Source organism: Indicator indicator, chromosome 24, assembly GCF_027791375.1.
Source record: "Indicator indicator isolate 239-I01 chromosome 24, UM_Iind_1.1, whole genome shotgun sequence".
Classification (NCBI taxonomy): domain Eukaryota; kingdom Metazoa; phylum Chordata; class Aves; order Piciformes; family Indicatoridae; genus Indicator; species Indicator indicator.
The window spans coordinates 833,644-903,798 of NC_072033.1; the positions used below are offsets into that span (position 1 = coordinate 833,644).

Below are 70,155 nucleotides of genomic sequence, written 5' to 3' on the forward strand. Positions count from 1 at the left end.
CAGAGGTCCCTTCCAACCCTCCCATTGTGTGGCTCTGTATAATTGATATTTCATCAGTCTGCTGCCAGACCCTAACCTATGCTTTACATGCTGTAAGGCAACAGCAAAGGTCAAAGTGTCCTCTTGTGCAGCAGGCAGAGGCCATCTGCACAGCCTGGCTTCTGCTCCTCACCGTGGAGCTGCCTGGCACCGAGCTGCTGACCTACTTTGGGCTGCCCTCGGTACAAAGCAGCCACCCCCCGGCGGCAGCAGCTCCCCAGACAATCACCCTCGGGCTGCCTGCTGCCTTTCACCGACTCCAACCCATCTCACAGGGCCTTCTCCTGGCCACCTCCCTGCCTGGCAGCCTTGTGTGTGGGGAGCACTGTCCCCCGGGTGTCCTCACACTGCCTACTCACCGCAGGCACCCCGGGGGCAGGGGGTGGCCTTTGGGGTTTGTTGCTTTGCAAGAGCAGCTGCATCGGTTGTGGTTCAACAAATTCCCTTCTAAAGCTCCATATAAGGAGCTTGCAGGACTGGGGCTCTAAATAATCCTTTCAGTCTTCCTGTCTGGAATGCTGCTAACAAGAATCAGCCCAAATTCTAGGACAATAACATTTATTCAGAGCAGGAGGGGATTGATTCCACATTGTACAAACCTTTAGATTTATTATTATTTTGTCTGTTTGTTTTCACTGGTCCATTTCTACAACAAATACATCATCAGCCTACTATATAATAAAATTATTTACATTTCCCAACAGGATAAGGGGGGGGGGGGGGAGGGGGGGCGGTTGGTTAGAAAACCCTCTGAGACTGCTATTCACATACAGTACTTAAACAGCACAATACATTAGTTTGCAATACCTAAAAACGACAACCCTGCAGTTTCTAATTTCTTCAGGGAGGAAAAAAAAAACAGAAGGAAAGTAGAAACAAAAGAAATTTACAAATTGGCTTCCCCTCCCCTGCCACTTCATACAAAGATATTAACCCCACAGGCTTCCCTCTGGAAATCCAGGAGGGTTTGAGAAGAACCTGGGGTGGTTTGTTTGGGTTTTTTTCTTAGCTGTTTATCTGGTTTTTTAGGAAAAAAACCCAACCCAAACCAAAACAACCCCAAAATCCTTTCCTGGGAACAGTACAATATTAAAATGACACTGTACAGAATTATTTAAAAAAAAAAAAACCAACAACAAAATAAAACCCAAAAAATAAATCACAGCTCAAAATTGCTAGTGGGCAATTCACACTCATTTACAAAGGTTCATGTTTCCATGCAGTAATTTACTTGGATTTTCTTCTTTTTGACTGCATTGCACTGGCACTCGTCTCTGAAATCAAGAGAAGAAAACAAGCGTGGATACGAGGGTCCCAGAGGTGCCACTGCCCTGCCCTGCCACTGCCAGCCTCACATCACAGCCCGGGGGGGCCTCTGCAGACCACAGCTCACACAGCTGGCCCCTACCCACGGAGGGCAGTGCCCCAGAGCTCCCCCAGCACCTCACCGGGAGCCTCACTGCTGCCGAGTGCTGAGCGCAGCTCCAGTCCTAAGGTCGCTGCCTCAGAAAGAAGTGGGGAACCTCCAGCTGTGCCTCAGTCTTAGCTCCCCACACCCCACAGCTTGCTCAGAGTGCCACAGGCAGGGGTCTCTGAAGCAGCAGTGCACCAGGCACACCCAAGTGTCATGGGGAAAAACCTCGGGAGGGTGTTTGGGAACCTCCACGAAAGGGAGGCCCTTAGGAAAGGAGGAGTCACCTCCGTGCAGGTGACAGACAAGCAGTTTACACAGATACCAAACATCCCCCAGCACTGCAGCAGAGCAACCAGAAGCACCTGCAGAACCTACCAGGAGAGCAGATGACAGTTCCAGTGCACTTACCAAGGCACTTAGCTTCCCTTCCCAACCAAAAGAAGCAAGGAATAAGGACTGAGGGTGTCTGCACCTTTAGAGTGTTTAAGATGTGAGCTGAAATGGTACCAGGGAGCTTTGGCTCCTCACAGTCTTTCCCAAGAGCTGACAGAGCTGGCTGGGTTTTAAGAGTCAAAAAGAGAAAAAAAAAACCAAACCCAAACAATTTCCAAGCCATTAAAAACCAGAAAAGCAGGAGGGGACAACTCTGCCAGCTGGCTGCCAGCTGCTGGGTTACAAAAACATCAGCCTTCCAAAGTGCAGCAAACTGGAAGCTCCAGGAAATGCTGAAAGAGCCCTTGGGGAGGTTCTCCAGAGTGTGAGCAGCCCAGCACAGAAGCAGCTTTCAGAGGGGGTTTCACACTTCAACAGGCACCACCTCCACTCACCAGAGCACCCTCCAAGCAGTGATGCTCCCTGGAAGCAGCTGGGCAGGCAGCAGCATCAGCTGTGCCCACCCCTGTGGCTGCTGATGTCCCAGTGTCAGGGACAATGAATGGGGCAGCAGGCAGCACCTGGCCCAGACCCCAGCCCCTTATGAGCATCACCTGCATCATCCTGGGAGCATCACCTGCCCCTTGTGAGCATCACCTGCTCCTTGTGAGCATCACCTGCATCATCCTGGGAGCACCACCAGCCCCTTGGGAGCATCACCTGCATCATCCTGGGAGCATCACCTGCCCCTTGTGAGCATCACCTGCTCCTTGTGAGCATCATCTGCTCCTTGTGAGCATCACCTGCATCATCCTGGGAGCACCACCAGCCCCTTGGGAGCATCACCTGCATCATCCTGGGAGCATCACCTGCCCCTTGTGAGCATCACCTGCATCATCCTGGGAGCATCACCTGCATCATCCTGGGAACACCACCAGCCCCTTGGGAGCATCACCTGCATCATCCTGGGAGCACCACCAGCCCCTTGGGAGCATCACCTGCTCCTCCCTGGCCTGTCTCTCCCCAAAGCACACCATGCAGGTATGGCTGAGGGCTGCCTTTTGCTGTGCTCTCTTATGGTTCTGTTGCCTCCTTCCTGATGCTCACCAAGGGAAGTCCCACACCAGCTGCTCAAAGTCTGCTTCTCTCTCCCTGCTCTAAGTTTTTCCTAACTGCCATTTTTGTAACAACCATCAGCAGCCCCTGTCTCTGAAGGTACCCTCCCCCAGCCCCTCCCTCTCTCTTGCAGGGTGGGGTGAGCTCCTCAGGACACAGCTCACACAGCTGTGGGTGTGCAGGAGGAGGCCAGGAGATACCAAACTTGCTTTTTTGAGCTCTGTTTCACTACCAGAAACACAGAACAGAGTAGGCACAAGCGGCAAACCTTGTTACACTTCTTCACCTACCTCACTAACCCTCCAGCCCCTCCTCTTCCACAGAAAGTCTTGGTTTGCTCCTTGCCTCTACACCTTGGAAGCAGGCAGCTGCAGGTGTGGAGACAGAAGGCCAGGGCACTGCCTGATGAGGTGGCCCTACATGTGCACCCCAACCCCTAGGAGCAGTTCTAAAAGCAGAGGTTTTACTTACAGAGGCCAAGGGCTACCAGAGTCAGTACAAGAGCCCTGCAGCAGCTTTGCAATGGTGCCAGGTTGCTGTACTTTCATGTTCCCACACCTTCAGAATTGAGGTGCCACTGGTTGTCATCTTTAGGTTTATTCCTTAGAACAGGTGGGGCAGGGCATAGGGTTCAGATCCCCCCCCAACTCAGGAAGGTATCACCAAATCCACTTTACACTGGCTTCACACTGGTCAAACTTCTCTTCACAACCATGACAGATAATTTATTGTGACAGTAACAGACTGAGGTCCTTCTGCACAACCCTGCCACGAGAAGTCAATTTAAGTCAATTCAGCAGCCACAGAAGTGCAGGACAGAGAGGTCTCTTGGTGCAATCTTTTGAGTCACTGCACAATTACCTTTAGCTAGAAGTCTTCTCTGAACCTCTTGAAGTGCAAATATTCTTACCAGCAAACTTTAGCATCTTCAGTATGGGAGCTGGTTGCGAATTCAGCTTCACCTCCTCTTACAATAATTTTAACTTAAAGCCTCTTTGTTCTGTATGTTTAACATATTGGTTGGATGTTGCCTCATGAAGGTCTCCTCTACCCTCTCACACCTTTTGTCCATCAGAACTTTTCTGACCCTTAGCCCAAAGGAGCTGGCAGTGAGTTTCAGAGCTCAGAGGGCAGGGAGGGATGTGCACTGCAGTGGTGAGCAGGTGGCACAGTGCTGCTCAGAGATTGTCACCTGGCTGGACATAAGGCACAGCAGCAGCTGCCACGCCCCAGGCAGTCTCTGTCACTTTAGGCTTTCCCACGCTCTGGCAAGGAGCAGCTGAGGCCCTGTGCTAGCACAGAGCACTCCACCACGCTGCAGGCTGCCATCCAGGCAGTGTTCTGAGCGTGGCTGAAGCACAGCATTTGGCTTGACAAGAGCTGCCTGTGCCCTTGGGAAGACTCAAGCATTGGTCTGGTGTCTTTCAAGCTTCAGGGAAAGGAACAAAAAAAAACCCCAAACCCAAAGTCACTTTTTAACTTGAGTACAGTCCTCATAATGGCCACACATTTCTGCCTTCAGCTAGGCCAGCTGGCTGCACACTGTGTTGGAGAGCACTGCAGGAAGCTTCCACATCTGAACAGTGGCAAATCCACCCGAGCTGGGCTGCCGGCACGGCGCTGGGCACCACTGGGCACCGCGGCACCACCGACCCGCGGCTATGGCGCCGGCACTAGGGTTAAGAGCACAGGAGCCTGACAAGCTGCAAAGCACAGCTGGGAGGCAGCTACTGAAAGGGTTACAGTGGGCAGGGCGTCAGTCCCTGCCCTCTCCAGGGAATGGCTGCTGTGCATTTTACCTTTTGCAGTGCTGGATGCAGACGCTGGCCTGGAGGACCTCTTGCGCTGTCCATTCTCTACAGTTTCCTGTGAAGTGGCAGAATCCTCTGTTCTTGAATTTCTTCTATTTGGAGTTTTAGACTTTTCACAACTCTCTTTTGTCTCATTACTAATAAAGTGGGACAAAACATTTCTGATGAAGTGTTAAGAAGAGTTATGGTTTTTCTATGCAACTCAGACAAGCTGGAGGAGGAGGAGGAGGAGGAGGAGGAGGAGGATGGACCAACACAGGTACCAGTTCCGGACTATTAGCACTGAAGACATGAAATGCTAGAGACACCAGAAGCTTTATCAGATGAAGAATGACCTGAGTAAGCCAGAGGAAAAGTCCATTTCTATCAAAAATGATCAGAGGATACAGAATTGAGAAGTCCTCAGAAAAAACAAAAGAGTATTTTCAACATTAGAAGCCCAAGAGATCAGATGCATGACAAAGTGTCTGCTCTGCTTTCCACAGGTGCCACCATTACTGAGCTCTAGGAAAAGCAAACAAGGGTCACATTAGAGGCTGCTACCAGGTGGGGAAGCACAGAGGTGAAGCTGCAGGAGGGAAGGAGGAGCTTTGCACTCAGCATGCCAGCTTCTGCTAAAAACACTCCAAGCAAGTTCTTCACACAGGAAAAAGCTGAAAGGTTTATGGAGAATTCCCTTCGAGCTTCAAGTTAAAAGATTAGTTTTTGTTTACTCTAATAGAAACCTTTTCTGCTCTTCAAAAAATCACTCATTTGAGGTAGGGTGCAAATCCCTGCTCCTTGTCACTGGGGCAGGAAGTGGAGTGCTCCTCTTTGGAATTCTAAAGGAGATTTTGGGATTATTTGTTAACTCCAAAATAATTTGGTAACTTCTCTTTGGTTTTCTCACTCCTCACCCTGTAAACTCATCCTGAGGCCTTGGGCATTTTCTCCTTACTGCCAGGCACCTTCTGAGCCCTAAGGAGTTTCTGGAGACTGGGCTAAACTCAGCCCCTGTGAATTCAAACCAAAGGGATTCAACAAATCACTCTGCAGATAATGGAAAAGGAAAAAAGAAATTCCTGCCCTTTGGGTAATAGCTGCAGGATTTTAGGGAAGGCTGCCTAAAAACAGACAGCACAGAGCTGTGTGTTCAGAGCTGTACCACAGGGGGAAACCCTGCTCTGAGGGCAAACAAATCCCTGCGGCTGAGATCTGAATCAAACCAGTTTGGACATGGAAGGAGAGAGAAATGTTCTCCAGCAAGGAAATACACAGCAGAAGCCAGGAGCAGGTGGATTGTCCCAGATACAAAAGAAATGCTGACAGCTGTTCGCCCTGAGGACAGTATCAGGGACAATCTATGAACTGAATCCCCTGAACAGGTCCCAGACTGGACTGCTGCTGAGTAGCTGGGGGAAAGAACAGCCTCCTGCTGCAGAGCACACCTGGAGGGAAGCAAGCAGGCACCACCAGCTGAACCCTGACAGACTCCAGTGACATTCCACAGCTTGGGCTGTCTCACAGCAGCATCACCTTTCTCAATGGGAATCAAGCTGGCCCATGAACAGCTCTTTGCAGTGCTCCTCTGAGGTCTGTCCTTGCTGCCATGTAACTGCAGGAGTCAAAGCTGCCTGCTCCCAGTATTGGCCACTGCCTGAGGACTTCCCTGCCCTTCTGGCCTTGCTCAGAAAGGCCTCAGTCCAGAAAAGGCCAAACAGAAATGCACTTGGGATGGTCTGAGGTGCTGACTGAGGCTGGAGAACAGCTGTGCAAGGCCACTTCATCTGGAGAATCCCCCCAGCTGCCCAGTGTGGCACCTTCAGCTTTATACAACAGTTTATACAACACTGCCCTGCAGTGACCTCACTGTGACACTGCAGTGTGCCACAGCCAGAGAGATCCCAATCCAAGGGAAGGAAGGGGACCATGGTTCAACATTCGGTTCCTGCTCTGAGGGACTGTGCTGCCTCACCTCCTCCCAGCAGAAGACACTGCCTCAGTGCCTGCTGAGCCACCAGGAGAGACCTGCACCTCTTGCCCTGGCTTAGGGCATCACTCCACTGACGAGGGCAGCATCAAAAACTTGCCAGCTGTGCCAGCAGCTAACCAAAAAAGCTTCTGAAGGTCTCTCACTAGGGCCACCTGGACTGAGTTTAAGAGTCTGGAGCATTCAGAGCCTCACAGAAACAGATTGTGGAGACCATATTGTAGTCTTATGAGAGAAGAGAGCCATTTGTAATTAATGACTGGGGCAAGATGAGGTTTCTACCTGGCTCTCCTGCTGCCTTTCAGCAAGCAAAGAGAAGGAATCTAGAGAAACAGTCAGGGAAGGCAGAACAACTTTGGAAAGACTTTCAGAAAACAAACAATTCCTGAGCTGCAGGGTTTGGGGAAGTAGCTTTGATTTGTTTTCAGGAAGGCTGGGGAGGGACTGTTCAGAAGGGGCTGTGGGGAGAGGACAAGGGGCAATGGTTTGAAACTGGAGCAGGGCAGGGTTAGGTTGGACATCAGGAGGAAGTTCTGCACAGTGAGGCTGGGGAGACACTGGGACAGGCTGCCCAGGGAGGTGGCAGAGGCTCCATCCCTGGAGACATTCAGGATCAGACTTGAGAGGCCCTGTGCAGCCTGCTCTAGCTGGAGGTGTCCCTGCTGCCTGCAGGGGGGTTGGACAAGATGCCCTTGGAGGGTCCCTTCCAACCCTATGCCATCTGTGACTGTGAATATCAAGGAGTTGGAACCATCAAGAGCCTTCCAGAATACGAAGGGACGAGAGCAAACACTGCCCAAAGCAGAGAGGCAGCCCTGGGGGGAAGTCACCTTCCACTCTGCATTCCAGCAAGGTTTGGAAGCACTCAGCCCAATTTCTTAGCAGGACAGGAAAGGTATGGACAAGAAAATGGAAAGGAGTAGAAGTTGTACAATTGAAGCAAAGAGAAAGGGACTTCCTCCCACAAAAGCTACATCTACTCTGAATCTACACAAACTATCTCCTTACCTTTGACCAGCAACTACTGGAGCATTTGTTTCAAGTTCTACAAGAGAAAAAGATAATTTTAAATCTGCTGTAGAGGTTCCCATCTGCTGACAAGGCACTGCCATCTCACATTGCTCTCATCATCAGGGGATCAGGGCTGAAGAAGAAACTTCTCTCAAAGCACAGCAAGCTACCACATCAAACCTGCAGAAGAAAACTGGAGAGAAACTTCCTGCCAAGGCCTCCAGTCCTCTGCCTCTTTTTTATTTCCATTTTAGTCAGGTGGATCACTTCTAGAACCTCCAGGTTGTATTGGTTTGAAACCTTAAAAACACCAATCTGGAGCTGTGATGCCTGTTGAGTTCTGCCTTAACCCAACCACCTCTCCCTGCAGTATTTTCTCCTGCAAAGGAAGACAATTTCCTGAAGCCCAATTACACTTCTACATCTCTTGGGAGATGGGGTGAAGGGAAGCCTGCCCTGCCTCCTTCCTCAGTCATTTTAGACACCCAGATCTGATTTGCTCCTGAGTCTTCCTCCACAACAAACAGCTCTGCTTCCACCATGGAGGATTTTTAATCTTTTTGCTGTCCATCTTTTAATTCTCCCCATATCCAGCAGGGATTTTCTAGAACTATCTGTTTAGTTATCCCCTCTTGTGAGAGCTGCTGGTTTAGGGCTCACCCCTCAAATGCACTGCTGGGTGTCACACTGCCTGTAGGTACTCACCCTGGAGCACCCTGGGGACAGTGGGGCACAAACTGGGCCTCTGCCCTGGAAGGCAATGCAGTACCCCAGGAGTACCCCAGGTTTGATGGAGTGTGCACAAGGAACAAAGGGGTGAAAAAAGAAAACAGCTGGAGGTAAACACCCCTCAGAGTGGCACTGCTGGAGCAATCTGACTCTGCTGGGGGAGTCTATACAAATGGCTTGGGAACAAAAGAGAAATGAGACTAAGCAACAGCAGGTAAGAGTCCCTTCTCTTCCTGCCCAAAATGGAGCAGGGATAGAATCCAACAGCAAAAATCAGTGATATCAGAGCTTCCCCCAGCAGGAACTGCCCAGTACAGCCACACTATGCAGCACTGGGGCAGGCAGGGGGAATCCACATCCCTAAGTGAAGATCAAGCAAAGCAGTTTCTGGCATTTTTTACTTTCTGAAAGCTCCAGGAGGAATCACATCAGAGATGGCAAAGTGATCGAGAGTGGCACTTGCCATGCAGAAGTCCATGTCTATCCCTTTTCCCTACTCACCTTGGAAATGAGTTTTTTAAAGCCCCATTGATGGTGCAACACCATTCTAACAGATGGCAACAACAAAAAGTCAGCTGCCAGGGCTCCATCCTTGAAACACTGCCAAGGGTGCATTAAAAGCTGAACAGAAAAAGAAGGATTTCAACTCTAAAATGCAGGTTCCCAGCATGGCTGTTGAAAATCTTTTTCAGAAGTATCCCAGGCAGGGGTCAAACTCCTGCTTGCTCTTAAGAGAGCTTCCCAACTGCACCACAGAACAGGACAGATCTAGTCCCCTCCAGCTTCTGCCTCAACATCTCAAAAGGGACTTGGTGATTTCTGCATCTTTTCCTTGATCCCATCCTGAACCTCCACAGCAAGGCCTTGGCCTCTCCTGCAGCACCGTGGCTCTAACAAAGCAAAGCGACCCCCAGAGCACAAATAAGGCTGAAAACCACCCCCAGCCCCCAAACCATTCCATGTGCATTCAAACAAACACATTTGCAGTGACAAACAAAGAGTTTAGTTTACCTATCTTCTGCTTTTCCAAAGTAAGATTTACCTGTTCTTTGAACAGTACTTTCTGATGGTGCAACTGAACTTTTTTTCTGTGTTAAATGTTGAGAGGATGCTGGAATAGAAGTGGAGGGGAGGGGAAAACAAGTATTATTTTCCAAGAGAGTCACAACAAATGTCTGTGTGCTGTGGGGCTGCTTTTACACCCTGCTGGACCTGCCAGCTTACTGCAGCTCTGCATTTGCAGATGCCATGGTTTTAGCACAGCCTCCACCTCCCCACCTCTAAAAACAAACAAACCAACAAAAAAGCTTTGGCAAATCTACCCCCCAGGCAAGCTCCCTCCAACGAGAGCAAGTGAGGGAATTCAGTCTCCTAAACCACCTTTGCAAAGCCAATAGTTCTTCACCAGGCTGAGAAAGCAGCCCTAGAAACTCCAGTGCTGTCTCTCTCCTTGCAACAGCTTGTGGGGAAGGCCAGCAGCTGTGTCCTGCTCTCTCTGGGGCAGAACCACAGAACCCATTTTCTCTGGGGGAAAGCTGCATTTCCCTGCAGCCTGCAGCAGGCTGTTTGGTGGGAACCCAGTTGATAAGACTCTATGTTTTCCTTCGTGGCCAGCCATGGAATGTGTGTCTCCATAGAGATCAAGGTCTGCAGCAGCTGCAGATAGCCAGGTGCTGAAGCAAGGAGGAGCAAAAGCCAGGGCAGCTGACCCAGAGTGGCCAACCAAAGGATTCCAAACATGCTCCATACAAATTGGGAAGTTTGCTGGGGACAGCCTCTTCTCCTCAATGGCTGCCATCCCTGAAGGGGCTCAGCCCTCATCCTGCTCCTGAGGCTGCCTCTGCTGTGTGCTGTGACCCTTCTGCTAGAGCTGTGGTGCTCACAGTGCTTGACATCCAGCACTCACTGCCACCAGCAGCAAGTGAGTACAGCTTTGGGTACTTTGCTAGTAGAGGGGGGTTGGTATTTTATTAAATCAGTTTGCAATCCCATTTTCTCCTCTGCTTTTCCCAATTCCCCTTCTAGGAGGTCAGGGGAGGGGAGCAGTTCTCATCCAAGTGAAGGTTAAGACGTGTGTGTGTGGATGTTGATGAGAAGCAATGGAAAGAGGATTTGGCCCCAGCACAAGAAGGACCTGGAACTGCTGGAGAGGACCCAGAGGAGGCCACAGAGATGATCAGAGGGCTGCAGAACCTCCCCGGTGGGGACAGACTGGGAGAGTTGGGGCTGTTCAGCCTGGAGAAGAGAAGGGTCCAGGGAGACCTCAGAGCAGCCTTCCAGGACCTGAAGGACTCCAGGAGAGCTGGGGAGGGACTTTGGACAAGGACTGGGAGTGCAAGGACGAGGGACAATGGCTTTGAGCTGGGAGAGGGGAGATTGAGAGTGGAGAGGAGGAAGAAATTGTTGAGAGTGAAGGTGGGGAGAGACTGGCACGGGTTGCCCAGGGAGGCTGTGGCTGTGCCCTCCCTGGAGGTGTTCAAGACCAGGCTGGATGAGGCCTTGAGCAAGCTGTGCTGGTGGGAGGTGAACCTGCCCATGGCAGGGGGTTGGAATTGGATGGCCTTGATGGTCCCTTCCAACCCAACCCTTTCTAGGATGCTATGCTATGACTCTGTCACAGGCACCTGCAGTATCCCTGCTGTGCTTACTGACACATCCACTGTTCCTCCCCACCTCTAACAGGTCCATGCAGTCACTGCTCTGTTACTTGCACCCACGGCCAATACTGCACACAAGCAGCAAATGCAGCTGCAATCAACCCCTGGAACATGACCCTGGGTGCAGTACAAGCCTGGGTGTCCCTCAGGTGCTACAGCCCAAAGGCAGCTGTCAGCCTTGGCTTCAGTGTCTACACTCCGGGGGTGCCCAGAGCCCCTAGGAAGCCGCCAAGAGCAGTGTGCTGTGTCCCCGCAGCAGAGCAGCTCCAGCCTTACCTGTGCTCTGGGGTGGCTCCTGCTGAGCTCCTGCTCGCTCCTCGGAAGCCATGGCCTGCTCGGCCAGGGCGCTGCCATGGCTGCTGCTGTTGGGGGCCGCGGGCTCGGGGGGCAGCGCGCAGGGCGCAGGGCTGCTGCCGGCTGCTGTGCCCGGGGACGCCACAGCAGGGGCAGCCGAGCTGCCAGGCCCAGAAGTGCTCTGTTTGGTCAGGCTGGGTGCCGGGGGGGGCACAGGTTTGCTATCGAGTTCTGCTGGCGCCTGCTCTGCTCCCAAGGGATTTGGGAGCGACGCCTCTGCCCCCAGCCCTTCCGCGTCTCCCTCGGCCGTGCTCTGCTCTTCCCCCTTCTCCAGGGAGCCTGTGACCTTCTTGCAGGCTTTGGTCAGCAGCAGCTGCCCGATCTTGTCTACTTTGCCCTTGCCTTTGCTGGAGGACACAGGGCTGCGCCTGTTGCCGGGGCCTGGGCTGCTGGTGAGGAGAGGAGAAACCACAGGTCCGGCCTGCACGGAGCACTGGTCACCGGAGCCACCCCCCGGAGGGGAAGGCTCCTCCAGGCTGAAGTCTTTGCCTTGCTGAGCAGGGAGTTGTGAAGGAAGGGTGGAAGGAGTCGCAGCAGCGGAAGGCATCTGAACGGCAGGTGCCAGGGGATTCAGAACCAGCGGCCTGCTGGTGGGGATGCTGGAAACTGGGCTGGGGGATGATGTGCTGGGAGGAGGGGGACCCGAGGAGAACTTTATGTTCTGTGGTAGGTGCAAAGGGCCAACGACGGCGACCGACTGAGGCATCAGGCTGGAGTTAGAGGTCATTGGGGCTGCCGGAATAGTACTTGACTGAGAGCCCTTCATCACCTGGATTATTGAGGAGGAGTTGATGAAGACAGGGGTGATGAACTGGGGCCGGGCACTGGCCTGGCCTGCTGCTGACTGTCCCTCGGACACCATCACTTTGCTCCCCACATTGGGCATCGTCACCACAGTGGACACCAGCGCAGGCTGCAAGTGAGATGCCAGCGGTGCTGACGTGTTAGCAGCAGACGTAATAGGGTTTGACGTGACAAAAACTGTGATCTGGTTGGGGGGTAAAGGCCCTGAAATAGAAGAAGAGCTGACAGGCCTCTGCATGACTGGAGGAGCACTCTGTGCCACGCTGGAGTTCGCTTCCCCCAGCTCCTGCTGCCCTGGGTTTGAACAGGGCTCACTGCTCTGAGGCAAGCTAAGTGCATTCGATGGCTCTTTGCTGGAAGAGGACTCTTGCAGTGGGGGAATGACAGCTACCTTCTTCAGCTCCTCACTTGTGGTGACTATCGGGGCCATTTCCAGACCAGCCAGCCCAGCTGGCTTTATGGTTACGTTAGGAGCTCCAGAATTATCCAGAAGCTGGCTTAGAGAAGTTGGTGCCTCCCTCATAGCTGGAGACACCATGGGTTTACTTTCCTCCAAGACAGGAAGCTTACTGCTGTCCAAGGCTTGCCCATCTTTCTTTGCCTGTTCTTCTGAAGCCAACATTTTCACCTCAGGAGCAGGGATACCTTTCAGTTCAACACTGGGCTGGTCCTTGGTGCCTGGGACACCTGGTGTGCTCTGGCTCTCCGTATCCTGGGGCACACTGAGGCTCTCTTTACTGTCCTCAGGAATGCCACTCACAGCAGGCACAGGAACTGCAGGGCTCTGATTACTCAGCACACTGTTGTTCTGGAAGCTGGTAGTTAGGGGTGTTGGCAGAGAGGGCCCAGCCATCATATTCCTCTGCAATTCTATGTTCTGCAAGAGGGAGGGATTCTGCTGAGGCGGCAAGGACAGCTTAGCTGCTTTGGAATTCTGTCTGCCAGGGCTTGGTGTAGTTTTCCTGCTGGATCCAGGACTAGACCTTCGACTGTTGCTTGGGCTTGCTCTCTTGGTTCCTCCAGCACTGGGCTGTTTCCCTGCACTCATGGCCATGCCTTCTGCCTTGTGTGACTGTGGGGCAGCAAAGCTGGACTGGCTGTTCATGGTCAGATTGGATGGGGCTTGGCCAATGGCCTTCAGAGTGGTGGGGTTGAGACCCTGCTGGTCAAAGCCTCTGTTGAGGTTAGGCCTGGGAGGTAAAGGGATATTGATCTGGGGAGGGAAGAGCCCAGCTATGGAAGCATTCAGTCTCTCTGGGGACAAGCTAATCTCTGATGGTTCGGTGCTAGGGGGACGGTTGTTAGGAGTCTGAGGGTAGTATGGCCTTGGGCTTGCTCTGTTTGGGGTTTTGGGCCTTGAAGTCTGTGATGGGGTGGCAACATTGGGGAAATGGTGTGTGAGAGCACTGGGCAGGGAGTTAGACTGCTGCTGGGGACTGGCACTTGGGGCAGCTGAAAGCGGGGATGGTCCAGGTTTGGGTCCCGTCATCATTAACTGGTTCTGTGAGACTACTAAATGAGATGGCAGAGTACCCTGAGCTCCTGAGGCTGGGGGGCCTTCAGCCCCACCTCCTTCTGGGAGGGAGGGTATTGAGGAGACCTCTCCGTGGGGTGAGCTGGAAGGGTTCTGAACGCTATCTGGATAAACCATTTTTCTTGCACTGTTTCCCAGAGGAGGGTTGCCTGGCAAGGAAAGCCTCTGCTTGTCAGGAGATGGAGGCACCGGCCCAGGGCCCTGGAGGTTAACCATCACGGTGCCGCCCTGCTGCATTGGCATTCGCTGAGTGTCTGGAGCCAGAGGCACTCTGGGTGGGTGAACTCCTGGTGGTACAGGAAGTCTGACTGACTTGGGGTCCTGCTGCATCATCAGCATCATCATCATCTGCTGCTGCTGCTGCGGTGTTTGCGGTGCCTGGGGTTGCTGTGGCGCTGGCTGTGGCTGCTGCTGCGGCTGTGCCTGCTGCGCGTGTGGCAGGAGTTGAGGTGGCATCTGCTGAAGTGGTCTCTGCTCCACCGGCTGAGATGGGTAACCTAAGAGGACAAGATGATGCATTCACCAACACCAGACAAAGGGCAGAGACAGCAGCACTTCTGTCACCAGCAGGAGCAGGCAGAAGGTCCAGCCAGAAGCCACAGCCCCATGAACACCGCTGGCTGTACAAAGGAGGACAAAGATTTTACCTCCTCATGACAAATCCTTTTGCTTTGCTCTCTGAACGACTGGCATAGCACTGAGCTGGGGCCCTCACTGGATCCTGCCAGTGCCTATTACTCCAGATTGATGCCACCTGAGAAGCCTCTGCAGCTGCACTGAGCTGGGGCCCTCAGTGGATGCTACCACTCCCTATTACTCCAGATTGGTGCCACCTGAGAAGGCTCTGCAGCTGCCTAGGGGTTTGCAGATGCAGAGTTGGATTTTTGCTAATTAAAACTCCTCAAAATAAACTTCAGGGTTTGCCAGGCCCTGTGGGACACCGGTTGGTGCCCCTGGCACAGGTCTGACGTTGCCTAGTGCACAAAGCAGAATCTGCCATGTACTGCCTGACCAGAAGCAGTGCCAAGAGCCACTCATGTAGCTTATGATGCAAATCCTCCCTATGTGCTAAGGAAAATTCCAGCTGCAAGCTTTGTTTCTTAATTTTGACCAGTCAGGGAGTGGTTAATGCTCAGTCAGTGAAGCATCAGTCTGTGCTACCACCAGAAGTACTGAACTTTGGATCAGCTGTGGTATTGCTGAAGAACTCTGCAGAATGGCACAGTGGCCACCTCTTCACTTTGAGTCACTTCAAGAAACACTTAAACAATGGTAGCAGTTAGCTGCTAGGAGGTAAGAAGGTTTAGACTTTCCTGTGTGGCAGCACAACTGAAATGGAACTGTCACAATCATCAGCTAAAAGCTCTCCTGGAGTGATAACATTCAGATAAATCCACAGAAAAAAATCTTACTACCTGGTGGCCTGCTGGCAAAATCTGGCAGCTTGGGGCCTCCATTATCCAAGTTCATGCCTTGCTCTCCAGACATGGATGACTGATCACTCTCCTCCAGGCCAGCAGGATGTGCTTCTGCAGAACTGAAAGAGAACCACAGAGTTAAGCCCCAGCCCTCACAGCAGTGTTTGACTGCTCCTCCAGAACTAAGCCCTCAAGTGGTGAAGTCCCAGCCCTTGTCACAGCCCTGCCAGAACTCACCACGGGCTCTGCCCTAACAGAACAACCCAGCAGAGCCCAGAGCTGACACAGGGTGCCTTCAACACCACCCAAAAGGAAGTAAGTGACATGGTGTTCTGCTGAGCTTCCACACTTCTCCCCTTTCTTTCCAACTTCAGCCTGAGTTTTACAACTGTGAGAATGCCAATGGCTAGTCCACAGGATGGAGATGTCTTTAACTGAGCAGGCTTTCCTCTCACACTGCTGGGACACCTGCAGAGATGAGTAGCATGAGGAGATGCAGAGGAGTTGCCTTGTGTGGTAGCACCATTTCTGCCAGTGTTGAAGTGAATAGCTCTAAGTGTCAGAGAACTCTGTGAGCATCAGAGCAAAAATGCACAGACAGAAGTCCCTGACCAGACTGCAGACCCTGGTAGGATACTGAGGCTCCAGAAGTGATCATAGAATGGTTTGGGTTGGAAGGGACCTTAAAGATCATCCAGTTCTAACCTCCTGCCCTGGGCAGGGACACCTCCCACCAGCCCAGGTTGCTCAAAGCCTCATTCAGCCTGACCTCAGAACACTTCCAGGGATGGGGCATCCACAACCTCCCTGGGCAACCTGTTCCAGCATCTCTCACCACCCTCACTCTAAAGAATTTCTTCCTTCTATCTAATCTAACTCTCTTTCAGTTTTAAGCCATTACTCCTCACCCTATCACTACACTCCCTGCTGAAAAGTCCTTCCCTCATCTCTCCTGGAGCTCCCTCAGGTACTGGAAGGCAACTCCAAGTCTCCCTGGAGCCTTCTCTTCTCCAAGCTGACCAACCCAAACTCTCTCAGCCTGGCTCACAGCAGAGAGTTTCCAGCCCTCCCAGCATTGCTGTGACCTCCAAAAGGTCCCTGTCTGTGCTGAGGACTCCAGAGCTGTTGCCCCAGCACTGCAGGGGGGTCTCAGCAGAGCAGAGTAGGGGAACAGTGATCCCCTGCCTTGACCTGCTGGCCAGGCTGCCTCTGATGCCACCCAGGACAGGGCTGGCTCTCAGGGCTCAGTGCCCATCGCTGGGTCATATTCATCCATCAGTACCCACAAGTCCTTCTCCAGGGGTATTTGATGCTCCAGGAGACTCTGGAGGACAACTAAACCTTGTTCAGATTCAATGCCCAATACTTCCACTGCATCAGGACACCTTTTGCAGCCATAGAAAACTCCAAGTTTCTACAGATACAGAGGATGGGAGATGAAGAGGGAAGAAGAGCAAAAGGCTTTAACAGCTTCATGAACATATGAAGGCTGTAGGGAGGTCTATGTATGAAAAGCTCCAAGATTACAGACATCAGAAGAAGGCCAGTGCTAACAAAGTGAGGCAGAATCACTCAGAAATGCCAAGGACAAAAGGAGTTTTCACGAAAACAAGAATTTGAAGTAGCTAAAGGTGGAGAGCTGCTGCTTATTTCATTTCACTTGAGAGCAACAGCTTCTGCCAGCTGCTACGGAGAGACCCAGGCCTGAAAATGCAGCATGGAAATTGGAAGTCCCTGCACATCCACAGGGAAAAGCTAGAGAGAAACCAAGAGAGAAGAAAGGTAAGAAATGGGGCAGCCACAGAACTGTTTCAAGCAGGCAGCTATGGCCAAGGCAAGGAGCTGCACTTCAACCTTCTGTCTGAATCCAGCACAATCTCAACTGTTGTGGGGCTGCTGTTGGAGGCTTCCAGGCCTCCAGCAAGACATTTGATGGACACTGGTAGAATGCACACAGCTGCCCCACAAGCCTTGTACTAGGAACAGAAGTGCTGGCAGGCAGATCACTGCTGCTGTGGCCTCTGATGTAGCGGTGCCAGCGAGGTGAAAAGCAGGAAATACAACCTTCCATTTGGAATTGTGCCATCCATTATCAGCTTGCTCTTGCTGGAGGTGTCCCTGCTCACTGCAAGGGGGTTGGACAAGATATCTCTGAGGATCTTTACCATGGCAGGAGATTAAAAATGCTACAGTTACTTAAAGATGAAACAAAAGCTGCTGCAGAGCATTGCTGCACAAAGAGCTTTACCCCAGCAAGCAGTGGTGCTGCAGCATGGATCCTCACACAGCACCTCCTGCCAGCTGGCTGCAAGGGAGCAGGATGCACACAGCCTGCAGAGCAGACACCAGTGCTGGCTGCTAGCAAAGCACAGCAACTACTGCAGGAAAGGCTGCTCCTGTGATTGCTGCAAAATTCAAACACAGCTGGAATCTGGAGAGCAGCTGAAAGTCACTGGGCACAAGCAGCAACCCCCCACCAAACCCCCCAGATTCTGAGTACAAGTCACAAGCAAGATGAGAAGTGAGTGTGAGAGGGACAAGGTCCACATTTGTTATTCTTTCCTATTGCTCCACCAGTTGTCTTCTCAAGCACAACCTTCAGGTCCAAAATCTCTCACCAGAGTGGAGAGAGAACTCCAGAGAAAAACAACAATCCAAACAGGCCCCCCAAAAACCTCAAACTCCAGAAGGGCTGCAGGTGCTTAAGCAAGCTGTGCAAAGCCAGAACTGCAGCAGAGCAGCCAGCAGAAGCAGCCCTGCTGACAGCTTCCCAGAGTGCATCAAGATGGAAGGGAACCTCCAAGGGCATCTTGCCCAACCCCCCTGCAGGCAGCAGGGACACCTCCAGCCAGAGCAGGCTGTGCAGGGACACACCAAGGCTGCTCTTGAATGTCTCCAGGGATGGAGCCTCTGCCACATCCCTGAGCAGCCTGTCCCAGTGTCTCCCCACCCCCACTGAGCAGAACTTCCTCCTGATGTCCAACCTAACTCTGCCCTGCTCCAGTGTCAAACCACTGCTCTGCTACAATGCTCTGCAACAACTTCCATCCAGAGCAAGGCTCTTGCCCTCTGACACTGAGTTTCATTTCCCAGGTGCACAGGGGGACTGTCACCTCTGAGAAAAACTTCTCTGTCCTGCAGTGCTGCTCTCCACCTGCACATCACACTTGAGGCTGGGAACTGCAAACCTGATGCCATCAGGTTGGTGCTCAGTGTCCTCTTTCTGCTCTTCCAGTCCACGTGGTGTGTGTGGTCTGTGCAGAGGGGAACATCAAACAACCGTTTGCTTGTGCATGGATTTAACAGCATCGTCTGAGCTGTTCCAGCCACAATCACACTGAATCCAGCAGCTTTTTCCTCAGCTGGCAGCCCACTACCTGCAGCCTTCAGGTTCATAAAACAGACACCAGCACCACTCCTAAACAATCCCAAATACCTTGGTTTGCATTCCAGTGCTGAGGTGCTCATGGAAGTGAACTTTTACAGCTCTTCTAGACTCAGCTGAACAAAGCCTTTCACCAATCCCTTACCCTAGGTACAGTCCAGTATGGCTCAGCCTACAAACCATCACTAATGGCACTTCTGGTACCCTGTTCTTGCATCTCAGGGACGATTTCTAAGACCAAACCCAAAGCAGAATAATTTGTAGTGTGTTTATCAAATCAGCTGCATTTACACACAAGGTTTGCTGCTCTGGATGTTAAAATTTCTGAATCACAGAACCATTCAGGTTGGAAAAGACTCCTGGGATCACCAAGTCCAAACCCTGACCCTGCTCTGCAAGGGTCACCCCTAAACCATAGCCCCAGGCACCACATCCAAACCACCTTCAAACACCTCCAGGCTTGGGGACTCCACCACCTCCCTGGGCAGCCTGTGCCAGTGTCTGACCACTCCTGATGTGAAATAATTTTTCTCAATTTCCAGTCTAAGCCTCCCCTGCTGCAGCTTGAGGCCATTCCTTCTTGTTCTATCACTAATTACCTGTGAGAAGAGACCAGCACCAACCTCTGCACAACCTCCTTTCAGGGAGCTGTAGAGAGTGATGAAGTCTCCCCTCAGCCTCCTCTTCTCCAAACTAACCATCCCCAGCTCTTTCAGTTGCTCTTCACCAGATTTATTTTCCAAGAAAGAATGACAGAGAAGAAGCCCAGATGAAAATTCTCCTCTTTGCTTTGGACACAAGAAAGTGACTGAAATGAAATTTCCAAGAATCAGCAGCTCCAAGGCAGGAAAATGCTGAGCTTGCCTAACCATGCTAGGGAGGCAGGAAGTGCTCTCACCCTCTGTTTGCTGCAGAGTGAGCCCCAAAACATAAGCATAGCTCTGTCCTCAGTGCTCCTGCAAGGATAAAGTAGTTCATGGATAGCCCATTAAGAAACAAAATGCTAACCCTTGTCAGGTGTCCAAGCAGCAGCCTGCAGGGAGCAATGGCAAAAGAATCACAGAATGGTCTGGGTTGGAAGGGACCTCCAAAGGTCATCCAGTCCAACCCCCTCTGCATGCAGCAGGGGCAGCCTCAACTAGATCAGGATGCCCAGAGCAAAGAGGATGTTTACTGAAGGCTGAAGTGACAGAGCAAGCACAAAGTGCTGTGTCCCTTAGTTAAGTACCAACAGCTGCTTAAAAGCCTCATTTAAGAGCTAGGAATCCTCTGAGTTGTCATAACTCAATGGGAAAAAAAAAACCCACAACAAAACAACTCTAATTAAGGCTTCTTTGATTGTGAACACTTTGTACCAAGTAAATCTGTCTCCTGTGGCTTTATAAGCTCAGAGGAGAGCTTTCTATAGGCATTTATTGCTATTCCCAGGCCACACTGAAGCTGGGAACAGTGCTCTGATCCTCTGGAAGAGTGCTGAAAACAAAATGCTTTTAAGCATGAGCAGCTTTTCTTTGCAGAGCAGAGTGCCAGCTTGGCTGCTCCCTCCCAGTGCTTTGGCATCCCCATGGCACCACAGCTCACTTCAGGAGGGGCTGCTATCACTTTATTCAATCTGTTTCCAATGGATGCATTTTATTTTGCACACATAGCACCAGATCTCACCTACAAGGCCATTTCTGTCTTGGGTTTGGGGCACCCCCCCCCAGCTTTCTATGAAGGATACAGAGGAGTAACAGCAACAGGAGTTTTACATGGCTGACTGCTGTAACCCCCAGCAATGCTCACACTAAGTGCTGGTGGGCAGTGGCCATGCTACAGGAATGCTCTGGATACAAAGGGAAAGGAAGGTTTTGTTCTTGCTTGAAAGACAGCTTGGAATGGCAGGGAAACAGCTGCCTGCTGGTTATCTGAGACTCTCTGCAGCATCTCCTGTATCAGAAGCAGGAGGATGCCCCTCATGCTGCTGTGCTTCTACTGTTCTGCACCACTACCCTGTGCAATACACTGCTCCAAGCCACTCTGACCAAGCTACCTACACTTGGAATTTCTGCAATGGCAACAAGAAGAGACCTGCATGGCCTCCTACAGCTCCCTTCCATGCAGCCAAGGGCTGTCCATGCCAGAAGGCTCAGCACAGCGCCACCTACAGCCTTCTGCACCGGCCCTGCCCCAGCAGCAGCCCTGCAGCAGATGGGTGATGGCCATGCTGGGCACAGAGGAGCCCTGCTCTGTGTTTCAGAAGCTGAGAAGGCACAATGACCTAGGCACTGCCAGAGAGGAGTTGGCATCTCCCCTGGGGTCCCCCCCTCACCCCGAAGCTTTGGGCTGGCCACATGCTGGCCACTGGGTTGTGGCTGAGCTCCTGGTGCCAGCCTTTGCCAGCTGGCCATGCTGGGGCTTGCTCTGAAGTGCCAGGGCCTGTTCTGCAGCGGTGCTGAGCTGCCAACCACAGGAGCCTGCTGAAAGACTTCTCTGGAGGCCTATGAACTGAGCAGGCTTTGCTCTGCCCTTGCTGTGCAGCACTTCTGCACCTGCAGAATCACTGAACAGGTTGGGTCTAAAGGGGCCTTTGAAGGGCCTTGCAGGAAGCAGGGACAGCCCCAATCAGACCAGGCTCAGACTGCAGATCCTGATTTCCTATCTTCCAGCATCTCACTGGTCAACACTTCTCCAATCCAACTCACATGAGATTTCCATGTCTCTGGTCTAAAACTGTTCCCATCACCTGGAGGTCCCCAAGGACCAAAGTCAGCATTCCCAAGCTGCTCCTTTTCTTGACAGCTCATTTCCAAGTAGCTTTGTCAACCAGGAGCAGCCCTCCTGTTCACAACCCCATGATGCACCAGCCCTGAGCAGGACAGTGGTTTTGAAGAGCTGAAGCAGCAACTGGTAGCTGGAACAAGGCCTCTTTAATCTACAAAATCTGAAGTGAAAATGATTGGTAAAACGGTTTTATTACTTCCCCGAGAGGAGGTGATTATAGAGAACCTGAAAGCAAAGGCTGCTATGTTGCCTGAATGCTTTGGATTTTAACCCAAAATGCTCAGGCTCCAATGAAAAACCATTTTAGCCAGAAGGAAGCTTTTGTCCATTTTTCTTTTCAACCCTTTTCATTACTTGTAGTAAATATTTGCACCTCAGGAAAAAAACACCCCTGAGAGCCTCCTGTGTTTTATTCTACTTAAGCCCCAAAAGACTTTGCTAGAGATGATGCAAGGAATTTCAGTCTATGACTGAAATGCCCACGAGGAAATGGATCCAGCTGCAGAAAGGGATCTTGACACTGTGCAGAAAAGGCAGGCTGGGGCTGGGCAGTGAATAGCCAAAGGGAAATAAAATACTGAATGGCTGCTTAGTGCTGGGCTTAGTGCTGGGGCTGCCACCCACCCTCTGCACTGAGCTGGACACTGGCTCTGGAAAATGCAGCTGAAAGACTTCAATTAAAGACTTCAGGGTCAACAAGGATGAGTGCAGAGTCCTGCACCTGGACAGGAAGAATAAACTGCAGCAGGACAGGTTGGGAGGGGATCTGCTGAAGAGCAGCCCCAAGGAGAAGGAGCTGGGAGTGCTGGTGGGCAGCAAGTTCTACATGGGACAGAAATGTGCCCTGGGGGCCAAGAAGGCCAATGGGGTCCTGGGGGGCATTCAGAGGAGTGTGGCCAGCAGGTCAAGGGAGGTTCTCCTTCCCCTCTACTCTGCCCTGGTGAGGTCCCACCTGAAATACTGCATCCCGGTCTAGACTCCCCAGTTCAGGAGGGACAGGGATCTGCTGGAGAGAGTCCAAGGGAGGGCTACAAGGATGCTGAAGGGCCTGGAGCACTGCCTGGGGTGGAGAGGCTGAGAGCCCTGGGGCTGTACAGTCTGGAGAGGAGAAGGCTGAGAGGGATCTGATCAATGTCTATCAATAGCTGAGGGCTGGGGGTCAGGAAGGAAGGGACAGGGACAGGCTCTGCTCAGCTGCACCCTGGGATAGGACCAGGAGCAATGGATGGAAACTGCAGCACAGGAGGTTCCAGCTCAACATGAGGAGGAACTTCTGCACTGTGAGGGTGACAGAGCCCTGGAGCAGGCTGCCCAGAGAGGTTGTGGAGTCTCCTTCTGTGGAGCCTTTGCAGCCCTGTCTGGATGTGTTCCTGTGTGACCTGTGCTGCATTCTCTGGTCCTGCTGTAGCAGGGGGGTTGGACTCAAGGATCTCCAGAGGTCCCTTCCCTCACATCCTTTGAGCCTGTGACTTCTTCATGTTAAAGCCTTGCAATGATTGCTGAACCATTCCTGAAGGAGTGGGACTGGGGAGCCCAGAGCCACAGCAGGAGCTCAGTGTGGCACTGCTGCCTGTGCTGCTTCTTTAAGAACTGGACTCTGAAATTGGGACATTCCTGTGTTAGCATTTGCTAAAACTGGAACTCTACATTTATTGATGGGTTTTCTAAAACAAACTGGAAGCAATGCTCAGAAGGTCCATCAGGTGGATTCCTGTCTCTCCTAGGACAGGAAGAGCAGCACTGCTTGGGATTGTTATCCTCAGACCCAGGAAGCAAGAGATTCTTCCCACTGAATCCTAGCTGCAGCTTCAACCGAGAGCAGCCTGGCTCAGCTCCAGGCAGAACCCTGCCAAGATATGAACACAGCTCAGGAAACAACCACTCCAAAAATCTCCACTGCACATCCTACATGGATGCTTCTTCTCAAAGTACCTCCCCAACCTTTGGTGGTGGCTGTCAGACTGCTCAGATAAAGGCAGCCTGGGGCACCTCATGCCACTTTACTTTGCCCAGTAAGGGTCAGGAACTGGGTTACCAGCTGAGCTGGCCTGGGGGCATAGCTTTCTCTTCATCTTGAACAATTTTGCCAGTGGCAAAGCCGCCAGTTAGCATTGAACTCTGGGGGGCAAATGCTAGGATATAAACCAAAACAGGTCCTTTGCACTCAATATTTGCTGACACAACCATGGCCACGGTGCCCCTCACCAACCCCAGGGAGCAGCAAACCTACGTTGTTTGCTCTAACTGCTGGTTATTTTTCTTCTTCCTCGGAGGCTTCTTCTTCTTGGGCTTGTTGTTGTTCTGGCTGTTGGGTTTGTTGTTCACCCCAAAGTGCCCTGCTGAGATGTCACTCTGCAGCAGGTTGACCAGGAGCGGGCTGGTGAGGGTGACGTCCTTATTGACAGGGAAGACAGGATTCTGCCCGCAGGACAGCTGGGTCCCGTTGGGTGTTCCACTGAAGCCTGCATTGAAAGGCAGCCCATGGCCAGAGAAGTGGCTCCCTGAAGCATTGCTGTTGCCTTGCATTGCTTGCATGTGAGCAGGCACCATGCTGGGCTGCTGCACAGGCACCTCAGGCAGCATCTGCGGCAGGCTCACGTCGGTGCTGCTGGCAGCAGTTGTATCCCCGAGCTGCTGAGACATGTGAGGGCTGGGTCCAGTGGGTCTTAAAACTTGCCCTTGAATTCCCATAACCTGAGAAGGATTCCCATTCACAGGGCCTTGCTGTGCCATCATCTGCCCAGCAAACTGCACCATGTTTCCTTGCATGTTTGGGGTTGGTCCTCTCATCAGCTGCGCTGGCCCCGGCATGACGCTGGCCTGGTTGGGAGTACTGAAAGGCTGCTTGGTGCCTTGCATCTGAGTGGTCATCATCTGCTCCATCATGGAGTTCTGCTGTAGCAACACCTGGCCCTGAGGTCCCATCATCTGATTGTGGCTGGACATCATCTGTTGTCCCTGCTGGGGAATCATCTGCTTGGGTGGGGTCATCCTCTGGGGAGAAGGGCCAAGGTTTTGGTTTTGTGGGGTCACCATCATCTGGCCTTGTGGCATCAACTGGGATCGGGAAAGGATCATCTGGTTCTGAGGGTTCAGGGATCCCTGAGCCTGGATGTTTACCATCTGTCCTTGAGAGGATACAATTTGCTGGTGCATTCCCATCAGCTGAGAGGGTGGTCCTTGCTGAGGTTGTCCCTGGATGCTGCCCATGTTCACCTGTGGCACCCCACTGGCACCTGCCTGCTGGTTGTTCATGTTTCCATGAAGTCCCATTAGATTGGTCTGCATCATATTTGGTTGCCCATGTGGTGCTTGCATCTGATTTTGAGGAGGTCCAGATCCTTGGCCACCTTAGAAAAAACCAAAACACATTGCCAGTCAGATACTGCTTGGAGTGGTCTAAGAGCTTGCATGACTCTGGACATGGAGCAACTACCCTGAGACAGTTTTCCTCCCCCTCCCAAGGAGCAGCAGGGTCCCCTTGTGTTTGCAGTCCCCTGCTGCAATGCCTGATGCCACAGACACAGCCTGCTCCTCACACACAGCTCAAAATAAAGCCCTGACTGGTACTGCCCACACCCCACTGCAGGGGACAGAACACACTGCAGTTCAGCTGCTGGCTGAACCTAAGCTGGAAAATCTCCCAAACTCAAAGAACCATGGAATGGGTCAGGTTGGAAGGGTCCTGAGATCATCTACTGCAACCCTCTGCCATGGGCAAGGACACTTCTTGACTTGGCTGCTTAAGGCCTCATCCAACCTGGCCTTGAACACCCCCAGGGAGGAGGCAGCCACAGCCTCCCCGGGCAGCATATTCCAGAGTCTCACCACCCTCCTCCTGAAGAACTTCTTCCTCAGCTCCAGTCTAACCCTGCTCTCCCTCAGCTCCAAACCATTCCCCCTTCTCCTGTCTCTAGACCCCCTCAGGAAAATTCCCTCTGCAGCCTTCCTGTAGGATCCCTTCAGCTACTGGAAGGCAGGTCTAAGGTCCCCCTGGAGTCTTTTCCTCTCCATGCTGAACACCCCCAGCTCCCTCAGCCTGTCCTCACAGCAGAGGTGCTTCAGCCCTTGGATCATCCTTGTGGGCCTCCTCTGGACCACTCCAGCAGTTCCGTGTCCTTCTTAGATCACCTAACTCAGAGTAACTCCTAACCAAAACGAGCTTCAGATGATTTCCTACTGGGTTCAAACACCAACACTGCTGGAGTGCTGCTGAGTGACATCAGCAGAGCACCCAGAATACAGACAAAAGACTAAGAACTGACTCAGGTGGTGATGGCTGGGACCTAACGATTGCATTTGGAGAGGCCTGAGTGTGCCCAGACTTCTAGAGGAGCTAACAACCAACCCCTGCAAGGCAGGATCCAGCTGGTGGTTGTAGGATAACATCTCTCCCCTTTGTTCTTTTTTTTCTGGACAGGAAATTCCTTTTGTGTTTTATTTTCCTCAGCCTCCACCTTCCAGTGCTACTTCCACTCCATTTCTTACCAGATACTTCTGTCCCCTGCTACCAGAGTCCTGAGCAGTACAGCTGGGGGGTGTCAAAGACTTTTCTTGCCCTCACTTAGCAATGTCCCTGTGGCCCCAGCTGCCAGCTCCCTGCCCAGGGCAGCAGTTCAGGGCTTTGGTGTCTGTGTCACAAGCCAAGGCAGAGCATTCTGGGGCAGCCCACCCCCCAAGCAGACCTGTGTGCTGCACGTTCTGGCTGCTCTGCAGCTGCTGAGCTCCGCTGTTCACCGCTGCTCCCGGAGCTGTGGAGGGGCCCTGACCCTGCAGGAAGCTCTGGCTGGCCTGGCCGGCAGGGAACCCTGGTGGCAGCCGCTTGGGCAGTCCTGCACACAAGAGTTGGCTTGTTAGGGACTGGAGACAACAGCAAGGGCACAAAGAACATCTCTGACTGGAGCACAACATGAAGAGAACCTTTGGGGCTGGACTGCCATGTTGCAGGCTTAGGCAGAAATCTTTGCCAAGTACAAACCCCACTAGAGACATTTCCAGTTCTTACCTGGACAGGGATTCTGCCTCATGAGCTCCTGTGCTCACTTGAAGCCATCAGTTAAGCACAAAACTTACCCCACAGGAAGATGGAAAGTCTGTGCTTGACTTTTTACAAGAAAGAAAACCAAGCAATAAAGTTTGCTGCTTTCTTCCCTACTGCAGCTCCACTCTGCTTAGGCCCTTAACTTCCTCCATGGATGCAAACACAATCAGCTTGGGGTTTTATCCTGGTGATGTGCTCCTGGCCATGACAGTTCTCACCACAACACACCAGGCACATTCTCCTTTGAACACACAAAAGAACTTCTCAGCCCAGAGTGGGCTGAGGAACCTCTGGAGCCAGCACACCCAGAGGCCAGGCTGCTCGTTCAGGGAGCTCTGCTGCTCGAGCAAGGAACTCCCTCAGGTCCCTGTCTGGCACAATGCCCACACTGACACAGCAGAGCATCAGCACTGCCTGGGCACACAGAGCAAAACCTTCCCTCTACCTACCAACTTGAGCAGCAGAAAGAGACTTACAGAATCTTTTTTAAATCCACTGCCAAACAGACAGCGCCACAGACCTAGAAGCCCCTTCACAGCTTCACAGCTTGCATTGGGTTGGAAGGGACCCTCCAAGGGCATCTTGTCCAACCACCTGCAGGCAGCAGGGACACCTCCAGCTAGAGCAGGCTGCACAGGGACACACCAAGGCTGCTCTTGAATGTCTCCAGGGATGGAGCCTCAACCACCTCCCTGGGCAGCCTGTCCCAGTGTCTCCAGCCTCACTGTGCAGAACTTCCTCCTGATGTCCAACCTAACTCTGCCCTGCTGCAGTTTCAAACCACTGCCCCTTGGCCTATCCCCACAGCCCCTTCTGAACAGTCCCTCCCCAGCCTGCCTGCAGGTCCCCTGCAGATACTGAAACACAGCTCTAAGGTCTCCCTGGAGTCTTCCCTTCCCCAGGCTGAACAGCCCCAATTCTTTCAGCCTATCTCCCTATCAGAGGTTCTCCAGCCCTCTGATCATCTTTGTGGCCTTCCTCGGGACTCTCTCCATCAGCTCCATCTCCTTCTTGTGTTGGGGTCCCCAGAGCTGGACACAGCACTGCAGGTGAGGTCTGCCCAGAGCAGAGGGGCAGGATCCTCTCTCTCCAGCTCTGGCCACACTGTTTGGATGCAGCCCAGGCTGCCCTTGGCCTTCTGTGCTGCCAGTGCCCATTGCTGGCTCCTGTCCAGCCTCTCCCCAACCAGCACCCCCAAGTCTTCCTCTGCAGGGCTGCTCTGGCTCTCATCAGCCCCAGCCTGGATTGATATCCAGGGTTACCCTGACCCAGGTGCAGGACCTTGCACTTTGCCTTACTGAACCTCCTGAGGTTCTCCTCTGACACCTCTGCAGCCTGCACAGATCCCTCTGTTTGGCTCCCATCCTGCCCCTCAGTCTTACCAACCTCAACCACTCAGCTTGGTGTCACCAGCAGACTTGCTGAGGGTGCCTCAATCTCTCTGTCTCTATCATTGCTGAAGATATTGAACAGCTCTGGTCCTGATCTGGCTCCCTGAGGGATACCACTTGTCACCTGTCTCCATCTGGACATTGAGCTGTTGACCACTACCCTTTGGACGTCACCATCCAACCAATTCCTTAGCCACTGTCCTCCCTGATTTTTCTGACCCCCAACAAGCAGGCAGTTTCCCTTTGGTTTCTTTTCCCATTGCAGCTTTCTTGCATGGTTCATTAATTGGACTGCTTGTGTTAATTAATCTGCTCTGAGGCTTGTAAGAAATATTTCATGACAGTCAAGTGCAGAGTCAAACAAGACCCATCTGTGAACATGGAGCAGCCACTCTGGTTTTAGTTCTGCTAAACCTTCAGGGCAGTTGTGCCTGCAGGGATGCTTGAACTGAGAACAAGGCCTGCACATGGCCTGCTCCAAATCAGTGTCAGCCCTGATCTGTTAAAGTAACTCAGGGAAATGAAAGCACAGAAGGCATTCATCACATCCTGCATCCAAAGCAGTGTGGCCAGAAGATGAGAGAGAGGATCCTGCCCCTCTGCTCTGGGGAGACCTCACCTGCAGGGCTGTGTCCAACTCTGGAGCTCTCAACACAGGAAGGACATGGAACTGATGGAGAGGGTCCAGAGGAAGCCACAAAGATGATCAGTGGGCTGGAGAACCTCTGCTACAAGGACAGGCTGAGGGAGTTGGGGCTGTTCAGTCTGAAGAAGAGAAGGCTCTTAGGGGGATTTTAGAACAGCCTTCAAGTACCTGAAGAGGGCTACAAGAAGGCTGCAAAGAGACTGTTTGCAAAGGCCTGCAGGGACAGGAGCAGGGACTCTGGAACAGGCTGTCCAGGGAGGCTGTGGCTGCCTCCTCCCTGGAGGCGTTCAAGGCCAGGTTGGATGAGGCCTTAGGCAGCCAAGTCTAGTCGAGAGGTGTCCCTGCCCATGGCAGGAGGGTTGGAATAGCTGAGCTCTGAGGTCATTCTGTGACTCTATTAATCAACTTCACCTGCATTGAAATGAGGCCCATGGCACCAGCAGTGCAAACAAGCAGCTTGTCCAGCTCAGCACCCCAGCAAGGGGCACTGCTGACAGCCTGTGGGCAGACTGCAGACGTACAGCAAGAGGGCAAGGAACCAGAACCTGGGAGCTGGGAGACACAGAGCAAGGCACACAGCTTCCAGAGCAGACAGCACAGGCTTCAAAGGCTTGAGCAAGACCTTGTGTGTGGGTGCCTGAGAGCAGCCACGAGAAAGATTGATGCACAAAGAAGTGAGGAGGGCTCAAGTCTGGCACAGAACTACAGAAGGCTCAAGGGAAAAAAAAAAAAAAACAAAACACCAAGGACCCAAAAGAGATCTTTGGAATGGCAAAGGAAATCCCTTCACTGTTAGAGAAGAATTCTAGAAGTAGCAAGTAAAAGACATGATTGTGGAGGTCTTGAGTGTGGAGCCAAAGGGGAAGTTAAAACATCCCCTGACCTCTTGGGGGAAACCAGCACAGCAGCAACAGCTCTTTGCTCTTTTCTGTGGGGAGAAACTAATGACACAGGGCCAAGAGACAGACACCCCTTGGAAAGGGAGAGGTAAAATAACAGTGCTTCAGTTCTGGGGTAGAAAAAGTAAGTGGGGATAGAGGAAGCTGAAGAAAGAAAGAATAATATTCATTGGTTCTTATTGCACTCTCTCTTTTTCAGAAAAACCCTCCCCTCACCCCCAAATAAAAAACAATCAAAACCCAAACCCCAGAGCAGAGAGAGCCCAGCCCAGAGCTGAACAGAGAGCCCCCAGAGCAGAGCCCCAAAGGCAGAGCCCCCAGAGCAGAGCAGAGAGAGCCCAGCCTAGAGCAGAGAGCCCAGAGCACCTCTGAACTTGCTTAAAGGCAACAGAAGAGTTGTCAAGAGCACAAGTGGAAGCCAACCTCAGCAGCTGCATACAGCACGTTCTTTCTGCAGTGGCCCAGAGCCTGCCCCTAGGCTGTCACCATGCAGGGCAGAGACAGGCAGCAGGCAGGAGGTGATGCCCCTGCTCCTTCCCCCATGCCCTCTTTGTGTCCAGTCTGTGCCTTCATTCTGTCTTAAAGGACCTTTTCCAAACCAGCTGTGTGTAACTTTAGCTGTGGCCATGTCATCTTTCCTGGCTAGTTCCAGTCAAAGCAAGCCTCAGCAGTGCTTACCTCCCAAAGCAGGATGTAACCCCTGTGGAGCTTGGCTTTGCTGCTGCATCACCATGAAGTTGGGGGGCACACTCCCCTGCTGCACCATCGCACTGCGGCTGGGAGAGCTGACAGGCTGCTGGAACCCCTGGGGAAGGTTGCTGTTCTGGGGAGGCCTTGGTCCCATCTGCTGCTGGGGTTGGTTAACTGTTGGAGATGATGCAGGAGACCCCTGCTGGAAGGAGGAGGGAGAGGAAGCAGGAGACTTGTTGGTCAGGTGGGGTTGTTGCAGCGGCGTAGGAACCCGCGAGGGCCCTACCTGAAGGCTTTTCATTTGAGGAGCAGTAAACTGGCCAGGATTGCTCATCTGGGGAAAGTTTGAGTGAGCCTGAGAAGCTTGCTGGCTTCCAAAAGGATATGGAGGAGGAGGATGAGGAGGAGTTTGTATGGTTGCTAGAGATGGTCTCGCTTGAAGCTGCTGCTGCATTTGTCCAGGTAACGGAGCCTTCTTCCAGCCCTGGCTTACTGCCAGTGTGCCCAACACTCCCTGGCTTGGAGGAGGCTGAAGTGCTCCTGAAGGAAGCTGGTTCCAGCCAGGGGGAACTGGAACCTGTGCTGGCGAGGTGAAGGAAGGTCGAATGCCCTGCTGGGGCTGCTGGTGCGGCTGGGGGGGACGTGGCTGCAGCTGCGCCTGCTGCTGGAGCTGCTGAAAGCTGCCCGAGGTCAGCTGCCTGTTCACAGGCACTGCCTGCAGCGAGTGCAGCTGGGGACCCAGAGAGCCAGCTGGGTGGGTTTGCTGCTGGATGTTTAGGCCAGACAAGAGTGGGTCCATTGCATCTATCAAAACAGCAAAGAAAAACCATTACAAAATAACCCAATGCAGCCCAAGCCCACCCCGAGGGCAGCCACAGAGGGCAAGCTGCTTGCTTGCCTGTGCTTCCTCTGCACAAAAAGTCACCTTCCAGTGCTCCAACTTCTCCATCAGACAGCACAGGCAATGCTCCACAACTTTTCAAGTGTCTGGGCATCCCCAGAAGCCAGCTCTCACCCAGGTATAACCTCTACAACAAGGCAAGAATGCTCCCAAGAGCTTTTTGCTACAGACCAAAGCAGGTCCTCTGCACACTGAGACTGCCAGAGTCACAGAGCATCTCCAGCTGGAAGGGACCCAAAGGAGCCCAACTCTCTGCTCCTCACAGGACTACCCAGAACCAAACCAGTCCTCCTGGAGCTCTGACAGGATTGGTGCCATCACCACTTCCCTGGGAGCCTGTTCAGGGACCCACCACCCAGAGCCTTCTCCTAATGTGCAATCTGCACTTGCCCTGATGCAGCTTTGTTCTATTTCCTGACCCCTCTTGCTGAGCACCAGAGAGAGGAGCTCAGCACCTCCCTTCCACTTCCCCCCTTCAAGAAGCTGTAGCCTGCCACGAGGACCCCCTCAGCCTTCTCTTCTCCCAGCTGAAGAAAGCCAAATGACCTCAGCTGCTCCTTGCAATGACCTTTCTGTGCCTTGGTCTCCCTCCTCTGGACACTCTGTCCTTTGTGTGTTCAGCTGCCCAAACCTGCACCCAGCACTCAGGGTGAGGCCACAGCACTGCTGTGCAGAGAGGGACAATCACCCTCCTGGCCTGGCTCCCTGTGCTGTGCTGGATGCCCCCCAGGACAGAGCCCCTTTGGCTGCCAGGGCACCCTGCTGACTGCTGTTCACCTTGCCAGCAACCCACACCCTGATCCCTGTCTGTGGGGCTGCTCTGCAGCCTCTCCTGCTTCAGTTTCTATGCATAACCAAATCCTTCATGGATTCACAGAATGGTTTGGGTTGGAAGGGACCTTAAAGATCATCCAGTGCCAACCACCTACCAGCCCAGCTTGCTCAAGGCCTCATCCAGCCTGGCCTTCAACACCTCCAGGGAGGAGGCATCCACAGCCTCCCTGGGCAACCTGTGCCAGTCTCTCCCCACCCTCAATCTCAACAATTTCTTCCTCCTCTCCACTCTCAATCTCCCCTCTCCCAGCTCAAAGCCATTCTCCCTCATCCTGCCACTCCCAGCCCTTCTCACAAGTCCCTCCCCAGCTCTCCTGGAGCCCTTCAGGTCCTGGGAAGGCTGCTCTGAGTTCTCCCTGGAGCCTTCTCTTCTCCAGGCTGAACAGCCCCAACTCTCCCAGCCTGGCCCCACTTCTTGGGACTATTATCCCTACAAGTTAAAAAGCAGGCACAAGGAATCCAGGCTGTGTCATAAACTGACCTGCCCAGATCTCAAACATTTATGGACAACGCTGCCTGGAATAATAAACACTGCACAGGCCTGGAGAAGTCAGCATGCACTGTCACCATTCCATGGAATCACAGAACCATTCAGGTTGGAAAAGAGCCTCAGGATCACCAAGTCCAACTACTGACCCTACTCTGCAAGGGTCACCCCTGAACCATAGCCCCAAGCACCACATCCAAACCACCTTGAAACACCTCCAGGTTTGGGGACTCCACCACCTCCCTGGGCAGCCTGTGCCAGTGTCTGACCACTCTTGCTGTGAAATATTTCTATCTACTGTCCAGTCTAAACCTGCCCTGCTGCAGTTTGAGGCCATTCCCTCTTGTTCTATCACTAATGACTTGTGAGAAGAGACCAGCACCAACCTCTCCACAACCTCCTTTCAGGGAGCTGTAGAGAGCCAAGAGGTCTCTCCTTAGCCTCCTCTTTTTCACACTAACCAGCCCCAGTTCCTTCAGTGGCTCTTCATAAGGTTTATTCTGGAGGGACAAGTAACAATCACCTCTCTTTCTGTATTCCCCAAATGTAAATAAATTGCAGTGGCAGAACTGTGAAGAACAAGCCCTAAAATCATTCACACCCCTCAGACCCCCGAGCTTTAAACTTCCATCTTGCCAGCCCCTCCTGAAAACCTCTCATGCTGAGTCTGCTGCATTTGCTTCCCACTGGAGACATCTGCCTCCTCCAGCCACCCCTGGCTTGTGTCACAACCAGGGAGGGCAGCAGGGCCAGGAGGTGCCCATCCCCCTGTGCTCAGCACTGGGGAGGCCACACCTCGAGTGCTGTGCTCAGCTCTGGGCCCTCCCTGCAGGAAGGACATTGAGGGGCTGGAGCCTGTCCAGAGCAGGGCAACGAGGCTGGAGAAGGGCCTGGAGCCCCTGGGCTAGAGGAGGGCTGAGGGAGCTGGGGGTGTTGAGGCTGGAGAAGAGGAGGCTGAGGGAGACCTCATTGCTCTCTGCAGCTCCCTGAAGGGAGGTTGGGGTGAGGAGGTCACAGCCTCTGCTGCTTGGTGGCAAGGGACAGGAGCAGAGGCAATGGTTCCAAGCTGCCCAGGGGAGGCTCAGGCTGGAGTTGAGGAAATATTTCTGCCCTGGAAGGGCTCTCAGACATTGGCCCAGGCTGCCCAGGGCAGTGCTGGAGTCCCCATCCCTGGGGGTGTTCCAGCAGCTGTGGCCCTGGTGCTTAGGGCCATGGTTTGGTGCTGAGCCTGGAATTGGACTGGATGAGCTTGGAGGTCTCTTCCAACCAGACACATTCTGTGATTCTCTTAACTGCACCCAAAGACAAAGCTCAGCCACAACAGCTCTGCTGCAAACCCACCACTGCCCCAGCTCAGTGCATCTGAACAACCTCCCCAGCAAGCTGCTGCCTGCTGAGGCACCCAAGTGACTTGAGAAGCTTTACCAGGGGAAGCCCCAGGCCAGCTTTGCAGCACTCCTGTGAGCACAGCCTCAAGCCTAGTGCTAAAGACTAAAAATCCAGGAACATTTCCAGTGTGACTACATTTTACCACCTGGCTGTGAGGAAGGCCGAGACGTCCTTGGCTGAAGCTCAGCACCAGCACCACTTGCCACCATAGAGGAGGGCACATTTCCACTCTGAGACATCATGACAGCTGCAGCATTGCTCATTCTTATCAAACCTTAAAAAACACAAAGCAAAATCACCAACTCTTGCAGTCTGTACAGAGGCAGCAAGCAGAGATTCTCTGTGCCAAGCAAATATTGCTTTAGCTTTTGAGGGTAGTTTGGAAGGACCTGAGGACACAGAGCTCTGTCTGAGAGCTCACATTTTCTGGAATAACAACAAATGATCCCAGGGCAAGCTGAAGCTTCTCCTTCAGCACCAAACCTTTAAAAAGGCAACACCAGCAACTCATGAATGACTGGAGCCTGGCTTGCCACTGAAGTCACCAAGTGACAAGACTCTGTCAGAGCTGGACATGCACTAAGGGTCTTGCAAAATCTGACACTAGACAACAACTGAAATGTTGTAAGAGAGAAAAAAATCCAGGGTTTCATTCCCCAGGCTGCTGAATGAAAGCCTTCTGCACTGCTGGGTAGATTGCTGCTGCATTGGTACTGTTTCACTCATACTGGTGAGCTGCAGGCTCATGACTGTCCCAGTGAGAGCAGAGCAGCCTCTTTCAAAGCAAACTAACAGTTACATTCCTTGCTGAGCACAATTATTTAACTGCTGTTTAAGCAGGTGTCTGCAGAACCACAGAATGGGTTGTAAGGGACCTTAAAGCTCATCCAGGTCCAACCCCTGCCATGGGCAGGGACACCTCCCACCAGCACAGCTTGCTCAGGGCCTCATCCAGCCTGGCCTTCAACACCTCCAGGGAGGGCACAGCCACAGCCTCCCTGGGCTCCTGTGCCAGTCTCTCCCCACCCTCACTCTCAACAATTTCTTCCTCCTCTCCACTCTCAATCTCCCCTCTCCCAGCTCAAAGCCATTCTCCCTCATCCTGCCACTCTCAGCCCTTCTCACAAGTTCCCCCCCAGCTCTCCTGGAGCCCTTCAGGTACTGGAAGGCTGCTCTGAGGTCTCCCTGGAGCCTTCTCTTCTCCAGGCTGAACAGCCCCAACTCTCCCAGCCTGGCCCCACAGGGAGGTTCTCCAGCCCTCTGATCATCTCTTTGGCCTCCTCTGGGTCCTCTCCAGCAGCTCCAGGTCCTTCTTGTGCTGGGGCCAAATGCTCCTTCCATTCCTTCTCATCAGCATCCACACACACACATCTTAACCTTCACTTGGATGAAAACTGCTTTCCATCCTCTTGACTAAGACATTAATTAGTTTAGTTTATCTTATGATCCAGCTCTTAAAATGACTTAGTAGCTTCAAATCTTGATAAAATATGACTTCTGTAGATAAAAATTACTTAACATGCAAATATAGAGTTTAACACAGCTACACCTCCTCAGGAAAAGTGAATTTTATGATCAGATCTTAAAAGTTTATCAGCAAATATATAGAGAGACTAACACAGAGTGTCCTGTCCACAGCATCACAATGCACTGGCTCTGAAATGCCTTCTCACTACACACTGAATTGGGGCTCATGCTCACTGTGCACAGGCACCAATCTCAAACCAGAGCAGAGCAGATTTAGATGGAATGTGAGGAACAAGTTCTGCACCATGAGGGTGGTGGAACAGGAACAGGTTGTGGCCCCATCCCTGGAGATATTCAAGGTGAGGCTGGACAGGGCTCTGGGCAACCTGATCCAGGGGAGGATGTCCCTGCTGGCTGCAGGGGGTTGGAGTGGATGAGCTTTGGAGGTTCCTTCCAAGCCAGACCATCCTGTGATTCAAACAGCCAACTGTGAGAATGTCTGCACACTTCTAAGGCAGGTCACTACATTAGACCCAGCTGCCTCAGGTCTTTAAGGGAAAACAAACAACCAATAACCACGCAAACAAAAAACCCAACCAAAAAAACACCCAGCCATAAAACACAGGCACAAAAACTCCAAACAAAACCAACCACATGTGGTGGTTTGGCCCTGGCCTGGAGGCCAGATGCCCACCAAAGCCGCTCTATCACTCCCCCTCTTAAATGGACAGGGGGAGAGGGGAGGAAGAAAAAAAAATTGACCAAAGCTAATAATAAGATAGAAGCGAATTTAATAACAATAATAGTCAAAAGCAATAGACCGCGCGGAAGCAAGAGAGAGATGTTAGTCTCTACTTCCCATCAGCAGGACGATGGTCGGTCTCGGGAAGTAGGGCTCTCTAAGCTTGATAGTTGCTTGGGAGGATAGACGCCATGGACCAATCCCCCCACTTCCTTCTTTTACTTCATTCTTATATCTGAGCTGACGTCATATGGCATGGAATACTTCTTTGGCCAGTCCAGGTATGCCAGCTCAGCCATGTCCCCTCCCAAGATCCTGCCCATCCCTCAATGTACTCTTGGGGCAGGGAAGCATTGAGAAGACATAGCCTGGGTACTTATTCAACAGTAGCCAAAACATTGCTATGTAATCAACTGCTGCTGCAAAACACAGCACTGGAGAATTAACTCCAGCTTGGCCAAACCCAATACACCACAACAAACCAAACAAAAAACCCCAACAAACCACAACAAAACCAAACCCCAAAGCAAACACTCAAACCACCAAACCCTCAAAAAATCCCCAAACCAATCTGCCCAAAACACTCCAATATCTGTGGGATAAAATGCAGTCAGCTGTTGGAGGTGTCAGGTGGTGACAAAGTCCCCAGGAGCCAGCACTGGTCCCTGGCAGCCCAGAGCCAGCTGTGTGCTGAGCTGCATCCAGAGCAGGGAGAGAGCAGCACAGGGAGGGGATTCTGCCCTCTGCTCTGCTCTGCTCAGACCCCACCTGCAGCACTGCCTCCAGCTCTGGGGCCCCCAGCACAAGAAGTTGGAACTGTTGGGAGAGGCTCCAGAGGAGGCCACCAAGATAATCAGAGGGCTGGAGAACCTCCCTTGTGGGGACAGGCTGGGAGAACTGAAGCTGGAGTTGTTCAGCCTAGAGAAGAGAAGGCTCCAGGGAGACCTCAGAGCAGCCTTCCAGTACTTGAAGGGGTTTCAGGAGAGCTGGGGAGGGACTTTGGACAAGGGCTGGGAGTGGCAGGATGAGGGATAATGGCTTTGAGCTGGGAGAGGGGAGACTGAGACTGGAGAGGAGGAAGAAATTCTTTAGAGCAAGGGTGGGGAGAGACTGGCACAGGTTGCCCAGGGAGGCTGTGGCTGTGCCCTCCCTGGAGGTGTTGAAGGCCAGGCTGGATGAGGCCTTGAGCAAGCTGTGCTGGTGGGAGGTGTCCCTGCCCATGGCAGGGGTTGGGACAGGGTGAGCCTTAAGGTGCCTTCTAACCTGAGCCATTCTGTGAATTTAGTTCCCATACCTGGGGCATGGTTTGACAGCAGAGAGCCAAGAACACCCCAATTCAAATGGCAGCTCTGCAAACCACAGCTCCTAGACCCAGTGGCCTGAATTTCCAAGGCACAAAGAGCAAAGACACTTTACCTTGTCCCCCCTGCATGGGGAAGCCTGCATCCATCCGCACCGAGCTGCCTGCTCCCAGGGGGCCGTTGATCCGCACATCCTGGCTCCTGTTCTGAGCCAGAGCTAAGTTGATAGCACCTTCCCCTGAAAGGCAGAGTCTGGGTCAGCTGAGTGCTGCATGGGAAGGTGGCACGGGTTGCCATGGGTGCTTTACCAACAACCCCAGAGCTGAGACCTCCAGAAGGTGTGGAGCATCTAGAGTGCAGCCCAGGGGGACACAGGCAACTCTGCTTGCGTTCCCAGAATGCCTGCACCTAACCTTTACAAGAGGACAGCAGCAGCTGCCTCTTCCCCTTTCTCCCTCCCTCTCTCCTTCCCCATGCTGCTCCCTTATCTTTGTGACTGTAGGTGAGTGAGGCCTCGAGTGGCCTTGGCAGAGGCCTGGAGCTGGTGAGCTGAATTTCAGCTGCATCACAGAGGGTCAATAGTGGGGGGGTGCAGGGAGGCATTCTATGGGGGGGTGCATTTGGGCCTGGAATTTTGGCCTGGTTGGTGGAGGTCAGGGAAAGTTTTGGCTTAATGGGTTCTGTATGAAGCCCAGACTATGGCTTTTGGGTATTTGATATATGTTTTGCACTGTGGCACTGCAGTTTATGGGTAGCACTTCCATTGAGACTTCCAACCCTATCCTATATTTCTATCCAGTCCTCTATGTGGAGTTTTCTTTAACTCCTTTGAGAAGAATTAAAGAGACTGTCTTGCTCCCTTAGCCCAAGACAAAAGGCAGAACACAGAGAGTTTCAAAAGGACACCAAGAGGGTGCCAAGGAATGAAGAAGGAGCTTCAACTGTGATGTGCTGTGCTGCCATGCAGCCAGACCTGGACAGGCTGGAGAGCTGGGCACAGATGAACCTCATGAAGTTCAACAAGGGTAAGGGTAGAGTCCTGCTCCTGGGGAGGAACACCACCAGGCACAGGACAGTTTAGAGGTGACCTGCTGAAGAGCAGCTCCACAGAGAGGGCCCTGGAGTCCTGCTGGACAATAAGCTCTCCATGGGTCAGCAATGTGCCCTGGTGGCCAAGAAGGCCAAAGGGATACTTGGGTGCAGTAACAAAGAGTGTGGCCAGCAGGTCAAGGGAGGGTCTCCTGCCCCTCTATTCAGCCCTGGTTAGACCACAGCTGGAATACTGTGTCCAGTTCCTGGCTCCCCACTTCAAGAGAGACAGGGAAGTGCCGGAGAACTCTGAGGATGATGAAGGGACTGGAACATGTCTGATGAGGAAAGGCTGAGAGTCCTGAAACTGTTTAGTCTGGAGAAGGCTGAGAGAGGATCTGATCAGTGGTTACAAATAGCTGAAGGGTGCTGTCAGGAGGATGGGGCCAGGCTCTCTGCAGTGGTGTCCAGCAATAGGACAAGGGGCAATGGATGTAAACTCAGTCATAGGAGGTTCCACCTCAACACAAGGAAAAATGTTTTCACTGTGGTGGTGCTGGAGGCCTGGAGCAGGCTGCCCAGAGAGGTTGTGGAGTCTCCTTCTCTGGAGACTTTCAGAACCCACCTGGATGTGTTCCTGTGTGACCTGCCCTAAGTGGTCCTGCTTTGCAGGGGGACTGGACTCAATCTCTGGAGATCCCTTCCGATCCCTAGCACTCTATGGCTCTATGACTCAAAAGCACAGTTCTGCATCAGCTTATCCTCACCTGGATTTCAGTTAAAGAACAACCAACCACAACAAGGCCTTGCATTGATCCCAGCTGTGCTCCTGGACAACTGTCCAGAACTGAACTGTCATTGAGAAATCCACTGAAAATTTGGGGTTGGGAAAACCTCACATGAAACAATTATGGCCAAAATCCTGCTGAGCCATTTCTCATGCTAAGACACTTTCCAGGTGGGCTCCTGATGCTGAAAAGGGTTTACAGCCAGCATCTTTACTACTGACTGTGGTAGTTTCAGGCTGTGCCTTGAAATTTTTCTACAGATCTTGAACAGAAAGTAGTAGAATGTAAATAAATCACCATTGGGTCTGTGTCCTGAGGGGTCAAACCCCCAAACGTGCCCTGGCCCAGAGAATGGCCAAGCACCTGTGAATGTGCTAACCTGGACACTTCCTGGGCTCCAGACAACCCTGTACCAGGTGTGATTAACTTTGTGACACAGCTGGCAGCTGGGTGTGCCCCTGGCCAGCTTTGGATATGCCTCACCCCATGGGTCCAGTGTTACCAAAGGGCATTCATTGTCTCAGGACAGTATTTAAACCAGCCCAGGAGTCAGGCAACTTGCCTTGTGCTCACCCAGACAGCAACAAGAGCCAAGGGCTGCCCAAGAGCTGCTGAGGGCCTGCTGACCACAAAGAGCCAAGGGCTGCCCAAGAGCTGCTGAAGAATCTGTTCTAGCAGACCAACAACTTCAGCCAGGCCTTGCACCTGCACCAAGGCAGAAAGGGGAAAAGCTCCAAGGGGACTGAATCCCAGAAGAGGCTGCAGCCCAGCGAGGGAGCACACAAGAGAGAGGCCCTTAGCCCTCTCTGAGCCCAGGGCAAGCTCCAGACTGTGAACTGGGCACGACAAGAGAGAGGCCTTTAGCCCTCTCTGAGCCAAGGACTGCTCCAATCAGAGCCACAGCCTCTGGGCAGACACCAGACACAGGAGCAGGTGCTGAGTCCCCAGCCAGGCTGCCATGGAATCCCATGGGTGGGAACCCACAGCTCCCAGCACCTGTGTGGCCAATGTGAATTGCTGCATGGGAAAGCTCAGATCTGTGCTTGAGCCATTTCACTGTCTGGAGATGTGCAGTGGGAAAGCCACAACCAAATCACTGACCCTGTGACTGCATTTGGTAAATAAGCCATGGTGGTGTCTGAAGAGACCACTGCCCAAGAGAGTCAGCAGAAAAGACAGAAAAGAGACATTTTGATTACAGATGTAAAAAGGAAAATCATGATAATTCTAAACAATCCCATTGGACAGACTGACAAAGTTGGTCTGTATGGTCTAACTTTCTCTTGTTTTGGCTGCCTTGCCCTAGCTCTGGCTTCTGCTTGGCTTTGCTGACCTTGGCGTGTTCTTTGTTGTGGCTGAGTATCTAACAAACATCTCTCTGCTCTTTCTGTCCTCTAGAGTGTACAGGGGGGTAAGGAAGGGGGCAGGGAAGGGGAAGCTGTTACTAGCTCCCCTGGTTTTGCCTGGGGGGTTCTTGTGCTGCTTATCAATTGTAAATCTCTGTAAATAATGTAAATATTGTATATTTTGTACGTATTCATTGTATTTCAGCTTAGATTGTAGTTTTGCTTGTAAATACAGCTTCATCTGCTTCCAAGGGAGCTGCTCTGGCAATTTCATCTTGGGGGGAATTTTCAACCCACCACACTGACCCTCTCCCTGAAAGAAGCAAAGCTACCAGTGCCCTGCAGGCATCTTCCAAACTGCTCAGGGACAATGCTGACCAAGCACACAGAATGCTGAGTGCACTTCAGTTTGAGCTGGCTGCCCTGGGAAGCAGAGAGGTGTGAGCAGTACCTTCAATCTGCACGGAGAGGATGCCCAGGTCCCGCAGCTGCTGGTTGTTGCTCTGCGCCAGGAGCCGCAGGCGCTCGGCGGCCTCCCGGGGGATGTTGAAGGTGACCCTGACGCTGTTCCAGGGCTCGATCTTCTGCAGCTTCAACTTGCTGGACTCTGGAGAGGAAAAGGGGCAGAGTCAGTGCAGTGGAGAAAGGGCTTGGGAAAGAAAAGCACAGCTGGAAAAAGCAAAGCAAGGACCTGGCTTTGAGACTTGTCAGTGGTGGGTCTCAAGCACAGGAGATGCCTGCAGTGCAGGTGCACAGAGCCACACTGCCACACCTCCTGCCCTGCTCACAAAGCTCAGGTCAGGCCTGGGGCCCTCACTCCAAGAAGGACACTGAGGGGCTGGAGCAGGTCCAGAGAAGAGCAACCAAGCTGGGAAAGGGTCTGGAGAACAGGGCTGGGGAGGAGCAGCTGAGGCAGCTGGGGGTGTTTAGTGTGGAGAAGAGGAGGCTGAGGGAGACCTCATTGCTCTCTGCAGCTCCCTGAAAGGAAGCCAAGAGAGCCAATGGTATCTTGGGGTGCATCAAGGAAAGTGTGGCCAGCAGGTCAAGGGAAGTTCTGCTGCCCCTCTGCTCTTCCCTGCTGAGATCACACCTGCAATGCTCTGTCCAGTTCTGGGCTCCCCAGTTCAAGAGAGACAGGCAGCTGCTGAACTCACCTATGAGGATGACGAAGGGACTAGAACGTCTGTTTGAGGAGAAAAGGCTGAGAGCCCTGGGGCTGTTCAGTCTGGAGAAGAGAAGGCTGAGAGGGATCTGATCAATGTCCAAAACTATCTGATGAGTGGGTGTCAGGATGAAGGTGCCAGGCTCTTTGCAGTGCTGCCCAGTGATAGGACAAGGAACAACAGGGACAAGCTGGAACCCAGGAGGTTCCACCTCAGCATGAGGAGAAACTTCTTCAGTGTAAGGGTGCTGGAGCCCTGGAGCAGGCTGCCCTTCTCTGGACATCTTCAGAACCCACCTGGATGTGTTCCTGTGTGACCTGCCCTGAGTGACCCTGCTCTGGCAGGAAGGTTGGAGTGGATGATCTCTGCAGGTTCCTTCCAACCCCTACCATTCTGTGATTCTGTGATTCTCCAGACCCTTTCCCAGCTTTCTTGCCCTTCTCTGGACCTGCTCCAGCCCCTCAATGTCCTTCTGGCAGTGAGGGGCCCAAAACTGAATCCAGGATTCAAGGTGTGGCATCACCAGTACCTAGTCCAGGGGCCCTGCTCCTGCTGCCCACACCTTCTTGGCCACCTGGGCACACCCTGGCTCCTGTTCAGCTGCTGACAGCTAGCACCTCCAGAAGGCCAGTGCCAACAGAGCCCTGGCAGTATTTCATTAATTGCTACCACAGTAATCAGTTTTTCTGAACAGGTATCTTCAATCCAGTGCAAAAGAAGAGAGCTTCTTACAGCAGTGCAAAGTCTGGAGCTGCAGCTTTCCTGACCACCTGCTGTACACAGGAGTTCAGCATCGCATCTACAGGACTCTTAAACACCCCCAGGGATGGAGACTCCACCACCCTCCTGGGAAGGCTCTTCCAGTGCTGAGAACTCTTGCTGGGAAGAGATTCTTCCTAATATCCAACCTGAACCTCCCTTGGTGCAATCTGAGGCCAATTCCTCTTGTTCCATCACTTGTTGCTTGGTTGAACAGACCAACCCCCACCTGGCTCCATCCCCTTTTTAGGGAGCTGTAGAATGCAAGGAGTTCTGCCCTCAGCCTCCTCTTCTGGTTTGAAAGTTACAGGTGGGAAGTGGGAAGAAGGAAGGGCAGGGACCTTGGGTGTGTTTGTCTGAAATGGCACCTGACTGACTAAAAGATTGCTACAAAACACATCTGAGGAGCATTACAAATATATCCCTGAAACAGGTTTATAAGCTTCTGGTTTCTACCTTTCTGAAAAGGAAGCCCCTCTGAAAACAATAAACAGTGGCCTGCACTGGAATCACTTCCTCCACTGCCCCATCAGAGTTGCCAGAAGTTTGCTCACTTGTTGACTCTGAGAAGATGCAAATAATTCATTCTTGTTCTTACCTATTCACCAAGCCCTCCTGCTGCTGCAGCAATGCTGTTATTAAACTCAGCCTCTTTCTACTCTCAAACACATTCTTGGCTGGAAACATGACAGGAGGAGTTTTTAAACCTCCTTCTGTGGAGGCTTGAACATTCCCACATTTATTGTTATTTATGTTTCAATATAATGAGCAGCTCCCCAGGAGCCAGCAGTGCCCTCCTGCAGCCCAGCAGGCAGCTGTGTGCTGGGCTGCAGCCAGAACAGTGTGGGCAGCAGGGCAGGAGAGGGGATTCTGCCCCTGGACTCTGCTCTGCTGAGACCTCACCTGCAGTGCTGCCTCCAGTTCTGGTGTCCCCAGCAGGAAGAGGACACAGAGCTGCTGGAGAGAGTCCAGAGGGTGCCACAAAGATGATCCAGGGGCTGGAGCAGCTCTGCTGTGAGGACAGGCTGAGGGAGCTGGGGGTGTTCAGCCTGGAGAACACTCTGTGGAGACATTAGAGCTGCCTTCCAGGACCTGAAGGAAGGCTGCAGAGGGACTTTTCCTGAGGAGACTAGGGACAGGCCAAGGGGGAATGGTTTGAAGCTGAGGCAGAGCAGGGTTAGACTGGAGCTGAGGAAGAAATTCTTCAGTAGGAGGGTGGTGAGACTCTGGCACAGGCTGCCCAGGGAGGCTGTAGCTGCCTCCTGCCTGGGGATGTTCAAGGCCAGGTTGGATGAGGCCTTGAACACCCAATTCTAGTTGAGAAGTGTCCCTGCCCATGGCAGGGGGTTGGAGTAGATGAGCTCTGGGGTCCCTTCCAATCTGAGCCATTCTGTGACTGACTTTCCATATAACAATTGCAGTCCTGGCTTCACCATTTGTAGGTATCAGCACCACAGCTCCTTGGGTTTTCAGACTCTGCATCTCTGGTAAGCCTAAGCCAAGACCCTGTAACTAACACCACCCTCAATATCCTGCCTTGCCCTGAATCACATTAAATAACTTACCACATGGATCACTTTCAAATCAATTTGACACTGGCTGGGCAGTGTGCTCTGTGCTGTCCCAGCTGGGCTCTCAGCCATGGTTATTAATCCTGCCATTGATGCTGGTGACAAGCCCAGCACACAGATGGCTCTGTGTGACAAGGGCAGCTCCACACAGCCACAGACTAAAACTGTTTGCATTCTAAAGCTGTGCACCTCATCATGGCATTTCACACCAGTACCTGGCATTTCACACCAGTAACTATCTGGTTCCAGTCTACTTCCAACTGATTGCAAGATACAGCTCCAAAGAGCTTCTTTATAGCATTTTTGTCTCCTCCCAGCAAGGACTCCAGAAGTGACACCAGACCTAACTGACTGCAGCTGGACACAATGGGAAGAGATGAACAAAGTGTCAAAGAACTTCTCCTCCCCCTCTACTCTGCCCTGCTGAGGCCTCACCTGGAATATTGCATCCAGTTCTGGCTCCCCAGTTCAGGAGGGACAGGGATCTGCTGGAGAGAGTCCAAGGGAGGGCTACAAGGATGCTGAAGGGACTGGAGACTGCCTGGGGAGGAGAGGCTGAGAGCCCTGAGGGTGTTTAGTCTGGAGAGGAGAAGGCTGAGAGGGATCTGATCAATGTCTATCAATAGCTGAGGGCTGGGGGTCAGGAGGGAAGGGACAGGGACAGGCTCTGCTCAGCTGCACCCTGGGATAGGACAAGGAACAATGGATGGAAACTGCAGCACAGGAGGTTCCAGCTCAACATGAGGAGGAACTTCTGCACTGTGAGGGTGACAGAGCCCTGGAGCAGGCTGCCCAGAGAGGTTGTGGAGTCTCCTTCTGTGGAGCCTTTGCAGCCCTGTCTGGATGTGTTCCTGTGTGACCTGTGCTGGATTCTCTGGTCCTGCTCTGGCAGGAGGTTGGACTGGAGGATCTCCAGAGGTCCCTTCCAACCCCTCACATCCTGGGAGCCTGTGGACTTCAGCTTGGCCATTCAGAAGCCATGGGGTGTTTGCCAGGAGTGACACAAGCAGGCATGCAATGAACAGATTCAGACCTCAGCTAGGAAACTGCTTTGGTTTGAAGAGCAAGAGGCTGCCTGCTGCAGAAGAGAGCACAGCCCCAGGAGCAGCAAGCTGGCAGGATGAGCTGCAGTGACTGGGCAGAGCTTGGCGCACAAGCAGCAGAGAGGGAGCCTGGGGCTGGTGATGTGGCTCTCAGTTCTGGTTATGTGACACATGACAAGGGCTGCCCTGCTCCCAGGCTCCAGGACCCTCCTGCCACCACACTTCAGGCACCCTCCCTGGCCTTTCTGTTTCTACAGCAAATGATACTAGTGGCAAGAAACAGGAGGCTGTTAACCTGACCCTCCAATGAATCTCAGCTGAGGGGGATGCTGGGGGAGGGGGAACACATCCTTGACTGTGGAATCACAGAGTGCTCTGGGCTGCAAGGGACCTTCAAAGCTCATCCAAGTCCAACCCCCTGCACTCAGTAGGGACATTCTCCCCTGGATCAGGTTGCCCACAGCCCTGTCCAGCCTCACCTTGAACAGCTCCAGGGATGGAGCCTCAACCACCTCCCTGGGCAACCTGTTCCAGTGTTCCACCACCCTCATGGTGCAGAACTTGTTCCTCACATCCAATCTCAATCTGCTCTGCTCTAGTTTGAAGCCATTGCCCCTGGTCCTGTCCCTGCAGGCCTTTGCAAACAGTCTCTCTCCATCCTTCCTGTAGCTCCCTTCAGGTACTGGGGTGTTGTTATTAGGTCTCCCTGGAGCCATCTCCAGGCTGAACACCCTCAGGCTGCCCTCATAGTAGAGGTGCTCCAATCCCCTGAGCATTTTTGTGTCCTCCCCTGGAACTGCTCCATCAGCACAGACCCAAACCAGCACAATGCTGCACCCCTGCCCCAGGATTCACTTCCACAGAACACAGCAATGTGTAATGGAGAGAGAAGAAAGATCAAAACAAGGAAAACCTGGGAAGAGGCTGGGGATGAATGGACTCACTGATTAAATCTGTTTTAAACATTGAAGTACCTGCAGAAACTTGGAGCCTGTGTCTCTGAGAACAGCTCCCAGATTCGCTAACAATAACCCACACAGATCTTGTTACAAACTAAGGAACTCCAAAAAAAGAAATACTAATCTTGTTCTTTGCACAAGCACCTTGCTCATTAGCACTACTGGAATTCACAGAGCATTAGGGGCTGGAAGGGACCTCCAGAAATCACCCAACCCAACCCCCCTGCCAGAGCACGGTCCCCCAGGGCAGGGCACACAGGAACACATCCAGGTGGGTTTGGAAAGTCTCCAGAGCAGGAGACTCCACAACCTCTCTGGGCAGCCTGCTCCAGGCTCCAGCACCCTCACAGGGACAAAGTTTTCCCTTCTGTTCCCCTGGCACCTCCTCTGCTCCAGCTTGCCCCCAGTGCCCCTTGTGCTGTCCTTGGACATCCCTGAGCAGAGCCTGGCTCCAGCCCTGCACAGCTTTATCCCCAGCCATGAGGGCAGCCCTCAGGCTCCTCTGCTCCCAGCTCCAAGCCCCAGCTCCCTCAGCCTGGCCTCACAGGAGATGTTCCACTGCCTGCAGCAGCTTTGTGCCTCTGACCTGGACTCTCTCAAGCAACTCCATGTCCCTCTTGAACTGAGAGGCCCAGAACTGGACACAATATTGCAGATGTGGCCTCAGCAGGGCAGAGTAGAACATACAGCTACATCAGAAGGAAGGCAGCTGGCAGATGCCCCAAAGGTACATTACCCATGTGTAGTAGGCCAGGCACATTCTCCAGTATGACCTCTAGCTTCTGCTCAAAGTCTCTGTCTCCTATATTTCCTTTAAAAGCCACGAAGATGGTGGAATCCTGAGGAACAGCCTCCTGTTTCAGTTCATCTTCCTCCAGTCCTGAATCAAAATCCACCTCTGAGTCACCCATAGCTGGGGAGCAGCAGGAGGCACGTGTGTCTTTCAAGCTAGGTACATCATCCACAACCATGGCTTCCAGCAATGGCATCCTGTCAGACCTGAAGACGATTGGGAGGGAAAAAGAGAATTGCAGTCAGTACAAGACTGAGTGTGCAAAGACATTACCAAGAGCTCAGTGGCACCTGAGGTCACTCACAGACCAACCTACCTGGTGACCCAGTGCTAGGGTCTGGGAGACAGATGGTGTTCCTCTGCCAGTGCTGGCCATTGCCCTGTCCCAGCTGTTTGTCCACTAGAACAAACAGGAGTGGCTTCCTGATGGAATTCTGCTGCACATGACTCCAGAAGGATTCCAGCTGACCTAAATGATAAGACAGGGAGAAAGGAAGGGAGAGGGAGGGAAAAAAAAAAAAAGAGATGGTGAGAAAAATCAATCTGATCATTCCCAGCTCGTAGAGAGGACCAGAGGCAGCCAGTGCCAGTTCTGCAGCCTGCTGCCAGGACACTCCTGCTCTGCCAGGGTGCCTGCAGCACTGAGAGACAGGAAAACATCCAGGCTGGCTTTAGGGACTGCAGGGCCACCCAGCAGAGCAGCAGGAATGCCACAGCACATCTGAACATTTCCCAAACAGCTGCTTTGTGTTCAGGGAAATCTCAGGTGCACTGCAGCCCTTCCAAGAGGTCTGGAAGGGTTTAGGAGTTTTCAGCTGCTTCTGCCTGGTACAAATGGAAATATGCTCCCCCCTCTGCCAGCCCACAACTCCCCCAGCACCCCTGCTGAGCCTGGAGAGGAATTCACTCTGAGATAGAGTCAAACATCTGATTTTTCCAGGTTATAGGGTGCCTGGATCTTGCAGTACCTTCTCCTTGCCATGATGACAGTAAGCTAAGCTGCTCTGTGTACTGAAGCACAGCCTGCCCTAAAAGCTACCCCTGAGAAATGCTTTCTGCGAGACACATTTCTCCACTCTATCACAAGTGGTAACAAGGGCTAAGGGACAACTCCCCCACACCCAAGGCTTTGCAGGTATTGCTGGAAAACGAGAAAGGGACTAGGGGAAATGGAAAAAAACAACTAGAAATAGGGAGATTCAGACTGGAGGTTAGGAAGAAGTTCTTCCCCATGAGGGTGGTGAGAGCCTGGCAGAGGTTGCCCAGGGAGGTGGTGGAAGCCCCAACCCTGGAGGTTTTTGCAGCCAGGCTGGATGTGGCTGTGAGCAACCTGCTGTGGTGTGAGGTGTCCCTGCCCATGGCAGGGGGTTGGAGCTGGCTGAGCCTTGAGGTCCCTTCCAACCCTGACAATTCTGTGATTCTAAAAGCCACCAGCCAGAACCAAACCAGGGACCTGTTCCTGACCACTGCTACCAAAACCAAATGAATTCCACAGCCAGGACTGTCAAGACCCCCTAACTCCAAAGCCATGGGCATACAGCACAACCCACTGAGGACATCTGGTCTGGGATAAGACACCTCAAATGGGATACAGTTTGGGTTCTTGGCAGAAGGTGAAGTTCCCAGCACAAATTAAAACCACAGCTCTGAGATGAAAGGTGAGCTGCAGACACTGGCCAGAAAACAGCCTTTTTTCATTAAAATAACCTATGTTAGACAAGCTCAGCTTCAGCTCTTTGCTGTCCTCACACTGCTGAAGGGAGAACACAAATACACAACACACACATGCCAAAGGAAGGACACAGAAGCCACAAATCCCACCAGGTGTTGGTCAGGTCTCTGCACACACTCACTGTGACTGTACAGGGTAGGAGGTTTCACAGTCACAGAGTGGGAGGGGTTGGAAGGGACCTCCAGAGATCATCCAGTCCAGCCCCCTGCCAGAGCAGGGCACCTAGGGCAGGGCACACAGGAAGCCAAGGGGGGCTTGAATGCCTCCAGAGCAGGAGACTCCACAACCTCTCTGGGCAGCCTGCTCCAGGCCTCCAGCAGCCTCACAGTGCAGAAGTTCCTCCTCATCTTTAGATGGAACTTCCTATGGTCAAGTCCATATCCATCACCTCTTGCCCTGTCGCTGGGCACCACTGAGAAGAGCCTGGCCCCATCTCCCTGACCCCCACCCCTTAGATGTTTGTAAGCATTGAGGAGGTCCCCCTCAGCTTCCTCTTCTCCAGGCTAACCACCCCCAGCTCTCAGCCTCTCCTCATACCAGAGCTGTTCAGTCCCCTCAGCAGCTCACTGGCCCTGTGCTGGCCTCTCCCCAGTAGCTCTCTGTCCTTAGAGCTGGGGAGCCCAGAACTGAACCCAACACTCCAGGTGAGGCCTCACCAGGGCAGAGCTCCCTTGCAGCCCTGCTCCCCTGGCCATTACTGCCACAGCCTCTCTCCAGGCTGCAGCCCCAGGCCTGCCTGCTCAAACACCACTCAAATCCTGCATGCAAAGCAGAGCTGATTTTGTCTCACAAGCTGTGCTGCAGCACAAACGGTTCCCAGTCAAGGATCCATTTCCATGGTGCTTTCACAGCCTACTTACCACACCATGGACTTTTTAAAGAAGGGGAATAGAGACAAAAAAAACCAAACCTCATTGCCAGGTGAGCACTGAGACAATTAACTTTTTTCCCCCCAGGCCTCCTTGCTGCTCAGATCTCAATTACACCTCTGAGTGGTTGGCATCTCCATTCAACATTCAGGTGCCCAGAGAATGAGAATGACAATTAACAAGCATCTGTGAAAAGCTGTTTCAGTTGATCTTCAGACATCATCTCTTGGGTAGGGAACTTCCTGTCCAGAGCTGGTTTTACAGCAAAGAGACTTCCTTCTCCCTCTGCATTCCCCCTTCTCTCATTACGTAAAAGAAGGAGAAGGAGCTGAGAGTCCTACACAAATCACACCCTGAGTCACACAGATCCAGCTGGAAGATCCCTCCAAGCTCATCCAGTCCAGCCCTCACCCAGCACTGCAGGCTCAGCACCAAACCATGGCCCTAAGCACCAGGGCCACAGCTGCTGGAACACCCCCAGGGATGGGGACTCCAGCACTGCCCTGGGCAGCCTGGGCCAATGTCTGAGAGCCCTTCCAGGGCAGAAATATTTCCCCACATGTATACATGTCTGTCTGTCTGTATGTATGTATGCATGCTGGCTCATGGTCAGTGCCTGCCAACCAACACCCCCAGGTCCCTCTCCCAGCTGCAGCTTTCCAACCACACATCCCCAGGTCTGCAGCTCCCCATGGGGTGGTTGTGACCCAGGTGCAGGATCTGGCCCTGGCCCTTGTTGAGCTTCACACAAAGAGCCTTGCCCATGGCCAAGACCCTGCTGTAAAGCTTCCCTACCCTCCAGCAGATGGACACAGCCACCCAGCTTGGTGCCATCTGCAGACTCACTGAGGGAGCCTCGATGCCCTCAGCCAGATCATTGCTAAAGACATTAAAGAGCACAGGCCCCAGCACTGAGCCCTGGGGGACACTCCTGGTGACTGGCACCAGCCAGGTTCAGCTCATTCCCCACCACTCTCTGGGCTCAGCCATCAGCCAGGTTTTCACCCAGGGCAGAGGGCACTGAGCCAAGCCTTGTGCCAGGAGTGTCTGCAGGAGGATGCTGGGGCAGAGAGTGGCAAAATCATAGAAGAGTTTCAGCTGGAAAAGTCCTTTAAGATCCTGAAGTCCAACCTTCCTTTAACTATATCAAGGCTGGTGCTAAAATAATCTTTGTAAGAGCCAAGCACAGGCACTGTGTGCACTGAATGATGCAAGGGCAAAACACAAGCAAGAAGAAAATTCAACAGAAAATGATTGATCTCAAAGTGTGGAGTTCAAGGGGGAGAAATCTCTGCAATATGCAGACTGCTGGAGGGGCTGGAGTGTTCCATCTGTCAGTCCCTCACAACACAGGCAAACAATGCCGTGTAAGAAATCAAGGGCAAGGCTGTGGATGTTGTTCACCTGGACAGCCTTTGACACAGTTGCTGCTGGCATCCTCATAACAAACCTGGCTGCTCAAGGCTTAGCTGGGCACAGGCTCTGGTGGGAAAGCACAGGCTGGCTGGCTGGGCCCAGAGAGCAGTGCTCAATGGAGTTAAACCCAGCTGGAGGCCAGCCACAAGTGGAGTTCCCCAGGGCTCAGTACTGGGACCAGTCCTGTTCAATTTCTTTATCAACGCCTTGGATGAAAGGATGGAGGCACCCTCAGTGAGACACTGAAAGTGTTGATCTGCTGGAGGGTAGGGAGGCTCTACAGGGGGACCTGCATAGGCTGGACTGATGGGCCAAGGTCACAGGCTCCCAGGATGTGAGGGGTTGGAAGGGACCTCTGGAGATCTTCCAGTCCAACCCCCTGCCAGAGCAGGAGCACAGAATCCAGCACAGGTCACACAGGAACACATCCAGACAGGGCTGCAAAGGCTCCACAGAAGGAGACTCCACAACCTCTCTGGGCAGCCTGCTCCAGGGCTCTGTCACCCTCACAGTGCAGAAGTTCCTCCTCATGTTGAGCTGGAACCTCCTGTGCTGCAGTTTCCATCCATTGCTCCTGGTCCTATCCCAGGGTACAGCTGAGCAGAGCCTGTCCCTGTCCCTTCCTTCCTGACCCCCAGCCCTCAGCTATTGATAGACATTGATCAGATCCCTCTCAGCCTTCTCCTCTCCAGACTCAATTGCATGAGCTTCAACAAGGCCAAGTGCCAGGTCCTGCACCTGGGCCACAACCACCCCAAGGTGAGCTCCAGGCTTGGGGAAGAACAGCTGGGGAGCTGTGTGGTGGGAATGGTCCTGTGAACATGAGCCAGCAGTGTGCCCAGGTGGCCAAGAGGGCCAACAGCATCCTGGCCTGGATTAGAAACAGTGTGGCCAGCAGGAGCAGGGAGGTGATTGTCCCTCTCTGTGCTGTGTGCTGTGCTCAGCACAGGAAGGACATGGAGGGGCTGGAGCAGGGACAGGGCTGGTGAGGGGCTGGAGAACAAGGCCTGTGAGGAGCAGCTGAGGGAGCTGGGGCTGGTTAGACTACAAAAAAGGAGGCTTCACTGCTCTCTACAGCTCCCTGAAAGGAGGCTGCAGAGAGGAAGGTGCTGGCCTCTTCTCACAAGTAGCTCAGGACAGAACAAGAGGGAAAGGCCTCAAGCTGAGCCAGGGGAGGGTTAGGACATTAGGAAAAGTCTGTCCATAGAAGGGGTTGTGAGGCACTGGAACAGCTGCCCAGGGAGGTGGTTGGGTCACCATCCCTGGACATGTCTAAAAGCCATCTAGATGTGGTGCTTGTGACAGAGTTGGAGTGGGTGAAAGGGCTGGGCTGGATGATCCCAGAGGGCTGTTCCAGCCTGGATGATCCTATGACTGATTCTCTGATTTCCAATCTTTTCTTGAAGTGTCTGAAGTGTTCACCTTCTCTGTGAGGGAGCAGAAGACTCCAGCTGTGAGTTTAAAGTTCTCAGGGAAAAGTTCTCAGGGAAATGCTACAGATTAGGACAGATTCCACCACTCTTGCCTCATGGTGCCAAAACTCCACAGGACTGGATGGAACCCTGGCCCTTGCTGAACACCACTGAATACACTTTGCTAGCTCCTGCAGAACCACAGGCCTTGTTTCATCTGCCTCAGGAAATCACAGGGCTGCAAGGCAAGCCTGAGCTTCACTTTCTGTATCAGAACACACAGCTCCAGCTCCCTGAGCATTCTCTTTCTTCTCCTCAGGGACCCCTGCTCCATCCAGCTCCCCCTCTCTCTCTCCCTCCAGAGCTCCTTCCCACATTCAGGTGCAATTTGTCTCAAGTCTGACAGGAGGAAGCAGTGATTTAGGAACCCTTCCTCTTCAGACTGAGCACAGCACGCCGTCCATCTCCCCCCATCTCAGTCCCAGCTGCATCCCTCCTCTGAACAACTTCTGTAATCTGCTTACAGACTTGGCTCCCATAAATCAGGAGCCAGTACACCACTAGAACTAGCAGGGACCTTTGCTCAACACTGCTCCACAGACACAAAACCCTTTAGCAGAGCATAGTTTCAGGCCATTTCCTCTCCTTCTATCACCTGAGACCGGGGAGAAGAGCCCAACCCCTACCTCACTCCAACACCCTTTCAGGCAGCTCTAGAGAGCAGTGAGGTCTACCCTCAGCCTCCTCTTCCCCAGAGTAAATACCCCCAGCTCCCTCAGCTGCTCCTCATACACTGCCCTCCAGACCCCTCACCAGCCTTGCTGCTCTTCTCTGGACACCCTCCAGCACCTCAATGTCTTTCTTTCACTGAGCAGTTCCTGTAAACCAGATGACCTCCCAGAGGGCTATGGAGTAAAAGCCACACCTGAACTGATCTGCACCCACAGCACACTTCAGCAACCTGAGTGTTCAAGTGGCAGCACAAAAAGGACTCTGAGCATCACCCTGCACTCAAGGAGCCCCCATGGCCTCCTTCTTCCCTCTGCACCCTGTTGTTTTAGTTTCCACTTCAACATTTCCCATTACACAACTGTTTCTGGAAACTCAGAGCCTCTCCAGTGCTGCCACGTGGCACCCATGGGCCTGGGCTGGGAGAGGTCCAGCAGCACAGCCAGCACTGCCTGCTCATTCCAAAGCTGGGCTTATGCAGCACAGGCTCATCACTGAAGACAAGGGAGGTGCGGATCAATGGCCAGCTAAGAACCAGAACACACCTGCAGTCCTGAGTGGGAGTAGGGGGTGGCAGGGGACAGCCTCTGAAGACAGGAGTGTGCAAGCAGAAGGAGCCAGGGCTGCCCGGGAGAGGCTGGAGCTCTGGGGTACCCTTGGCACATGGCTAAAACAACTGACTGACAGATGTGCAGGGCAGGGAGCTCCCAGGGGGCACAGCCATGCCATGGGCTGAGCTGCTGCACAGCTGAGTCCCACCACGGTGAAGCCAGAAGGAGTTTATCAAGCCATGTGCTGCACCCCACCAGCAGATCTGAGAGCAAAAGGAAGCCTGCACAACAAACTCAGCTGCACCTGACTGGGCAGTGTCCAGGCCCTGGGAAAGAGGGGATTAGAGCACAACCTGAAACAGGCAGTTGGCACTAACTGGGGAGCAGCTGAACAGGCAAAGCCAGCAGGCTCTGGAGTGCCAGCAGCACCAGATGGAGGTGCTGGTGTCTGGGGTTAGCAAAACAAAAACAAAACAAAACAAAACAAAAAAACCAACAAACCCAAAAAAAGGAAAAAAAATCCTTTTATCTTGGGATCTTCATCCCAAGATCCACTCAACTGATCCCAACTCAGGGTCGTGTCAGTTTGCCTCTTAAACAGAACCTGGAATCAGAGAGTCACAGATGGCATTGGGTTGGAAGGGACCCTCAAAGGGCAGACAACAGGGACACCTCCAGCTACAGCAGGCTGCACAGGGCCTCATCAAGGCTGATCCTGAATGTCTCCAGGGATGGAGCCTCCACCACCTCCCTGGGCAGCCTGTCCCAGTGTCTCCACAGCCTCACTGTGCAGAACTTCCTCCTGATGTCCAACCTAACTCTGCCCTGCTGCAGTTTCAAACCACTGCCTCTTGGCCTATCCCCACAGCCCCTTCTGAGCAGTCCCTCCCCAGCCTACCTGCAGGTCCCCTTCAGCTATTGAAATGCAGCTCCAAGGTCTCCCTGGAGCCCTCTCTTCTCCAGGCTGAACAGCCCCAACTCTCTCAGCCCGTGCTGCTTTCTCCTAACCACTGCACCATGCACCCTGAGCAGGCCAAGCCAAGGCTCTGCAGGTTCTCTGCACAGCCCGTTAGCTACAGGCTGCTTATCCACTTCAGGCAGCTCAGAACAGACACCTCCACAACTGCTGCCACTCCAGAACATGACCCTCCCAGAACAAATATGCAAGGAGCCCAATTAAATAAGAAACACTAAAATCCTGCTCTGCACCTGAGGAAGTGCTCTCTCCCCAGTTGGGAAGGGTGAGAGGAGAAGGCTGCACTGATGGCTTCACTAGCAGATGGCAGAAGCTGGCACTGAGCAGGGTCCTCCTCCTCACACTGACCATTATTTAAAGGTGAAACAGGAAAGAGGGACAACAAATCAGTCTCAAAAAAAAAAAACTGTCTCAAAAAAGAGACAATCAAGCCCTTGGGGAATCCAGAACTGAGGGAGGATAAAAAAATCTTTGAGCAGAGCAGCAATATTCTGAAGGACACAGAACCCTGCTTGTTTCTGCCATCACTTGATGGAGAGGGGCCAGAGGAGGCCATGAGAATGCTCAGGGGGTTGGAGCAGCTCTGCTGTGAGGACAGACTGAGGGAGCTGGGGGTGTTCAGCCTGGAGAATAGGAGGCCCTAGGGAGACCTAATAGTGACCTTCCAGTACCTGAAGGGGCTACAAGAAGGATCATAGAATCCCAGAGTGCCAGCTTCCCATGGGAGATGATTCCAACGTCTGACTGTGCTCATGGGCAACAGGTTTTTTTCTGGAGTCCAATGGGAATGTGCCCAGCAGTAACTTGTCCCCATTGCCTCTTGTCCTTTCCATGAGGATGGAGGGAGACTGTTTGCAAAGGGCTGCAGGGACAGGACCAGGGGCAATGGCTTCAAACTAGAGCAGAGCAGATTGAGATTGGATGTGAGGAACAAGTTCTGCACCAGGAGGGTGGTGGAGCACTGCAACAGGTTGCCCAGGGAGGTGGTTGAGGCTCCAGGTGCCTGGAGATCTTCAAGGTGAGGCTGAACAGGGCTCTGGGCAACCTGATCCAGGGGAGGGATCTAGATTCCTGCTGAGTGCAGGGGGTTGGACTGGATGAGCTTTGGAGGTCCTTTCCAGTCCAGAGCATTCCATGGCTCTATGAACTTAATGAGGTAACAAAAAAAAAAAACAAACAAACAAAGGAACTCAGAAAAAAAACATTTCTTGAATAATGCACTTGGAAGCCTTCTTGTTTCTCTTCTTCTAGGTGCCAGTGACAAAACCTATAGAGGTTTTTTATTAAAGCCTTCAGGATGGGGATGGAAGAGGTTTAGCACTGCCAGGACACAGCTGAGAAGATCACTTCCTTGAAGCACATAAACTTTTGCACCCACACAGACACTCCTTGAGCCTCACTCAGCCTAGAGAAGACAGAAGTGCTGTGACCACAGCACTGCTTTGCTGCAGCACCCTCCCATAGCCCTGACATCCCTCCTGCTGCCTACCAGAGCCATCCAGTGTACAACCTGGACACACACAACCATCCTATGAGCCAAAGGTTGAACTGAAAGCACTGCTCTGGGCAGAAATGCCCAAAAGAAAAAAAGACCTTTAAACAAGTTCAGACAAGTGTGGAACTGTTATGGAGGGGATTAAAGAGGCTGAGAATCACTGCTGTGATACAAGAGAGCACCTAAGAACTAAACAGGCAGGGAAATGTCCTCTCAACAAGGGTGTCAGTCATCTGCAACTTCAGACTTTGGCAGTAAGGAGGGTGAAGACCACAGAAGGGTCTCAGCTGACCTCTTTGGGAGGAAGGTCTGAGAACAGCTACAAACCTGATGGCAAATGCCAGTGAGTCTGGATTGAAGCCTGAGAAGCCTCCTCTGCAGCCAGCCCAGCCCTTCAAACACACCTGAGAGGCAAGGATCTATGTGAAGGACAGCTGGGAGGAGAACATAAGAACACGAGATAATGAAATGCATCAAATGTTTTTGTCACCTACCAAAACCAATCCCACCACTTCAGGGTTTCCTGGCATGCAGCAGCTCTTCAGGTTAATTCCAGCCTGGCAAACATGGTCAGACAGCAACTCCCAACAATTCACTCCTGAAAGAAAACCATCAGGGCTCATCAGACAGAGGTGCAAGACAGCAAAAATACTGAGCACAACACGGAACATCTGGAGTTTTAATGTACACCTTTGCATAGTAAATCCAACTCCAACTCCAACCCTCTCCTTAGTAAATAAAACCTCCATGTTACAATATTCAAACAGTAACAACAAAAATGAGGCTCTGGAGAGATCAACCTTTGATCAGAGGCAAGAGCCTGAATACTGCCTTTGGCTGCAAAGAGCATCCTTGGAAACAGAATCACAGAACAACAAAATTCATCAGGTTGGCAGAGCCCTCCAAGCACATCCAGTCCAGCCCTCACCCAGCACTGCAGGCTCAGCACCAAACCATGGCCCTAAGCACCAGGGCCACAGCTGCTGGAACACCCCCAGGGATGGGGACTCCAGCACTGCCCTGGGCAGCCTGGGCCAATGTCTGAGAGCCCTTCCAGGGCAGAAATATTTCCTCAACTCCAGCCTGAGCCTCCCCTGGGCAGCTTGGAACCATTGCCTCTGCTCCTGTCCCTTGCCACCAAGCAGCAGAGGCTGTGACCTCCTCACCCCAACCTCCCTTCAGGGAGCTGCAGAGAGCAATGAGGTCTCCCTCAGCCTCCTCTTCTCCAGCCTCAACACCCCCAGCTCCCTCAGCCCTCCTCTAGCCCAGGGGCTCCAGGCCCTTCTCCAGCCTCCCTGCCCTGCTCTGGACAGGCTCCAGCCCCTCAATGTCCTTCCTGCAGGGAGGGCCCAGAGCTGAGCACAGCACTCGAGGTGTGGCCTCCCCAGTGCTGAGCACAGGGGGATGGGCACCTCCTGGCCCTGCTGCCCTCCCTGCTTCTGATGCCAGCCAGGATGCCTTTGGCCTTCTTGGCCCCCTGGGCACTGCTGGCTCATGGTCAGTGCCTGCCAACCAACACCCCCAGCTCCCTCTCCCAGCTGCAGCTTTCCAACCACACATCCCCAGATCTGCAGCTCCCCATGGGGTGGTTGTGACCCAGGTGCAGGATCTGGCCCTGGCCCTTGTTGAGCTTCACACAAAGAGCCTTGCCCATGGCCAAGACCCTGCTGTAAAGCTTCCCTACCCTCCAGCAGATGGACACAGCCACCCAGCTTGGTGCCATCTGCAGACTCACTGAGGGAGCCTCGATGCCCTCAGCCAGATCATTGCTAAAGACATTAAAGAGCACAGGCCCCAGCACTGAGCCCTGGGAGATGCCACTGCTGACTGGCACCAGCCCAGTTTTCTCCAGAATAATTGATTTACTTATGTCTTCTGGATTATATGAGTCCTCTGAAAGGAGAAACTGGCACCCCCAGGATGCCCTTTAGCTCATCCTGAGCAGATGCCTAAAGTAGCTAAAGTAGCTGAGGTTAAGCTTGTTCCAGAGCCACGTTCCAAGCCCCCAGGCCCACCTCAGACAGACATTTTGTGGCCAGTGGCTAACAAAGTGAGATGAATCCATCCCTGGAACCTGCTCCTGCTCAGTCTAATCAAGCTGCACTCAAAGCTCCCAGGGTAATGAAGGCAGAGCAGCAAAGCCAATGGCTTCATGAAAACAAACCATGGCCCCTCCACTCCAGGGCATTTATAGGAACACTCTGGAGCTGCTTGAAGCCAAATTCTCTGCTTGCACACCAGTGGGGAAGGGATCACCCAAAAACAAACAGGGGAAGCAGAAGAGGAAAGAAAACAAAGCAGCAATTTCCTATCACCTATCTAGACAAGAAAAGAGAAAGGCTTTACAAGCTTCAGCAGTGTGCCACAGCCTCTACACTCTTGGCCAGCCCTGTAGCTCAAAGGGCAGAGTGCCCACACAAAATCAGATCACAGATGCTCTGCAGCACCTTTAGTAGGCATCTAACAGTTTGCAACCCCTGGTATCTTCTTTCTACAAAAGCACTGTCATCCAAGAAGCAGCACAACACCAAGCAGAAGATCTGAGGATCATAGAATCATGGAATGGCTCAGGTTGGAAGGGACCTCAGAGATCATCTACTGCAACCCTCTGCCATGGGCAGGGACACCTCTCAACTAGACTCAGCTGCTCAAGGCCTCATCCAGCCTGGCTTTGAACACTTTGGGAGAACTATAGAGAAGTTGTCAGGGCATGTAGGAAGGCAACAAGGAAGGCCAAAGCCCTCTTGGAACTGAAACTGGCAAAGGAAGTAAAAGAGAACAAGAAGGGCTTCTTCAAATCTCTCAGTAGGAAAAGGAAGAATAGGGAAGGTGTGGGTCCAGTGCTGAATGAGGAGGCAGCCCTGAGAGCTGAGCATGCAGAGCAGGCAGAGTTGCTGAATGCCTTCTTTGCTCCAGTCTTTACTCCTAAGAAGACTGCACTCCCCTGTGAACTCCAGGCCCTGGATGAAGGAAAAGAAGCCTGGAGGAGGGAAGTCTCTCCACTAGTCAATGAAGACTGGGTTAGGGATCAGTTACACAGATTGAATATTCGTAAGTCCATGGGTCCTGATGAGATGTACCCAAGAGTGCTGAGGGAGCTGCCTGATGTTGTTGCTCTGCCACTCTCCATCATTTCTGCAAAATCCTGGCAGACAGGAGAGGTGCCTGAGGACTGGAGGAGAGCCAGTGTCACTCAGGCTTCCAAAAGGGCAAGAAAGAGGTTCCAGGGAACTATCAACCAGTCAGCCTCACCTCCCTGGAAAAATGATGGAGCAGCTCCTTCTGGAGGACATCTCAAGGCATTTGGAAGAGAAGAAGGTTATCAGGAATAGTCAGCATGGATTTACCAAGGGGCAATCCTGCTTGGCTAATCTGATAGCATTCTGTGATGCCATAACTGAACGGGTAGATGCAGGCAGACCAGTGGATGTAGTCTGCCTTGACCTTAGCAAGGCCTTTGACACTGTCTCCCATGACATCCTAGTGAGCAAGCTCAGGAAGTGTGGGATGGAAGAGCAGTGAGGTGGATTAGGAACTGGTTACAAAATAGAGGTCAAAGAGTGGTGATCAATGGTGCCAGGTCCAGCTGGAGAGCTGTACCCAGTGGAGTCCCCAAGGATCAGTGCTGGGGCCAGTGCTGTTCAACATCTTCATCAATGACACTGATGAGGGGACAGACAGACAGACAGGCAGAGTCTTCTCAGCAAGTTTGCTGATGACACCAAACTGGGAGGCTTGCCTGAGACACCTGAAGCCTGTGAGGCCGTTCAGAGACTTGGACAGACTGAGAGCTGGGCAGAGAGGAACCTAATGAGGGTCAGCAAGGATGAGTGCAGAGTCCTGCACCTGGACAGGAAGAATGAACTGCAGCAGGACAGGTTGGGAGGGGATCTGCTGGAGAGCAGCCCCAAGGAGAGGGACCTGGGAGTGCTGGTGGGCAGCAAGTTCTGCATGGGACAGAAATGTGCCCTGGTGGCCAAGAAGGCCAATGGGGTCCTGGGGTGTATTAAGAACAGTGTGGCCAGCAGGTCTAGGGAGGTTCTCCTCCCCCTGTACTCTGAGGTGAGACCTCATCTTGAGTACTGTGTTCAGTTCTGGGCTCCCCAGTTCAGGAGGGACAGGGACCTGCTGGGGAGGGTCCAGTGGAGGGCTACAAGGACGATTAGGGGCCTGGAGCACTGCCTGGGGAGGAGAGGCTGAGGGACCTGGGGCTGTTTAGTCTGCAAAAGAGAAGACTGAGAGGGGATTTAATAAATGTTTATAAATATCTGAGGGCTGGGGGTCAGGAGGGAGGGGCCAGGGACAGATTCTGCTCCATTGCTCTCTGTGACAGGACAAGGAGCAATGGATGGAAACTGCAGCACAGGAGGTTCCACCTCAACACAAGGGGGAACTTTACTTCTTTACTGTAAGGGTCACAGACCACTGGAACAGGCTCCCCAGAGAGGTTGTGGAGTCTCCTTCTCTGGGTGTGTTCCTCTGTGACCTGAGCTATACTGTATGGTTCTGCTCTGGCAGAGGGGTTGGACTCAATGATCTCTTAGGGTCCCTTCCAACCCCTGACATCCTGTGAGCTGTGATCCTGTGACCTCTAGGGAGGAGGCAGCCACAGCCTCCCTGGGCAGCCTGTGCCAGAGTCTCACCATCCTCCTACTGAGGAACTTCTTCCTCAGCTCCAGTCTAACCCTGCTCTGCCTCAGCTTCAAACCATTCCCCCTTGGCCTGTCTCTGGACACCCTCAGGAAAAGTCCCTCTGCAGCCTTCCTGCAGGATCCCTTCAGGTCCTGGCAGGCAGCTCTGAGATCCCCCTGGAGTCTTCTCTTCCCCAGGCTGCACACCCCCAGCTCCCTCAGCCTGTGCTCACAGCAGAGCTGCTCCAGGCCTTGGATCATCTCTGTGGCCTCCTGCCTGCCTCACTCCAACAGCTCTGAGTTCTTCTCATGCTAAGAACACCAGAACTGGAGGCAGCACTGCAGGTGAGGTCTGAGCAGAGCAGAGCCCAGGGGCAGAATCCCCTCTCCTGCCCTGCTGCCCACACTGCTCTGGCTGCAGCCCAGCACACAGCTGCCTGCTGGGCTGCAGGAGGGCACTGCTGGCTCCTGGGGAGCTGCTCGGCACCCAACACCCCCAAGGCTCTTTCTTCAGAGCTGCACTCAACCCACTCTGCACCCAGCCTGGACTTGTGCCTGGGGTTGGCCTAACCCAGCTGCAGGATCTTGCACTTTAACTTGTTGAACCTTCTGCAGTTGGCACTGGCACACTTCTGAAGCCTTTTAAGATCCTTGTGGATGGATCCCTTCCCTCCAATGAGTCCAGCACCACACAGCTTGGTGCTGAGGGAGCCTCAATGCCACTGCCCATGTCGCTGACAGAGATGTTAAACAGCACTGGACCCAGGACAGATCCCTGAGGAACTCCACTTGCCAGTGGTCTCCACCTGGACATGGAGCCACTGATCACAACCCTCTGAGTCCATCTATCTGGCCAGTTCCCTGTCCATGGGGTGGTCCATCCATCACACCCATGTCTCTCCCCCTTAGAGACAAGGGGGCTGTGTGGGACAGTGTCCAATGCCTTGCACAAGCCCAGGTAGATGAGGTCAGAGTAGTTGGCATCCTGAGAACAGCTCTGCTGTGCCCAGCTGTACACAACCTGACTCAACACCACAGCTGCACACCAAGCTGAGAAGCAAACCCCAGAGCTGCAGTAGGACATTCTCCCATCACTTGCTAAGTGTAAGCCAAAGCTAAAAGAAGCTTTCCTCATTCTAGAGCAGATCCTGCATCAGTTCTGTCTGTTCACCCTTTTGGCAGAAGGATGTCCCAGGGCCTGTTTCAGGCAGCCTGCTTACTCCCAAAGCTGTGCTGAGCCCTTGGGAGAGGACAGCTCTTGCCTACCCAAGGAAGCTGCTGTGAAGGTGACCTCAAAGCTGCCACACATCAGCCCTCTGTTCAAACCATTCATGCCTCAGCAAGGGGAAGAGTAGACACTTGGCTGGAGGGAAAATCATCTCAACATCTTGGTCCAGTGCCTTCCATTCTCCCTTCTGAAGGAAAGGGTGACCCTCCCTCTCCACAGGTGGAAGGCATGAGCTGGGCTGTGGACACCCAATTGCTCCAGACAAGAGAGAGCTGGGGAAGATGAGCTGCCCTAGGAAGCTGCAGTAGGAAACTGAGGGTGGTCAGCCCAGACTGTGGGAAGAGGAACAATGAACTGCTGCTGTCCCCATCCCTGTGATACAGAGGTGGCACTGAATTTGGTTATGGAAAATAACTGATCAACACTGGCTCCTTACCTCCAGCTTCCATCACAGCAAGGGATCCAACAGAGGCCTTGCAAGTGCTCAGACAACAGCCAAGGGCTCCACAAGAACAGCCCTGGGGAGTGTTCCATCCACAGAGGAGGTTTCTTTACAGCTTCTGCTTTCCCAAGCAACCCAAGTGAGTCTTCAGGAGGCTTCACAGCCTCCTCCTGACACAGCACTGCTCCTCACCCTCCTGCTGCACTGCCACAGCCCTCAGCAGTAACACACCTACAGCCTGGTATGTGTGACAAGGACAGACTGACAGCTTGTTGCCACACACCAGCCCCCCTGCAGGGACACCCTGACGGACGCCAACAGCAGCTTTAGTGCAGCACTGCTTTGGTAAAGCTCCCTAAGGAACCCCACAACAGCCAGCAGTGTCCTGGGGTGCAGTAACAAAGAGTGTGGCCAGCAGGTTGAGGGAGGTTCTCTTCCCCCTCTTCTCAGCCCTAGTTAGACCACAGCTGGAATATTGTGCCCAGTTCTGGGCTCCCCAGTTCAAGAGAGACAGGGAGCTGCTGGACAGAGTTCAGCAGAGAGCTGTGAGGATGGTTAAGGGACTGGAACATGTCTGATGAGGAAAGCCTGAGAGCCCTGGGGCTGTTCAGTCTGGAGAAGGCTGAGAGGGGCCCTTGTCTGTGTCCACAAATACCTGAAGGGTGGCTGTCAGGATGGAGCTGTCAGGATGGAGCTGTCAGGATGGAGCTGTCAGGATGGAGCTGTCAGGATGGAGCTGTCAGGATGGAGCTGTCAGGATGGAGCTGTCAGGATGGAGCTGTCAGGATGGAGCTGTCAGGATGGAGCTGTCAGGATGGAGCTGTCAGGATGGAGCTGTCAGGATGGTGGCTGTCAGGAGGATGGGGCCAGGCTCTTTGCGGAGATACCCAGTGATAGGACAAAGGGCAAGGGACACAAACTGGAACCCAGGAACTTCCAGCTCAACATGAGGAGAAACTTCTTTGGTGGAGGGTGCTGGAGGCCTGGAGCAAGGCTGCCCAGAGAGGTTGTGGAGTCTCCTTCTCTGGATACCTTCAGAGCCCACCTGGATGTGTTCCTGTGTGAGCTGCCCTGGGTGACTCTGCTCTGGGTTGGACTGGAGAATCTCTGGAGGTCCCTTCCAACCCCTGGCATTCTGTGATTCATGCCAAGATGCAATGGTCACACATCAGCCACTCATTTTTATGTCAAAAGAATCTGACTGGTGAGATCAGGGTTGCCTTACAAAGCCAGATGATCACTCCTGAGCCAGTTTCTACTCCAGCTAAGCCAGCCACACAGAAGCTCCCACTTTGGACAGCTGAGATACCAGCAGAAGCAGGTTGCCAGTCTCCTTCCCAGGCCAAAAGTTACTGTGGACTCAGCAATTTCCTTGGAAGCTGCAGCCTGCAGGGTGCAACACTTGGTCAGACAGCTCCCATGGACTGAGTTATTCACTGAACACATTAAGGGCACTTCCATTTGGAAGCAGCACAACAGAGCCTGGAACAGATGAATGCTACAGCACAGCCTGGCAGTAGGCAGCTTTGCTCACCAAGATCCATCAGTGCAATCAGCAGGAAAGTAAAACCAGATGCACCTTGACAAGCAGCTGTATTTATGTGGCCTTCCCCAGGCCATGAGAAAACTCCTTGTCAAGTCCCAGTCTCTTCACTGTGTGTCTTGACAAGCTTTGTATTCACCACTACCAAACCTCTTTGGCCCCATGGATGCACCAAGTTCTATAAATCCCTTCTGGATGAAGGGACAGTGTGGACACTCAGCCAGTTTGCTGATGACACCAAACTGGGAGGAGCAGTGACACCCCTCAGGCTGTGCTGTCATCCAGCCAGACCTGCACAGGAGAGCAGGCAGGGAGAACTCCAATGAAATTCAACAAAGACTCAGGAAGAGTCCTGCACCTGGGAAGAGAAACCCCATGGAGCAGTACAGGCTGGAGGCTGAGCTGGTGGACAGCAGCTCTGGGGAAGAGGACCTGGGAGTGCTGGTGGACAACAGGATGGCCATGAGCCAGCAATGAGCTCTGGTGGCCAAGGAGGCCAAGGGCAGCCTGGGCTGCATCAAGAGGAGTGTGGCCAGCAGGTCAAGGGAGGTTCTCCTGCCCCTCTACTCTGTCCTGTGATGGTCTCAACTGGAGTGTTGTGTCCAGTTCTGGGCTCCCCAGCTCAAGAAGGACAGAGAGCTACTGGGGAGAGGCCAGCACAGGGCCAGTGAGCTGCTGAGGGGACTGAACAGCTCTGGTATGAGGAGAGGCTGAGAGCTGGGGGTGGTTAGCCTGGAGAAGAGGAGGCTGAGGGGGACCTCCTCAATGCTTACAAACATCTAAGGGGTGGGGGTCAGGGAGATGGGGCCAGGCTCTTCTCAGTGGTGCCCAGTGACAGGGCAAGAGGTAAACTTGAACACAGGAAGTTCCATCTCTACATGAGGAGGGTGGCAGAGCCCTGGAGCAGGCTGCCCAGAGAGGTTGTAGAGCCTCCTTCTCTGGAGACTTTCAAGGCCCAGCTGGACATGTTCCTGTATGCCCAGCTCTGGGTGACCCTGCTCTGGCATGGGGTTGGACTGGATGACCTCTGGAGGTCCCTTCCAACCCCTCCCATCCTGTGACTCTGTGCAGTGCTGCTGCAACCAGCCCAGGTACTCTTGTGAGCATCATTCCCAAACCAGGATCTGACTGAACACTGCACCTCCTCTTCGTCACAAAACTCTTCCTGCTTACAGCTCCTGCAAGTCTGGGAAACTCCAGTGGAGCTTATGCAGGTCTGAAATGTAGACTCAAGCTAAACCAAACACCTTAAAAGTCATTCTTTTGCCACGAGGCACTCAATACAAAGGAGACCCAGCAAACCCAACAATAAATCTTCATCTAAGAGAAGCAGACAGATATTCACATTCCCAAAGTGTTCCTTTATTGTCACTGCTGCTATGACCCATGGAACCCAACCACTGGGCAGCTCTGCACCTGCTGATAAAACCAGAATGGAACAGAACTAGAGAGCAATGCACTGGTGCAGGGATGGGCAGAGCAGCCCAACCAGCCCTCAGAGGGGACACTCTCCCACACTGCCACTGGTACTAGTCTTGACTAAGCCTCTCTCAGAGCACCTGGTCATGTTACTGCTGTGGGAGGTTCATCTCCTACAGACACAGTCCCAAGACTGGGAAAGCAAACTCCTCCACTTCTCTGGGAAAAAGAGCCAGCAGAATTGCCAACATGAGTCCTGGATCTCATCTCTCAAGTGCCATCCACAAAACCAAAGTTATTTCAGACACCCAAGCTTCCAGCTTATCAGAATGCAGGCCACAAAGAACTCCTCATGTCCTCCTTCTATCATCCAGCCAGCAGGGAGGCTTCTGAGCGTGGACCTGCAGCTGAGTCTGGAAAACACAGAGGCTGTGACCCCACCTCCACAAGCACTACCAGGAGCAGAAGTGCCCCCTCAGACCTGCAGTGCACTCCTGGCAAGGGCAGCTGATGGCTGAAGAATGACAATTACAGAATCAAACCGATACAGGTGGGGCTGGGAGGATTTACCAGCCCCCAGCTGCTGCTGGGAGTAAGAGGAGCATTGTCCTTCCACACACCGAACTACTTCTCAGGCTCCCCTGTTGGCAGCTCAGTTGCTGGCTTACAGGCAGACAATGAGTTCAGAGAGGCATCACTCATCTGCACTTCTCAGCTTTCGCATCCAAACCCCTGCCCAGGACTGTGCTTCAAGGCTGCTCACCCAAGCTGGAGATGGCAGCAGCTGTCCTCTCAGGTCCAAAAAGCTGATGGCTCTCATGAGCTGTGGGGTGCCCTGGGCACGTCCCTCCTTCATCCCAGCTCCCAGACCCCCAAAGAAGGGTGATTCACTGCCACACAACATCCATGGCAGAACCCACCCCCTGGTTCTCTTTTTGATGCTGATGGCAGCGGTTTCTGCTGCTCTACTCAGAGTGCAGGTGGGATGCTGTTAATAGCATCAACTAATGATGAGGACACACTGGATGGGAAATGTCTCCTGGTGCCCAGTGAAGTGAGCAAATTCCCAGGCTCCCAGACCTCTGCAAGACCTCCACTACTATCCCTTTGTGTAATCAAAAGCTTAAATGAACTTTCAGCTCCAACAGCACAACCAAAAAGACTTTTCTGCTGTCTCATTAGCCAGGACACTAAGCAGTGGGAGTTTCACAGACCACCTTGAGCCAAACCTGCAGCTACCAACACCACCAAGCCAAGCAACACACAGACTACATGGCCAAAACACTCAGGTATCTGCAGCAGGTAGCTCCTGCTGAAGAACATCAGTGAGCTGCCCAGAGGGACACAGCAGAGCTCCTAACAGTGCCAACATGGAACACAAGGTAGCCATGGCCTCAGTAACCAAAGGCTAACAGCTGGAAAATCCCCACCTAGAGTCTAAGGAATCCCAGAGTGCCAGGTTGGAAGGAACACCAAAGACCATCTGCTCCAACCTTTCTAGGTCACAGGCACTTGCAATGAGCTGCTCCAGGACCCTGTCAAGCTGAGCCTTCAAACTGCCCAGGCCAGGGCACTCCACTGCTTCCTTTGGGAGATGATTCCAGTGTCTGATTGTGCTCATGGGGAAACATTTTCTTCTGGAGTCCAAAGCTAAGGAAGCTTCTTCCAACCTAAGGAAGCTTCTTCCCTGCCTCAGGTCTGGGTCACTTTGGATTGTCTTCTCCTTCCACTTCTGCCCCTTAATTCCTCCTGATCCCAAGCATTCTCTCCCATTACCTCTGCTCTAGCACAGCCCTAAGGAACAAGCTGATGCTTGAACAGTTTTTGTAGAGCAGAGGGTTAAGTCTTGCTGTTCAGTAGTCAACACACCAACAGTGTCCTGCTGGCTCATAGTCTCTGCACCAGAGCATTTGTAGTTCTCAACAGAGACAACAGTTTGGAAAGAGACACCAGCATCAGCCCATCACCCCATGCCTTCCACCCTTCAGAGGCACAGCAGTGACCTGCCCAGCGTCACAGTTCCCAACACAATGCAGCTGTTACAGCTACCTTAGCTCTCCAGCACCTTCAGCAGCAAGCCCCTGCCCCCCCAGTTCCTTTCAGCTCCCTGTGGCTCTGTCCCCCAGGTACAGCCCCATCCACCACCAGTCACCAGGACACTGGAAATCACGTGTGCACTGGAAGTCGCTTTCATGGTGTGGTGACCAAGCCACTCAACAGCTGCCACCAAAGCACCAGAAGCAGAACACAGAGTGGCATTGTAGGCACTCAGCATCATTCACCTCTGCACCTCCAGGTTTTCAACTCTTTAAGCCACCAACCCTTAGTTTAGAGCTGGGGGGAGGGTGGTGGTGTTGGATTTCTGAGGTTTGGCCACAGCTGGTTTAAGGCAGCACCCCACTCCCACTGGAACAGTGCAGGTGTGGAGCACAGCATCAGCTGGAAGCCGGCCTCTGACAACTCCTCTGGAAGAAAACCATTCTGCAAAGAATGGCTGGAGCACACTGCTGGGAGTTTTCCCAGCCCAAAAGCAAAGCCTAAAGGATTAATATCCTTGGGAAGGCCTAAACCATCAAGAGATGTCTCTGCTCAATGGGAGATCAGGTCTGTGGGCTGCCTCCCCCTTTGGATTTTATTACATCCCATAGGAGAGTCAGGGTAGAGCAGTGGTGTGAGCAGTTCCCTGGTGAAGCCTGCTGACAGGACAAGGGGCAATGGTTTGACACTGGAGCAGGGCAAATTTAGGTTGGACATCAGAAGGAAGTTCTGCACCGTAAGGGTGGTAGAACACTGGAACAGGTTGCCCAGGGAGGTGGTTGAGGCTCAATCCCTGGAGACATTCAACATCAGACTCAGTATGGCCCTGGACATCCTGATCTAGTTGGAGGTGTCCCTGCTGACTGCAGGGGGGTTGGACAAAATGACGTAGGAGGGTTTCTTCCATCCCAGTGCAATCTGTGACTCTGTGACTGCCAGGGGATGCCCTGTGGCTCAGTCAGGGTCAGAGAGGCAGATGGATTTCTAGCAGACCCTTTGCTGCAGGTAGTGTGCTCACTCCAGGGGCTGAGCCACCTGGGAAAGGTGCCTCAAGACCTTTGCATCTCTTTCCACAAGACATGGAGAAGCTGGGACACCTGCTGCAGCTGCAGAAGAGCTGTTCAGGCCAAAGCTGTGTTATTATTCTTGGCAACCCTTCCTGAAAACACCAAATTTGTTCTCTGTGCTTCTCCCCTCATTCAGGAAATGCTGAAAGATGCTCTCCAGCTAAAGAGCCAGCCAGGAAGACTGCAATCCACTGATCAATACCAACGAGAGGCACTGACTTCCCTCCAAATAAACCCCAAAGAGAAAGGTTTCTCTCCGGTGTGCAGAACCAGAGGGGTTATGAAGAGACAAAGCTCACAGAGCCACAACTTGCAGCCAGATTTCAGGTGAGCAACAGAACATCCCCAAAGACGTCTGAAGGCCCCAGAACTCCGAGTTGGCTGAGACACACTAGAAGCAGGTGAAATTTAGAGAAGTACAAAGAAAGGGAATCAGTGAAGAACCTTTCCTCTGACTATTTGAGAGCCACCAAGGAACTCAAACAAAAGCTTGGGGTTGGAGAAACGTCAGCGCATCCTCGCTGACATCTCACAAAGACATCAAAGCCCGCATGAGGTCAGGGCCGAGGAGCAGCAACCAGGAACACCGTCGGCGCTGACAGCCCCGCGGCTGCAGCAGAGCCAGCTCCGAAGCCTTTCCCCGCGGGGGGCCAGGGGCTGCCCTCGGCCCTGCGCTGCGGAGCCCAGCGGCCGCCTCTTGCTCTCGGGCCTTATTTCAGGCTTTCAAAAGCTGCCGCAGAAGGCTGAGATTGGAGCGTGGGCATAGACGGCCCCGGTTGAAGAGCCGGCCCCGCCGGGAGCAGCTCTGGCCAAGCGGGGCAGGCTGCAGGCCGCGGCCGAGCGGGCTGGCCCGGCGCTAGGGCTCCCGGTGGCGGCCCCCGCGGCACGCTGACAGGCCGAGAAGCCCCGCGGGGCCCGGCAGACCCCCGGCCCCGAGCATGCCGGTCCGGCCCCGTGAGGCGCCCCCGGGACCACTCACCGCTCCGCGTCCCGCCAGGCCCCACCACCCCTTCCCGCCGTGCCATCCGCCCGCGGGCCCGGCCTGCTCCTTGCCCGGGCCGCCACCGGGCCCGACACCGCCGTAACGCCGCTTCCGCCTCACCGCCTCTGTCACGCCCACTGCCGGGAGCCCGCACCCCCGCGGACGGCGGAGAGGCCCCACCGGGGGCCCGGCCCACCCCGCCCTCACCTTGCGCTGCCGCCGCCGCCGGTGAACGCGCGCAGGAGGACGGGGGCCGCTGGGGCGCGCGGGGGCGGCCGGGCGCGGGTGGCCCGGGACAGGCAGCGCAGGCAGCCCAGGCCGCCGCCGTTCCGCCGCCGTTCCGCCGCCGCCCTCCGCGCCGCGGCACGTGACCCGGCCCGCCCCGCGCGCGCCTGCGTTCGAGCGCGCGGTCCCGGGCGGGGGAGGGCTGCGCCCCCGCGCGTGGTGCCGGAGCCCGAGCGGAGCGTGTCCGGGGCCTGGGACAGCGCCGAAGCGGCGGCTCCGCGGCCTCCCTCACCGGCGATGGCCTCCCGCGGGAAGCGGCTTTCCCGTCGTCCCGGTGAGGGCCACCCCCAAGCTGCCCGGCCCGTGGGAAGAGGCGTACCGGCTTCCTGAAGGGTCCCCGCAGGGAGCCGTGGCCTCGGAGGGTCTTTCGGCCCCGGGGGAAGGCGCTGCTGGCCGCGGGGGGGCTGCCGGGCCTGCGCGTCCCGTCAGCGGTGCCGGCTGCGGGGCTGGTTCCGCTGTTGAGGTAAAAACCATCTCCGGGTGACGCGTCAGGAAAAGCAGTAACGGAGGCCCCCAGGGAGATCCCTGGGGTTGGGTTCCGAGGAGATGCCGGGCTTCGCGGACAGCAGCGAGTGGCGCTTTGCTTCCTCTTACCGCTGCGGATGTGGGGAAGAAGCCGGAGAGCGACCTGGGTCCGCATTCAACAAGGGCCGCAGCGCCGAGTGCGAGTTCCGAACGGGGCGCCTGGGCTGCGGCCAGGCTCGCAGCCGCCGCTGGGCCTTGGGA

At 53.3% G+C, this 70,155-nt stretch overlaps 1 protein-coding gene across 1 annotated transcript; it reads right to left on the reverse strand.

Moving 5' to 3' along the window:
- Positions 1-899: 899 nt before the first annotated feature.
- Positions 900-46,962, reverse strand: NCOA6 (nuclear receptor coactivator 6). The gene is made up of 15 exons (XM_054392144.1): positions 46,932-46,962; positions 46,559-46,821; positions 40,779-40,934; positions 37,280-37,402; positions 33,800-33,928; positions 30,032-30,847; positions 26,062-26,208; positions 23,616-24,726; positions 22,434-22,450; positions 15,226-15,336; positions 11,395-14,307; positions 9,504-9,572; positions 7,730-7,766; positions 4,741-4,889; positions 900-1,313 (listed from the first exon to the last, which is right to left on the reverse strand). The coding sequence occupies exons 2-15, from the start codon at positions 46,809-46,811 to the stop codon at positions 1,267-1,269; spliced, it is 6,078 nt and encodes a 2,025-aa protein (XP_054248119.1). The 5' UTR covers positions 46,812-46,821; positions 46,932-46,962; the 3' UTR covers positions 900-1,266.
- Positions 46,963-70,155: the final 23,193 nt, after the last annotated feature.

Coding starts and splice junctions, on each gene's coding strand:
- NCOA6 (XM_054392144.1), bottom strand. CDS start 46,811: ATGCCATTGCTGGAAGCCATGGTTGTGGATGATGTACCTAGCTTGAAA. Junction 26,209..30,031: donor GTTACATCCTGCTTTGGGAG/GTAAGCACTGCT, acceptor TCTTGTGTGCAG/GACTGCCCAAGCGGCTGCCA. Junction 9,573..11,394: donor GGAGCCACCCCAGAGCACAG/GTAAGGCTGGAG, acceptor CTTCTATTCCAG/CATCCTCTCAACATTTAACA.